The sequence below is a fragment of the Arachis hypogaea genome, chromosome 3 (genome assembly GCF_003086295.3).
Source record: "Arachis hypogaea cultivar Tifrunner chromosome 3, arahy.Tifrunner.gnm2.J5K5, whole genome shotgun sequence".
Classification (NCBI taxonomy): Eukaryota; Viridiplantae; Streptophyta; class Magnoliopsida; order Fabales; family Fabaceae; genus Arachis; species Arachis hypogaea.
The window spans coordinates 14505924-14578012 of NC_092038.1; the positions used below are offsets into that span (position 1 = coordinate 14505924).

At 36.9% G+C, this 72089-nt stretch overlaps 2 protein-coding genes across 5 annotated transcripts; both read right to left on the minus strand.

Annotated features, from left to right (window-relative positions):
* Positions 1-5313: 5313 nt before the first annotated feature.
* LOC112789627 (protein FAR1-RELATED SEQUENCE 5) lies at positions 5314-12200 on the minus strand. Its single transcript, XM_025831590.3, has 4 exons — positions 11824-12200; positions 6303-8804; positions 5792-6148; positions 5314-5692 (listed from the first exon to the last, which is right to left on the minus strand). Exons 2-3 carry the CDS (start codon positions 8736-8738, stop codon positions 5804-5806), a joined length of 2781 nt encoding a protein of 926 aa, XP_025687375.1. The 5' UTR covers positions 8739-8804; positions 11824-12200; the 3' UTR covers positions 5314-5692; positions 5792-5803.
* Positions 12201-41785: 29585 nt separating this feature from the next.
* On the minus strand, positions 41786-49128 carry LOC112789628 (protein PAM71-homolog, chloroplastic). 4 transcript variants are annotated; one of them, XM_025831592.3, is made up of 11 exons: positions 48756-49128; positions 48514-48663; positions 46677-46836; positions 45645-45831; positions 44949-44996; positions 44142-44238; positions 43394-43557; positions 43142-43207; positions 42460-42510; positions 42277-42381; positions 41786-42165 (listed from the first exon to the last, which is right to left on the minus strand). In XM_025831592.3, the coding sequence occupies exons 2-11, from the start codon at positions 48632-48634 to the stop codon at positions 42100-42102; spliced, it is 1065 nt and encodes a 354-aa protein (XP_025687377.1). In that variant the 5' UTR covers positions 48635-48663; positions 48756-49128; the 3' UTR covers positions 41786-42099. The 4 variants fall into 4 exon arrangements, 2 of the variants coding, with proteins under 2 accessions (XP_025687377.1, XP_025687378.1); XM_025831593.3 differs by having other exon boundaries at positions 48514-48679; positions 48756-49106; XR_011879548.1 differs by lacking the exon at positions 42460-42510 and having other exon boundaries at positions 42277-42405; positions 43123-43207; positions 48756-49096.
* Positions 49129-72089: the final 22961 nt, after the last annotated feature.

The window sequence follows — 72089 nt, forward strand, 5'->3', positions numbered from 1 at the left end:
TGCTTGACCACTTTAGCAGTAACAACTGAATCATCATATTTTCTCTTTGAAGAAAGGTGGATGTTTATAACACCTAACGTCCAAATCTGCAAAACACTAGTACAGAAGATACAACAGTCAAACACATGCAGCCCAAAAAAAGGGGGTGGAAGAAAGACAAAAAAGAAGTGAAGAAACAAAAAACAAGAATCAACAAAGAGCAAATATTACTTGTAATTGTCGAAGGAGAAAGGTTGTCAATCATGAAATAAGGATCCTTGATCGAAATCGGGACAAATGATCTGACATCTGGAATAGAGGTACCCTCATATTGTCTAATATGCTTCTTCATACATATAAGATAATCTGCATACTCCATTGTAACTCTCCCATCCCTGTCAAGAGGAACAACCAAGAAATGATTGTACTTCGGGAGTTCTTTTTGAAACAGGACCTTTTTCATTAAATTTTTCAGTGAAAAAAAATTATGCTCCACATTCTTTGGATCTTGGTCCCACCCTAGTTGGCAACTTACCCTATCAGGACGGTAGATCATTGGGCAGATCAAAACTCCACAATGAAAATCCCTATCCATAACAATCAAACCAGGAAGGGGGTAGAAAAAGTACACAAAAGCCAAAAGTCATAAGCCCCTTCCTTGCCAGTGAAAATATCATTGTGGTCATGTTCAAGACAAGCAGAATATATACGATGAATAACCGATGCACTAGGCTGGTAAGCGGTTACATACGGGCGAAAACAAAAATTTTTCTCTAAATCAATAACATCCTCCAAAGATTTGGAAGGATGAGCTGAATCCCAAATCCAAGCACGAGGACCTGCCTTCTTATCTGGAAGAATTGTAGAGGGCTTACGGATGGGAGCAAACTGAGAGAACCACTCAAAAAGAAAGAGTTGAAGAAATATTTCGTTAATGAAAGCCAATACTGGAAAGCGACCATGAGCAATCTTGAGTTACTGGAAAAATTGATCAAGCCGCGTATATAAACTACCGAGATACAGAGAAGCCAATCGCAGATGTTCTCCTTCAGCAATCAAGCAAGCTAAAAGAAATACACCAGGGCTCATACACTCATCAGCTGGTCCCAAAAATACATATTTACTTAACCAATAAGCGACAAAAGCAGCTTCCCTAAGATTTGAAGGAACAGCAGGAGCAGGGACAAACTCACCATTGAGGAAATCACTAAAGAAATAACAAGACCAATTAGAGTAAGAATACTTAACAGTAATCTTCTTCTTCTTAGAATCTTGCTTGTCGCCAACCACCTCTTTTCCTTTCGAGGACCCACGAGTCTTTGGATGCTCATCCTTGGAGGAAGATTTCTTAACACGCCTACTCTTGGACAACTCTTTTGTATATCGACCAGCATCACTTAAACTCATTTGAAGACGTCTCGCAAGCTTAAGCATATCAGAATCTGGGCAAAGAAGAGTGAGATCCACACTGCTAAACACTGGTAGTTGAAGAAGAACCACAACATCTTCCAAAGTGGGTGAAAACTCACCCCAAGAAGTCAGAAAAGTGAGAATATGAGAACACCACCTCTGCCAAAGTAAACTCATATCATATCCATTCCGTTGAACACCCAAGCCTGCCAAGAAGAAATCAATTAGTGCTTCTTCAATATATAGCAACAAAGTAAAGAAATAATAAGAACCAATTATGATGATAGATGGTAGAGAACAACCAACCTGCAGATGTGCAGATAGCCTCAACAACACCAGCAAATTTTAATCTCCTCACAAAATTACCACCCTCCTCAAACAATACTGTGAATACCCACTTTTGTTAAACCTTATTCACGTGAGTAGCTGCCTCAGATTTAAAAGACGTCCATGGAAATTCTTGCCGCTTCAACCGAGAACGAAGTAGAGCAGGACCCACTTGATATGAAGGTTTCTCAACAGATTCACCCAAAACTCTACAATCTGAAGAATCAAAGCCGGGTTTCATAGTTTTATCCAAACCTAATAACGAGCCAGAGGAAGGAAGGTTCAAAAAAGGTTTCTTAATCAGGAGAGGATCCACAAAAATAGCCATCTTATCTGATGGTTTAACCCAAGGTTGGGGTACAGATTCAGAAAACTCGACTGCATATTCTTGAAGAACATCGTCCATATCATCCACAGAAGAGTCAGTACCCAAATTATTACTAGAGTCCTCTAGGTCACTATCCGATATCTCAGCAAGTTTCATATAAGGCATGACAACAAAAAGAAACAATTCCTAAAATAAAGGGGAAAAGGAGGAGAACAGCAATAACAGAATAGAGTGAATATCAATATCACATGAATACTAACGACAAAAATACTCAAAAAATAAAGGAGAATATTGCAGGACACTGAAGAAATTCTAAAAGTCAAAGAGCATCGCATGTCAAGAAAACAACCAAGGAGTTCTCAAATAAAACAAAAAAACAAAGGTATGCAAATTATTCATTATATTCTTTACCTGATAAGGCCACTAACTCCTCACATCCTCACAATATCATATTTCATTTGGTGACATATATGAAAGCATTGCAAGACATTATACATTTATAACTTTGAAAGAATATGAATATTGAACATTAGTAAATCGCTCTAATTGAAAAAGTTTATAAACAAATTACTTATGACTATGCTATATAAAAAAATTAAATTAAAATTTTTAAATATCTATTTTATAGTTACAAATAAACATTGCTCATAATTTTTAATTCAACTTCTTTTTTTATTATTATTTTTGATTTCATTGGAAACATATACAAATGAGGATATAATATCCAAAGTTGTAAGGTGAAAGATCTTTATCAAAGAATCCCTATAGCTAATTCCAAAATTAGCAATCCAATATACATGAGGGCTGAGAAGGGTTACATGAAAAGAAGAAAAAGAGTCTTACCAAGTAAGAAGACAGAGTAAAAAAGAAGAAGATGATGATAAACATGCTCTCCCTATCCTTCCAGGTGTTCTCTCTTTATGCCTCTCTCCAAATCCAGGTACTCAAATTTAAAATCCGTCCAATTAAAAGGGTAAGAGTTTCTCCCATTCTCATTTCTTTAGTATATATATATATATATATATATATATATATATATATATATATATATATATATATATATGTATTAAATCAAATCATCCTTTTTTTATTTAATATAATAATAATAATAATAATAATAATAATAATATGTACACATACATACACTACTTTTAAAAATAAATACATACGTGCATACAAATCAATTATGAATATATTTATTTACTAATCTTATTTATTTATTTATTTATTTATATATATTGGGTTAATTATTATAGCTCTGTTGAGTACAAAAAAGTTCAATACAGCTTGAGGGAATACTTTGTACCCTCAAGGACTGCTTGGGGGCTTATGATTGTGTACTAAAAATACAAACCTTTTTTGTACATAAATAAGTTTTTTTAATGACCTAAAAATATGGTCAAAAAAGAGTTAAAGTTCCTCTTAAAGGTATTGAGTAAAAGGATGGAACCCAAAAGAGCACCTTGAGGAGTTAAATTTCTCTTCAGTGGGAACTATATTGGTAGAAGTTGATTGGTTGGATTTGAAGTGTAAAGAGTGTTATTTAGTTGAAAGAAAACCAAACTAGATGTCCCTTCACTAATGTCACTTGTCATGAGTTCTAGTTTAACTTGTGAAAATCAACTTCTTACATTTTCAGTTGAAAAGACTTGAAGTGACAGGAATATCTAAAAATATTTAGGGTAAAAGGAGTGGGTCAGACATCAGACTATAACCATTGGACAATAGATTTCCTTTTTAAAATGGTTTTACATTATAAAAAGATCTCAACCCACCTCTTTAAAAGACGGACCTAGACATTTCTTATTCCTGAAGCTAAGAAGCTAGAAAACCCATCTTTTCCTCTCCCAAAATTCCTCTTATTGTTCTTCATTTCATTCATCCCCTTCACGAGTAAAAACTGGCATTCGGGTATTCCACCAGAACACTCAACAACAACCATTAACCAGCCTATGTCTACTTTAAATAAAGCTCATTTATCCTCTTGTGACATTAGTGAAGGTCTCAACACTTGTTCTCCACCTCTATTTCTCATCATTAGTTCTTGTATTGCTTATTCGTCATTAATAAAAGTATTTTCCTCACAAGTATACTTACCCTAAATCTCTCATCTTAACCATTATTTTTTCACTTAATCTATTTTTCACAAAACTCATCCGAATCAGATACCGACAGAAAATGCAAGTATAATATATTCGTTGAAGCTTGCTTCCTTCGAAATGTGTAGGCTTTCTCGACTCCAATCCGGTCACCAAAAGAACTTCTCACAAGATTATGAGATGAGTAAACAAACACTGAGATATAATTCAATGCAGTCCAATGTATAACTCATCATCAGTGACTGAGATATACCTCGGATATAACTTCTAAGTTCTAAGCAAGAACAATAGAAATTTATTGAAGTCTAAAGAATGGCCCAACTTTCCTTATTAATGAGTCGGGCATTCTTGTTACAATGCCAATGGTATATGGTATTCCCAATAACAATAATAATAATCTCCACGTTTTTTGAGAAAACAAAAGTCGAGGGAGCCCATGCTCCTAGACCAAATAGGCCAATTTGACCTAAAAATAAGTGACTGATAGTCTCTAATCGAGTCGATCATAAACCACTTGACAGCAGATCCGCATGGGTTCACCAACACCTAGCTGAAACATGGAAGGATACAAGTCCACCGGTGCTCCAACGTTGAGGATGTTGGAATTAATTTCAAAATGCAAGGGACAAGCTCTAACCTTGGTTCCCCACCTTTTTGTTCCCAAACTCTACCAACTACCAAGCCAATTTACTTTTTGTTTTCGTATATATATATAACCTCCAATTAATAATTTATATATTATTAATTTTAATTTTAGTTTTATACTCAATTTTTCTCAAATTAAACTTTATTGAACATTATAAATAAATAAATAAACATTTTTCTCTATATAATTATATAATTTTTGTTTATTAAATATTTCAAGCATCTAATAAGTATACATTAATTAATGAATTATTAAAATTCAAAAAATAATAATTAACGTATTTATAATTCAAAAAAAAACCTAATATAAAAAAATGGAATAAAATTTTATATAATTATATATTTATACCCGAATTAAACCAAATGATCTAATAATTGAATCACTAACCAATAACCCAATCCTTCGAGTCAATTACCAATTCGACTCTGAAAACTAGGGAGAAAATTAATCCCCTCAACTTCATTGCCGTCCCCTGTTCCCCATTCATTAAAAATTAACATGAATGTGTAAGAAAAAACAGTAAATAGTATCTCCAACAAAGTGTCCTTTATATGAACAATACGGCAATACCTCTGCACTTTTCAATTGGTTCAAGGTTAACCTCCACAAGAACATAAAAGCAACGATTTTTAAGTTTCCTACAAATCATTTCCATCAGGTGTCAAATGTCAGTAACCGATTCTACAAACACTAGGGATGATTAGAAAATATGTACGTGCTATATCATAGATGAATGCAGCATTTACATCTTGATCCTCATATAGGTTCAAAACGCTGCATATATATTCACAGGCAGGATGGGAGGAAGACTATACTCAAACCACAAACCAATGAAATACTGATGCTGGTGTTGTCATCATCCTTGATTAGTGACATTTCTCAACAAGACTTCAAACCATGTTTCTGATAAATGTTGCAAAGTTATCATCATTCATTATTATCATCCAAACATAAGTATAATAAATCCCAGCACAGATACTTTTGGTCTTTTGAAAACCATACCTAAAGATATGATCATCGACGAGCACGACCTTTGCCACGCTTTTGCTGTGCTAAGCCTTGGAATTGAGGATTCGGACCTCCGACATATTGCTGGGGTAATACACCTTGAGGAACAAACCGCTGCACTAAACCTTGAGGTCTAAGAAATTGCTGTTGAGCTGGAGCAAGGGGATAATATCTAGCACCTTGATTTGCAAGATAGTATTGGTGACCTATATTTGCGGCAAAACAAGGTTGACCAGGACCAGGAAGAAGAAATTGGGGTCCCCATACCCCGAATCGAGAGGCTGCAGCTGCATGATTCACAGCTAGCGATTGTGTCATGGCAGTCGATGAGTCTGTTGGAGGGTGCCCTACCTAATATACAATAAACTCAACAATCAATATAAAACAAAAAACATAAAGATCAATAAACAGAGCTATTGACTAAATCGAACTACTATTAACCATAAATAACTAATTATAACCAAGATAGTTCTTGGTCAGAAAAGCAAGGTAGTTAGTACTTCACCTCGTTATTTGTTGCAGGACCTGCATTTGGAGGATCATCCAGAGTGTTATGTGTTGCAGGACCAGTATTTGGAGGATCCACTGCGCTATTTGTGGCATGACCCGCATTTCGAGGATTATCTGACATTGAAGACGAACTGAGATCATCTCCTCGAGACCTTCTGTCCTTGACCCTTGGACAACTAGACTTTGAATGACCCATCTTGTTACAAGCTTTGCAACGCCTCCGCTTCTTACCATTCTTATAAGTTAGTGATGCACCCTTGGTCGTGTCATCCATGGTATTCTTGGGAATAGAAAATGATCTGGTATCCACCATACAGCCTTTATGCTCTAGCTTAGCCGTGATTTTATAAATTTCATCTTTTGTTTCAAGAAAATTATGCAATTTTCTTGCTGCCAGAAATGACATCCAATTACTTGCAGCACATAATGCACCATAACGAAACAAGAACTTTTTATCATTCACCTCATCTTCTTCATCCGGAAGCTCATTAAAAGACTTTGCAGCTTGAGTCCATCTTTTAAGAATCATCTTTTCGGGTAATTCTGCAATATGTTCATAAATCATAACACAAAATATGTGACTACAGGGAATGCCATGGGTACTCCAAAGGCAACACTGGCATTCAAATTTCTGTGATTCTCTGTCATATGTCACCTTGTATTCCCAACCAGGCTTGCCATACTTACTCAATTTAAACGTGGCAGTCGTTGAAAGGTTTTCACATCCAACAACAAATAGTAAAGCAGCCCCTTCTAACTCTTTTTGCACTTCTTTGAAAATTTCCCTCGTAAACACTTTAGCAGCCTTGCGCTCAATTGATTCTAATGCAGTTGTCAAAACAGGCTCATTGTACATGGAATTGAACTCTGCTACCAATTCATTGTTCCTAAATTCCTTCAATGCAAGCTCAAAGTGTTGTACCAATTCGAGTATATTGTGCCTTGCCTTGATATATTTCTTCATCAATGGGTTTAAACCCTCACATCGTGATGATGCTCTTAGTCCAGAACAGAACTTATCACGAAGGTAAGTAGTGGCCCACATTTCCTTCTTCTTATATGTCTCCTCTACCCACATACTATCGTATACCTCAAACTTTTGTATCATGTTACGCCAATACTCCTCAAACTCATCAGGATCAAAGTTGGTATAAATAGATTTCTTGAAAGCCTCAACAAATTCAGTATCCCTAATGTTGTACGCTGCACCCTTTTGAAGATGCCAAGCACATAACCTATGGGTAGCATTTGGGAACACCACCTGAATTGCCTCTCTCATGGCCTCATTATCATCAGTTACCACTGCACTTGGGTGCTTCTTTTCCATTGCATCTAAGAAATTCTCCAATGCCCATTTATATGTGTCAGCTCGCTCATCACCTAGTAAGGCACATGCAAAAATACAAGTTTGTCGATGATGATTAGTACCAGAAAAGATAACTAAGCGTCTGTGGTACATGCTTTCTTTGTATTTTGTATCAAGTCCAACCACATCCCCAAAGTACTCATAGTCAACTTGACTTAAGCCATCAGCCCAAAACAAATTTCCCAATTGATCATCATCTGTAGTGGTGTACCTAGCAAACAAAGTTGGATCAGAATCTGCCTTACCCTGCAAATAGCTAATAGCTGCAAGTGCATCACCATCAACTATCTTAGGACATCTTTGTTTATCAATGTAGCTGTACAAGTCCTTTGAGAATTCAACTCCAGCAAAAGCCCTAGCTTGACCAACCATAAAACCCATTATTTGAAATGTTAGGAATCCATGTATGCGGATACCATCACTTTGTGCCTTTTTTGCCGTTGTTAACCGACGAGTATTTGGCACGATGTAATCAAATCCAGCAGGTGCTAGCTCATGGTTGTGGCCTTTTTCAAAGGTTCTCACTCTCCAAGTTGAAGTGTGGTTGTCAAGGTAAATACTCAACATTGCATGACAATTCGTCCTAGTCTCCGGTTTCTGATCCCTTTTTCTATCAATTCTCATGTAATGTTTTTTGTCTCTCAAGCCTTGCCTGTTGCATACAAATCTTCGTCTTATCAACTTGCCATCATCATCACGAGCCACATCTCCTTTCCGGACACTAAATCCAACACACTTAGCATAACTCACATAAAAATCATAGGCCTTTTCATGAGTATCGAACACCATTTTCAAAACTTCCTCTTTACTCAGTTCGGCTTTATTCTTAAACATGGTAGCCTCTTCCATGTGACTTACATCATTTCCTTTACCTTGATCCTCTTGTAAATCATCATCACCGCTGTCACTACTAGAATCATCACTATCATCATCATCCGCATGCTCCATAGTATCACTTTTATCATGAACAACATGCTCCACACCATCACCTTTGTCATCATCAACAAGATGCTCCATACCATCACTTTTGTCATCAACGAGATGCTCCATACCATCACTTTCCATCCTCTCCTACCAGTTCCTTTACAAATAGATTACAACAACCAAACAAGAAAAGATGAGTTTAACCACCTGAAACAGAACACACAAGAAAAAAAAATTATGAGTGATACATGAGAAATAAAAGCAAATAATTCTGTTAGCATCATTGTTTTTAAAAACAAAAATTCAAATTTACGATTAGCTACCAAGGATAAGCTAGTTATCATGTAATCACCCCTAAACAAAATATACAGCCCAGATTTGTGGCTATCTAACTCAAAAACCCTGAAGCAATTTGTAAATTGAAATATCAATGAAACAATGACTTTAACAGATTTGGTAGATTTGTCACCTATTTCCAACTCTATTGCAACTCTACTCCAAATTCAAGAATGACAATGTATCTTAGTGGAGATATTACAATGGGATCAAAATGATCTGCACAACACATATTATAATCAAATTACTCTTTTCTTTAAATGAATAACCGGTCAGATATCTCTAAATAAGAACAATTAACTTCTGTAAAAATCAATGTTGGAAGTTTGAACTTCACAATTGAAAGCACCCCAAACGGTCTGTGTGTGTGTGTGTGTGTGTGTGTGTGTGTGAGAGAGAGAGAGAGAGAGAGCAACAAACTGGCAAAGGTAATTGGGAACCTCGCCCATACTTTGGTCATATGATGCTGTTTAGGTATGAAGATGTTCACATTCTTTTTTTTTTTTTCTTTTTAGAGTAAAGTATTGTTTTTGTCCCCAAGGTTTGGGGTAAATCTCAAAATTGTCCCTAACGTTTCAATCGTCCTATTTACGTCCCTAACGTTTTAAAATTGACTCAATGTTGTCCTGCCGTTAGAGATCCGTTAATAAAATTAACGACAGGACAAAATTGAGACGATTTTGAAACATTAGGGACGTAAATATGACTAAAACGTTAGGGACAAAAACGATACATAGAAATAAATTTTAATTTTATTCTTCAATAATATCAATTTTTTATTATACATAGTATTCAATTATTTTTAATCATATTTACACTTAATCACTTTATTTTCATTCTAAATAAATTAATTTTTTTTTATAATTTTACGCTTAAAGTAATATAATTTTTTTATAAATAAATAAATTTTATACTTTCATTCTAAATAAATAATGTAATTTTACTTTTATTACTTAATCACATTACTTATATTTTTTTTATAGTTTTACACTTTCATTCTAATCACATTACATTATTTATTTAGAATAAAAGTGTAAAATTTATTTATTTATAAAAAATACATTACTTTAAGTGTAAAATTAAAAAAATAAATTTATTTAGAATGAAAATAAGGTGATTAAGTATAAATATGATTAAAAATAATTGAATACTATGTACAGTAACAAATTGATATTATTGAAGAATAAAATTAAAATTTATTTCTATGTATCATTTTTGTCCCCAACGCTTTAGTCCTATTTACGTCCCTAAGGTAGCGTTTGTTTTGAGGTATTGAGACAGAGACTGAGACTCAGTATCGTGTTTGTTAGTTCAGAGACTGGTACTAAAATTTCTGTCTCTGTCTCTAAAATTTCAGTATTTCAGTACCTCCAAAAAGTAGGGATACAGTGGACTGAAATTTTTAGAGATGGAAACTAAAACTTTAATAACATTTTATACCTAAAATACTTTCATTTCAATTAATTAATTCCAATTTCACCCTTTGTGCAAATTAAATTAGAGTTTCATTCTTGTTTCAATTCATGTCTCTCATTTTACACCAAACAGAATATTGAGATTTATTTCAATCCCTATCTCTTAGTCTCTGTCTCTCAGTATCAGTCTTTCCGTCTCTGTCTCTCCACCAAACGCTACCTAACGTTTCAAAATCGTCTCAATTTTGTCCCACCGTTAATTTTATTAACGGATCCCTAACGGCAGGACAACATTAAGTCAATTTTAAAACGTTAGGGACGTAAATAGGACGATTGAAACGTTAGGGACAATTTTGAGATTTACCCCAAACGTTGGGGACAAAAACAATACTTTACTCTTCTTTTTATTTGTTACTTTATGCCCGATTATATTTACATTTAACCTTTTGCACATATTTACAAACACTTGCTTACTTCAACAACCACCAAAACAAAAATACTTGAACATAAATGGAAAATCAAATGAGAAAAATAATTATGTAAAAGAGAACGCAGCAAATTTTCAGCAACAAGCCAAGCCATAAAAGGAAATAACCCAAGAATAGCTTACTCGATGTTATGGAGTATTTGGAAGATTAAACCTCCAGAAAAGAAAAGAAAAGATATCGAGCAGAGAGTGATTCAGATGGAGAAACAGGTTCCTAGCATAGCAAAACACAGAAAAATACTGTATACCAGTCAAAGAAAGAGAGAGACAGGGAATTCCCGTTGATGAGAGTCACATTTCACTTTTCAAAGCTACTTCGCCACTATAACGGGGTCTCAAGTTTCAACAGCAACTACGGCGAAAAAAACACTTATGGGAATTCAAATCCCTCACAAGGATTTTGAAAACCCCAAGAATGAACTGAATAAAATTCCCTATTTTTGAATCAATATAAGAGAAGGAATGAACTCACATTAGAATTTAACTATAGAATTGAAATCAGACTCAAATAGGTCTGATTTGGTGAAGGTATTTAGCTCTAAACTCAATATTGTAAATTTGTAACAACAGATCCTCACCAATAACAGCATGACCTCCACTGAAATGTTTTTCAAGTGGGCAGCATAATAAGCAAGAGGAGAAGAGAAAGACACAAACGTAGAAGAAGAAAAATGAGAATGAAATGAAGAAAGCAAAAGGAGATTATGGACGAAAAGACAAGAATGAAAGAAACAAGTAATTCTTTCGATGTAATCAAGGCTCATGAGCTCATTGAAACACAAACTCTCCTTTTTCTTCCAAACATGAAGAATGTTCTGGAAGCTAACATTCAGAAAATATGGTATCCTAACCATTGCAACTTTTCTTTGGGTTGTTTCGCGTTTGCCACATATTTTTTTTAAAGACAAGAGCTGAAAAGGAAAATTAAAATAAAATGAAAAAGAAAAAAGAAAAAAATAATAAACGAAAACCTAAGGACAAGACTTACGTTGTCGGTGGGATGGAGCTCCCTGGATAGGTTGACAGCCACGAACTCTCTCCGTTGGAGTGAACGGCCTGCAGGCAGAAGATCCCAGTGGCTCTGTCCAAAGGCGGTCTGACCAGCAGTTATCTGCTCCGAGCGGTGGCGTACAGATCGGTGGCGAGCTGTCCCTTCGGCGGCGTCCAGATCGACAGCAGGATAGCAGTCCGGCGGCTTGGTGGAGCTTGTTGGTCGCAGACGCAGAATGGAAGAGGGGGAATGAAGAGGGTGAGAGAAAGAGCTGGCACTGTTATGGAGTCTCCAACTGCAAGAAGGCAAGAACAAGAGAGTGAGTGAGAGAGTAGAAAACTAAAAAAACGAGGGTCCTTAACTATTTTTCTAAGGGTTTAGTTAGGCAAATATTAAACTTACTAGTAGTAATTTTTTTTTTAATTTTTTAAATGTATAGTAAATTTATCTACCATTATAACAAACTTTTTTTTCAATAAATAAAATAAATATTTTAATTACACATATACGTATTTTTTAGAATATTTATGTATTTTTACAATACACTTTATTTTATTTACACGATAAACGAAATATATAATAAATCAGGTCGTTTATACAATAAGCATGATATAATAGGACAAAAATCAAACATCTATAAAAGGATCAGCTAACGAAAACTATCCATTTTTCTTTCTCTTTCCTTCTTCTTCCTAAAACTTAGAAAAAATGTCCAATGGCAGTAATTTTTTTGTTGTGATAGTATATCCCAACTGTCAGATGAGAAATAGTGACAACGGAGTTATATTTGAATTCGAGAGTCTAGCGCTGTTCCGAAGTCGAAGAGCAAATTCATTGTCCAAGCTAAAGAGTATGATATTGACACACGTCGGTGGTGTGGAGAGAAAAGAGTTTGGTCGAGTTAGGTATTGGATGCTAGCATTGATGGAAAATGGGGTGTTTTGGTTTCATCTGTTTTGACTCGATGGCGATGAGTATGTGCACCTTATGTTTGATGTACACTGGAGAATTATGGTTGAACAAGTGATGGAACTTTCAGCGGAGGTTCGTGACGCTGGTGGCGGTGGTAGTGGTACCTCGAACTTTGTACTGGATGACCCTTCTCTCGCACCACGTCTGTTGCACTGTGCTAGTCCAGTGCAGGACATGGACGTTGAGGATGAGGAATCCGACGAAGAGTACGTTGTCGACAGTCAGGGACGTGATTCATCTGAGGATGATGACAAAGATGAATTCATACCAGAGACTCCTATTGATGGATCAGTTCGATACCTTTTGCCTGCTCCGCTTCTAGTTTCAGAGTTATCATCTGTGCCCAGCCACTACCACACATTGGATTTGGATGCAATGCATGAGGAAACTCCGTACTCAAATATGGGGCCGACGATTACAACACAGATGGTGGTGTCGAGGTTAGAGTTGGTCACAGATTCAGCAGCAGAGAAGCATATTATAAGGTGTGAAGAATTATAGCATTTGGTAAAGTGTCGAGTATCGAGTAGTTGAGTCGGACCAGCTAAAGTACCACACATACAATGCCGACAATTCACTGATGGTTGTTTTTGGAGTCTCCGTGTCACCCTCCGACAGAATCTGGGATATTGGTGACTGTTATAGAATTTTACTTTATTGTTACACTCGTTGTTGTTATTTTGGTTAGATTTTAATTCGATTATACTTAAAATCATTAGGGAGGTGCGTAAATTTGGCAAACCACACACGTGTCTAGCCCCACCATGTCGCAGGATCATCGACAATTGGACAGCAACTTCATATGCAGACTCATCTTGCCCCTCATACAGTCTAGTCCATCAGTTTCCATCCTTATTCTACAAAGTACAGTGAGACAGAGCTATCACTTCAAGCCATCGTATAGGAAGGTCTGGATGACAAAACAAAAGGCGATTGCGCAGATATATGGTGATTGGGAAGAGTCATATAGCAAGGTGTCACGATTACCCTAAGCATTGCAAAGTTGTTATCTTGTCACGGTATGTGACTTTAGTGCAGTGTCGTACTATGATGGACACTTGATGGTTCCGGAGTGCGGTTAGTTTGACAAGATTTTCTGGTCATATCCTCCCTAGGCATACTGGGTTGGATGTCATCAGGGAGGGATGAAAGTCTGGGATCATCAAGCACATTCTCCCCGGACAGATGTCTGACCCTGTTGGTGAAAAACCTGTCAACATTAACCAGATTGACTGGCACCGTCTGCTCACCTTCCAACTGGCGCTTCACCCGATTGGGCTAGTGAAACTCCACAATATTAAAGCACACAAGTGGGATGACAGACAACCAAGTCCCTGACTCGCCAGCGGACCTCACCCAGTCCGAGTAATGTCCTGCAGCCGGAGGTCAGCATACGGCGTCCAACGAAGCTACAATACACAGTGTTATAGGCGCGTCAGAATCAATTCACTACATACTTATGAAAACGTGTGACATTTAACAAAGTAAAGCATAAGGGTATACCTCGTCCAAATCGAGCCGATCTAACGACATATGCCATCGGAGGACCCTCTATGCATGCTGGTCCCTGGTCTACTGGGACATCCCTATCAACCTGTTAACAAACAAAGAAATAGAATTATGTTAATTTGTGTAGGTAAAAACTGAATTGAATAAATAGAAATCGACAAAATCTCAAAACAAAAATAGTTACCTCACTGCTAGTGGAAAGATCAGAATCTACCTGTCCTCATGACACCACTGTGGAAGCTTGTTGTATATCCATGACATAGGCAATGATGTGCAGCCGACTATGTCTGTGGTATCACAATGTGATGCATGGAAAAAGGAATGGTACGTCTATGCAAGCACAGTGGACGCCCACGAAAGACCGATGCACCTCCCGAAGTCGATGTGAACTTGATTGTTGGACTTGTTGGTCATCAGGTAACCACCGATCAACAACATGATATAACACCTAGTATATTGTCAGATGGTGGCTGGATTGGTGGTAGCTGGCATGTGCCGGACTCGATCCCAAAGCCAGGTCATCTTGATGCTAAACAACTCCTTCCTCTACGCACCTTGCTGCGGTGGAAGGGGCGGTCTGGCACCTAAGAGCTCCTCCACGTACTCCCATGTCAGTGACTAGTGCCAAGTCTGGAAGTCACCCACTGGCTCTCCGTCTGTGCGTAACCCAAGGTGGTATGCAATATCCTGCAAGGTGATGGTGCACTCACCCCATGGCAGGTGAAAAGTGTGGGTCTTCGGATGCTACCGCTTCACGAATGTGGTGATCAAGGGGTTGTCAAACACAAAGTTCCAGAGATGCATCGTGTCGCCAAACCCACCTTTCTCAGCTAAGGGACGATGGTGTCCGAGGGTGCAAGTGTGTGATTGCCTAGGCAATAAAGGGCGATGCCTCTGTTTAAAAGAAAAAAGTTTTATAAATATTCTACTTCAAACTAACTTCTCTCTAGCATGTTCAAAGCTATTCTAAAATATATAAAAGGTAACTCAAATAAACATCACAACATAATCAACAACACAAAAAACAGTACTTAAAAATCCTTTCCAAACTCAAAACAAAAAAAATTAACTAATAAAACCTTTAAATTAACTAATCAAATTAAACTAATTAGTTATTTAGCTTTCACTATGAGTAAAAAAATTTCTTTAAATTGAACAAATGTTATCCATCAGTACAGTTTATAAATACTTATAAATGTCTTAATCCTTATTTGCCAACTAACCTACTCTGTGTTACCTAACATCATTCAGTCTATTCATGTACTAGAACACTAACCCTATAAAAGTTCACTAGTTAAGGAAGTCGCAAATAATTATTAATTTAAACGATAAAAGATAACACCAACCTCAATGTCGATGGCTCTCGCAATGTGCTAGCTAGCGTTCAGGTGATTGATGTCAGGGTTATGTGCCATAATGTCCCGAAAACTCAGAAATATCAATAAAATGGTCCCAAAAAAAGAGAAATGAAAGAAATGTGGATAATGAGTGAGGTCAGGGGTGCTGTCAACGAGTTTTATTTATAGGTGTCAATGTGCCTTATCTCGTTTACACATAGTCATATTTCGTTTTATACTGTAAACGAAATAAGGCACGTGTCATAACACATTTATAAATGTGATACATTGAGATGTGTGTGTACCTTATCTCGTTTATAGTGTAAATGAGATATGGCTATACCTATCTCGTTTATACTATGAACGAAATAAGGTACATTGTGAAAATATGTTAATACTCCCAAAAATACGTATATGCGTAATTAAAGTATTTATTTTATTTATTTAAAAAAAATTTCCATTATAAGTATTTTTGAATAATTAAATGAATGATTAAATTATCTTTTAAGGGTTCGTGTTGTTTGAAAAAAAATAGAGGAAATGAAAATGAGAATAAGGAAAAAGAAAGGCTATTTTTTATTGTTTGAAAAGAAAAAATATGTGAAAAATATGAATAGTTAAAAAATTTTCATTTCAAATGTACATAGAAAATGAATGTAAAAATTTAAAGTAATAATGACAAAATTAATTTCACTATATTATCTTTATCTAAAAGATAAATTGATTTTTTTAAATTATTGATCATTTAGTAATTGTATTAATTTATACAATTATACTATTTATCTAAATATTTTTGGCAACTAAATCTAATTAGTTTAAACTTAACAAAAAATAGTTTCATTAGTGAGAGAGTGTTACACATGCGCCAACTCTTCACTAAGTTTTGCATAATATACTCTCTTATATAAAAAACAGTTTCTAAACCCATCATAACTTCAACATAAAAATTTCAAACGACTCCTTTCTTAAAATTTCTGCGAAAACTCAGAGAAACTCTCGGAACTAGGTTTAAATCTTCAACCAAAAAAATATCGTAGATATTGTTGATTTTATGATAACTATGTTATGTCGGTGTTATTTAACTCATATTGATGACTTTTCTGTGACTAAAATTTGCATGCATATGTTTTTTTAATGATTAAATCTATTTTGTGTGGTTGCTTTGAACTAAGTTTGTATGTCATCATTATGAAGTAATTTCGGTACATTTTGAGTTAAAATAAGGTACACTTGATATCATTAACTTATATTTGATATAATTAGTTCATCCAAGATAGTTATAGTCCTTTTAGTGTTATCTAACTCATATTGATCATTTTTCTGGATTTAAAATTAATTTATATGTGTTTTTTGGATGATTGAATCTTGTTTGCGATTTCTTTGTACTAAGTTTGTGTGCCAAAATTAATTTCGGTGCATTTTGAGTTAAAATGTTGTGCGGTGCTATTACTTATTAGCCAAATTTTTTTCCTTGTTGCCAAAATTACAATAAAAAAAAGTTGTTGAGAAAAGCATCCCCAAGAAGAAGACATCCACATATAGTGTAAGCATATATATGTTAAACAACTTTATTTTTGTTGTATAAATATATTATATAACATAATTTTCAATTATTTATAGAAAATTCACGATTTACGATGCTCGACAATATTATTTGATGCATTCAGTAATATGAGTGAAGAGAAGAAAGTTATTATTGTGAATGAACTAGAATTTAATGCTCTAAGACATATCCTAGACTTAAATGTGACACAAGCTTTCGAAGGAACTAGCATATTTCTTTGATTTATATAAAAACTCTCTGGACACACGGTATGGAAAAATCAAGATCACCCCTACCAAAGATAAAGGATACTCTTGGTTTAAATGTAACTGGTAAAAAATTCTTTTATAATCTATTCTATCAATCAAATTTAGAATTATTTTTATGTTACTTTTATGTTATTAAGCTATTTTGGTGCTATTGTGGGGGATTATTTTTCAGAAAAAATTATCTATAAAGACATCTATAAGGAGCAAAAGCAAATTGTTGAAAGCTTCAAAAATTATTCTTTGTCATTTTTTACAAAGTCTTTGATGGAAATGAGTTTGGATGAAAATGAAAATCAATTGAAATTTAAGAGAATATTCATTCTCTTCATCCAGAAGTGCTTTTTATTGCCAACAACAATAAACAAAATTTATTCAGTTCATATACTAGAAATTCTTCATGTAGACACCATATGAGAATCGAATTGGACTACTCCTATGTTCAACTTCCTCATCATAGAAATTAGAAGTCACAAGAATGACAAAAAATATGTAATTGATGGGTGTCTTTTTGTACTAATGATTATATATTTTTATGAATCAAAATTTATCGACAAATTAATAAATATAACACTAGGACCACATTAAACAAGGGAGAGGATGGTTAAGAGGACTGAACGTGAGGCAAAGAATTAAATGATAAAATATTTGTAAAAAAATATTTTTTTTAAATTTTGGTGTTATTTCTTTAAACTGAATATGCTAATTAAATAACTTTCTATTTTAGGACATGATAAAAAGATCAGACTTGAAATAAGAAAAGTAAGAAAAGAAGGGTAAAAAAAAGAAAAGAAAAAAAAACAATTACATTGATACATCTTTAGAAAGAGAGACTAATTTTAATTATGAGTAAGATTAAAAAACTATCTATTTATTTAAAAATATATTCTATTTTTCAATCAAATTTTTTTCTATATATTACTAGAAGAGAAGAAATGCAGGAGAAACAAAAGAAAAGAAAACAACTGAAAAGAAGGATAAAAAATACAATAAGCCTGAAGAAGAGTAAGTGTTACTTTTTAGTGTTATATAATATTTATTATGTTTAATTTCTTAATATTTTTGTGCTTTTTTAGGATAAAAGCCAAAAAGAAAGATGTTATACTGGATTCCAGAGCTCAGGGCCGGACAGGATGCCAGCATTGTTTTACAAAAAAAAAAAGTGGCCAATAGGTGAAGATGTTACAAGGACAGTTTTAAAGATTCTAAACGAATGGGTTGACCCAAAACCCCTAAATCATATCCATATCTGCATGATCGCCAAAGTAACAAGCCGAGGCATACTAAGAAATTTAGACCAATATTCCTATGTAATGTAATTTTCAAGATTGCTACAAAGACAATAGCAAATCAGCTAAAGTACATTCTACCCCCAGATTATTGGTGATTTTCAAAGTGCGTTTGACTGATAACAAATAGTAGACTCGTTGCCTTTGAAAATTTCAACTTCATGAAAAAGAAGACAGGAGAAAATAAAGGTTACGTGGGCATGAAGTTGGATATGAAAAAGGCATATGATCGGGTGGAGTGAAATTTTTTGAGAGAAGTGTAGAGATCAATGGGTTCCTGGTGCACGAAATTGTGATCATCAACAATGGCGCCAAAAACTTGGTAGCGCTCTCAAACGTGAATCACACTTAGTCACAACTCCGCACAACTAACCAACAAGTGCACTGGGTCGTCCAAGTAATAAACCTTACGTGAGTAAGGGTCGATCCCACAGAGATTGTTGGTATGAAGCAAGCTATGGTCATCTTGTAAATCCCAGTCAGGCGGATTTAACTATATTAAGAGATTATTGGATTTTTGCATAATAATAAATAATAAATAGAAAAAAAAGATAGAGTTACTCATGTAATTCAATGGTGGGAATTTCAGACAAGTGTATGGATGTGCTGTATTCCTTCTGAATCTCTGCCTTCCTACTACTTTTATCCAATCTTAGTCACTCCTTTCTATGGCAAGCTGTATGTAGGGCATCACCGTTGTCAATGGCTACATCCCATCATTTCAATGAAAATGGTCCAAATACTCTGTCACAGCACGACTAATCATTTGTCAGTTCTCGATCATGTTGGAATAGAATCCCTTGATTCTTTTGCGTTTGTCATCACGCCCAGCAATCGCGAGTTTAAAGCTCTTCATAGTCATTCAATCCCGGAATCTTACTCGGAATACCACAGACAAGGTTAGACTTTCTGGATTTCCATGAATGCTGCGATCAATTCTAGCTTATACCATGAAGATTCTGATTAAGGAATCCAAGAGATCTGCGCCCGGTCCAAGGTAGAACGGAAGTGGTTGTCAGTCACGCGTTCATAGGTGAGAATGATGATGAGTGTCACGGATCATCACATTCATCATGTTGAAGTGCAATGAATATCTTAGAATAAGAATAGCTGAATTGAATAGAAAATAGTAGAAATTGCATTGAAACTTGAGGTACAGCAGAACTCCACACTCTTAATCTATGGTGTGTAGAAACTCCACCGTTGAAAATACATAAGTGATGAAGGTTTAGGCATGGCCGAATGGCCAGCCCCCAAACGTGATCAGAAGATTGAAAATACAATCCAAGACTCAAAATATAATAGTAAAAAGTTCTATTTATACTAAACTAGCTACTAGGGTTTACAAAAGTAAGTAATTGATGCATAAATCCACTTTCGGGGCCCACTTGGTGTGTGCTTGGGCTGAGCTTGATCTATCCACGAGCTGAGGCTTCTCTTGGAGTTGAACGCCAAGTTGTAATATGTTTTGGGCGTTCAACTCTGGTTTGTGACGTGTTTCTGGCGTTTGACTCCAGAATGCAGCTTGGAACTGGCGTTGAGCGCCAGTTTACGTCATCAAATCTCGAATAAAGTATGAACTATTATATATTGCTGAAAAGCTCTGGATGTCTACTTCCCAACTTCATTGAGAGCGCACCATTTGAAGTTCTGTAGCTCCAGAAAATACATTTTGAGTGCAGGGAGGTCAGATTCCAACAGCATCAGCAGTCCTTTGTCAGCCTCCTATCAGAGTTTTGTTCAGGTCCCTCAATTTCAGCCAGAAAATACCTGAAATCACAGAAAAACACACAAACTCATAGTAAAGTCCAGAAATGTGAATTTAGCATAAAAACTAATGAAAACATCCCTAAAAGTAACTAGATCATACTAAATACTGCCTAAAAATAATGCCAAAAAGCGTATAAATTATCCGCTCATCACAACACCAAACTTAAATTGTTGCTTGTCCCCAAGCAACTGAAAATCAATTAGGATAAAAAAGAAGAGAATATACTATAAATTCCAAAATATCAATGAATATTAATTCTAATTAGATGAGCGGGACTTGTAGCTTTTTACTTCTGAACAGTTTTGACATCTCACTTTTTCCTTTGAAGTTTAGAATGATTGGCTTCTCTAGGAACTTAGAATTTCGGATAGTGTTATTGATTCTCCTAGTTAAGTATGTTGATTCTTGAACATAGCTACTTTTATGAGTCTTGGCCGTGGCCCTAAGCACTTTGTTTTCCAGTATTACCACCGGATACATAAATGCCACAGACACATGATTGGGTGAACCTTTTCAGATTGTGACTCAACTTTGCTAGAGTCCCCAGTTAGAGGTGTCCAGAGCTCTTAAGCACACTCTTTTTGCTTTGGATCACGACTTTAACCACTCAGTCTCAAGCTTTTCACTTGGACCTGCATGCCACAAGCACATGGTTAGGGACAGCTTGATTTAGCCACTTAGGCATGGATTTATTTCCTTGGGCCCTCCTATCCATTGATGCTCAAAGCCTTGGATCCTTTTTACTCTCGCCTTTTGATTTTAAGGGCTATTGGCTTTTTCTACTTGCTTTTTTTTCTTTTTATTTTTTTCGCCATTTTTTTCGCAAGCTTTTGTTTTTCACTGCTTTTTCTTGCTTCAAGAATCAATTTTATGATTTTTCAGATCATCAATAACATTTCTCTTTGTTCATCATTCTTTCAAGAGCCAACAATTTTTTCTGTGTAATTCCTCTGCTGTATGTTCTGAATCTTCAATTCTCTGTATTATTGACTTGAAAAGACACAAATTAAATTTTTTTTGAATTTTTAATGATGAGGAATAATCAGAATGAAACTAAGATCAAATAAACAATGCATGCAAGACACCAAACTTAGAAGTTTGTATACTATTGACACTAACAACTTGAGAATGCATATGAGAAACAACAAAACACTCAAGACAAGAGAATTTAAAGATCAGAGTAAGGAAATCATCAAAAACAACTTGAAGATCAATGAAGAACACAATGCATGCAATTTTTTTTTGAAAATTAGATGAATGCAATTGGCACCAAACTTAAAATTAGACACTAGACTCAAACAAGAAACAATAAAATATTTTTTTGATTTTATGATTTTATAAATTTTTTTTTGCATTTTTCAAAAATTATATGGAAAAGAAAAATAAGGGTTCAAAATTCTTAATGAGAATTCCAAGAATCATGCAATGTTAGTCTAAAGCTGCAGTCTAAAGAAATTAGACATGGCTAGCCAAGCTTCAGCAGGACATTACATTCAAGAGCTAAATTGATGAGAATTAATCAGCTTTAGTGATGATAAGAACATCACCTTGAAACTCTAGAATTCATTCTTAAAAATTCTGAAGAAAAATACCTAATCTAAGCAACAAGATGAACCGTCAGTTGTCCAAACTCGAACAATCCCCGGCAACGGTGCCAAAAACTTGGTGCACGAAATTGTGATCATCAATGGCGCCATCAACATGGTACGCTCAATTGCAATCTCAACTCTTTATCACAACTTCGCACAACTAACCAGCAAGTGCACTGGGTCGTTCAAGTAATAAACCTTACGCGAGTAAGGGTCGATCCCACTGAGATTGTTGGTATGAAGCAAAGCTATGGTCATCTTGTAAATCTCAGTCAGGCGAATTCAAATGGTTATGGAGGATTGATAATTAAAAGATAAATAAAACATAAAATAAAGATAGAGATACTTATGTAATTCATTGCTGAGAATTTCAGATAAGCGTTTGGAGATGCTTTGTCCCTTCCATCTCTCTGCTTTCCTACTGTCTTCATCCAATCCTTCTTACTCCTTTCCATGGCAAGCTGTATGTTGGGCATCACCGTTGTCAGTGGCTACAGTCCCTTCCTCTCAGTGAAAATGTTCAACGCGCTCTGTCACAGCACGGCTATTCATCTGTCGGTTCTCGATCATGTCGGAATAGAATCCAGTGATTCTTTTGCGTCTGTCACTAATGCCCCACAATCGCGAGTTTGAGGCTTGTCATAGTCATTCAATCCTTGAATCCTACTCAGAATACCACAGACAAGGTTTAGACCTTTCGGATTCTCTTGAATGCCGCCATCAATTCTAGCTTATACCACAAAGATTCCGATTAAGGGATCCAAGAGATATCCACTCAATCTAAGGTAGAACGGAGGTGGTTGTCAAGCACACGTTCAAAGGTGAGAATGATGATGAGTGTCACGGATCATCACATTCATCAAGTTGAAGAACAAGTGATATCTTAGAACAAGAATAAGCTGAATTGAATGGAAGAACAATAGTAATTGCATTGATACTCGAGGTACAGCAGAGCTCCACACCTTAATCTATGGTGTGTAGAAACTCCACCGTTGAAAATACATAAGAACAAGGTCTAGGCATGGCCGAATGGCCAGCCTCCCAAAGAGGGTTCAATCATAAAAACATGATCAAAAGATGTCTAATACAATAGCAAAAGGTTCTATTTGTAGAGAACTAGTAGCTTAGGGTTTACAAAGATGACCAAATTAAATAAAAATCCACTTCCGGGCCCACTTGGTGTGTGCTTGGGCTGAGCATTGAAGCTTTCATGTGTAGAGACTTTTCTTGGAGTTAAACGCCAGCTTTTGTGCCAGTTTGGGCGTTGAACTCCCATTCTTGTGCCAGTTCCGGCGTTAAACACCAGAATTCTTGAGCAAATTTGGAACGCCTGTTTGGACCATCAAATCTCAAGAAAAGTATGGACTATTATACATTTCTGGAAAGCCCAGAATGTCTACTTTCCACCGCAATTAAGAGCGCGCCAATTGGGCTTCTGTAGCTCCAGAAAATCCACTTCGAGTGCAGGGAGGTCAGAATCCAACAGCATCTGCAGTCCTTTTCAGCCTCTGAATCATATTTTTGCTCAGGTCCCTCAATTTCAGCCAGAAAATACATGAAATCATAGAAAAACACACAAACGCATAGTAAAGTCCAGAAAAGTTAATTTTAACTAAAAACTAATAAAAATATAATAAAAACTAACTAGAACATACTAAAAACATACTAAAAACAATGCCAAAAAGCATATAAATTATCCACTCATCATAGAATCCCAACACCAAACTTAGAGTTTGGATATGGGGTCTTAACACCAAACTTAAAGTTTGGTTGTGGCCTCCCAACACAAAACTTAGAGTTTGACTGTGGGGTCTCTGTTTGACTTTGTAGTGAGAGAAGCTTTTCATGCTTACTCTCCCTTGTTACAGAAGGATGGCCGTGTGCTTTAAACAAAAGGTAGTCCCCATTCAATTGAAGGACTAATTCTCCTCTGTTAACATCTATTACAGCACCTGCTGTGGCTAGGAAAGGTCTTCCAAGGATGATGCATTCATCCTCTTCCTTCCTAGTGTCTAGGATTATGAAATCAGCAAGGATGTAAAGGCCTTCAACCTTTACTAACATGTCCTCTACTAATCCATAAGCTTGTCTTACTGACTTGTCTGTCAATTGTAATGAGAATAAGGCAGGTTGTACCTCAATGATCCCTAGTTTCTCCATTACAGAGAGTGGCATAAGATTTATGCCTGACCCCAGGTCACACAGAGCTTTTTCAAAGGTCATGGTGCCTATGTTACAGGGTATTAAGAATTTCCCAGGATCTTGTTTCTTTTGAGGTAGAGTTTGCTGAACCCATGTATCTAGTTCACTAATGAGCAAGGGAGGTTCACCTTCCCAAGTCTCATTACCAAACAACTTGGCATTCAACTTCATGATAGCTCCTAGATATTGAGCAACTTTCTCTCCAGTCATATCTTCATCCTCTTTTGAGGAAGAATAGTCTTCAGAGCTCATGAATGGCAGAAGGAGATTTAGTGGAATCTCTATGGTCTCTATATGAGCCTCAGATTCCTTTAGGTCCTCAATAGGAAACTCCTTCTTGCTTGAGAGACGTCCCAGGAGGTCTTCCTCACTAGGATTTTTGTCCTTCTCCTCCCTTATGCATTCAGCCATATTGATTATATCAATGGCCTTGCATCTCCTTTTGGATTCTCTTCTGTATTGCTTGGGAGAATAATGGGAGGAGTTTCAATAATTTTCTTACTCAGCTGGCCCACTTGTGCCTCCAAATTTCTGATGGAGGACCTTGTTTCACTCATGAAACTTAAAGTGGCCTTAGACAGATCAGAGACTAAATTTGCTAAATTAGAGGGGCTCTGCTCAGAATTCTCTATCTGTTGCTGAGAAGATGATGGAAAAGGCTTGTTATTGCTTAGCCTATTTCTTCCACCATTATTAAAGCCTTGTTGAGGCTTTTGTTGATCCTTCCATGAGAAATTTGGATGATTTCTCCATGATGAATTATAGGTGTTTCCATAAGGTTCACCCATGTAATTTACCTCTGCTATTGCAGGGTTCTCAGGATCATAAGCTTCTTCAGAAGCTGCCTCTTTAGTACTGTTGGATGCATTTTGCCATCCATTCAGACTTTGAGAAATCATGTTGACTTGCTGAGTCAATACTTTGTTCTGAGCCAATATGGCATTCAGAGCATCAATTTCAAAAACTCCCTTCCTCTGAGGCGTCCCATTATTCACGAAATTCCTCTCAGAAGTGTACATGAATTGGTTATTTGCAACCATGTCAATAAGTTCTTGAGCTTCTGCAAGCGTTTTCTTTAGGTGAATGGATCCACCTGTAGAATGGTCCAATGACATTTTGGAAAACTCAGATAGACCATAATAGAATATATCTAATATAGTCCATTCTGAAAACATGTCAGAAGGATACTTTTTGGTCATCTGCTTGTATCTTTCCCAAGCTTCATAGAGGGATTCACCATCTTTTTGTTTGAAGGTCTGAACATCCACTCTAAGCTTGCTCAGCTTTTGAGGAGGAAAGAATTTATCCAAGAAAGTCGTGACCAGCTTATCCCAGGAGTCCAGGCTATCTTTAGGTTGTGAGTCCAACCATGTTCTAACTCTATCTCTTACAGTAAAAGGGAAAAGCATGAGCCTATAGACTTCAGGATCTACTCCATTTGTCTTAACAGTCTCACAAATCTACAAGAACTCAGTTAAAAACTGATAAGGATCTTCAGATGGAAGTCTATGAAACTTGCAGTTCTGTTGCATTAAAGCAACTAATTGAGGTTTCAGCTCAAAGTTGTTTGCTCCAATGGCCGGAATGGAGATGCTTCTTCCATCAAACTTGGACGTTGGTTTAGTGAAATCACCTAGCATTCTCCTTGCATTATTGTTGTTGGGTTCGGCTGCCATCTCCTTTTCTTGTTTGAAAATTTCAGAAAGGTTGTCTCTGGATTGTTGTAATTTAGCTTCTCTTAATTTCCTCTTCAGAGTCCTTTCAGGTTCAGGGTTAGCTTCAACAAAAATGCCTTTTTCCTTGTTCCTGCTCATATAGGGAAGAAGAGAACAAGAAAAGAAAGAGGAATCCTCTATGTCACAGTAAAGAGGTTCCTTATTGTAAGTAGAAGAAGAAAGAAATAAAAGTGAAGAAGAATGGAGAATCCAAACACAAGGGTGAGGATAGAGGCAGTGATTTGAGATGAAAAGAGGTGAAGAGAAGTGTTAGTAAATAAATAAATAAATAGAAGAAGAGAAGAGGGAGAGAATTCGAAAATTAATTTTGAAAAGTAGTTAATGATTTTCGAAAATTAAAGATGAGATAGAATTAAAATTAAAATTTAAAACAATTACTTAATTAAAAAGAATTTTTGAAAAAGAGGGAGGTATTTTTGAAAATTAGAGAGGGAAAAGTAGTTAGGAGGTTTTGAAAAAGATAAGAAACAAACAAAAGGTCAAATAGTTAGTTGAAAAAGATTTTAAAGTCAAATTTGAAAAGATAAGAAGATAAGAAGTTAGATAAGATATTTTGAAATCAAATTTTTGAAAAAGATAAAATTCTGAAAAAGATATGATAAGAGATAAGATAAAAAGATATGATAAAAAGATAAGATTTTTAAGAAAAAGATATTTTGAAAAAGATTTAATTTTCAAAATTAAAATTGATTACTTGACTAACAAGAAACTAAAAGATAAGATTCTAAAATTTAAATATTGAACCTTTCTTAACAAGAAAGTAACAAACTTCAAATTTTTGAATCAATCACATTAATTGTTAGTGTAATTTCGAAAATTTGAAATAAAATTAAGAAAAAGATTTTGAAAATAATTTTAAAATTTTCGAAATTAATAAGAAAAAAATGAAAAAGATTTGATTTTTTTGAAAAAGTTTTGAAAAGATAAGATTTTTAAAATTGAAAATTTGACTTGACTTGTAAGAAACAACTAATTTTAAAAAATTTTTGACTAAGTCAACTCAAATTTTCGAAAATTTGGAGAGAAATAAGAAAAAGATATTTTTTATTTTAAATTTTTAATTATGAGAGAGAAAAACACAAATATGACCCAAAACATAAAAATTTTGGATCAAAACACAAGATGCATGCAAGAACACTATGAATGTCAAGATGAACACCAAGAACACTTTGAAGATCATGATGAACATCAAGAACATATTTTTGAAAAAAAATTTTGATGCAAAGAAAACATGCAAGACACCAAACTTAGAATTCTTTAATTCTTGGACTCTAACAAACAAAAAATGCATATGAAAAACAACAAAAGATACAAAACAAGAAAACATCAAGATCAAACAAGAAGACTTACCAAGAACAACTTGAAGATCATGAAGAACATTATGAATGCATGAATTTTCAAAAAATGCAAGAAAAATTTTTAAAGCATGCAATTGACACCAAACTTAAAAGTTGACTCAAGACTCAAACAAGAAACACAAAATATTTTTTATTTTTATGATTTTATGATTTTTTTGTATTTTTATTATTTTTTCGAAAATATTCTTTAGAAAAACGAAAATAAAGAAAAATTTTTTTGAAAATTTTTTTGAAAACTTTTTGAAAAGAAAATTACCTAATCTGAGCAACAAAATGAACCGTTAGTTGTCCATACTCGAACAATCCCCGGCAACGGCGCCAAAAACTTGGTGGACGAAATTGTGATCTTCTACAATGGCTCCAAAGACTTGGTGTTCTCAAACGTGAATCACATTTTATCACAACTCCGTTCAACTAACCAGCAAGTGTACTGGGTCGTCCAAGTAATACCTTACATGAGTAAGGGTCGATCCCACAGAGATTGTTGGTATGAAGCAAGCTATGGTCATCTTGTAAATCCCAGTCAGGCGGATTCAAATGTAATTGGATTAGATATTTAGAAGATAAATAAAATAGACAGGAAATAAAGATAACGTTACTCATGTAATCCAATGGTGGGAATTTCAGATAGGTGCATGGAGGTGCTGTGTTCCTTCCGAATCTCTACTTTCTTATTACATTTATCCAAGCCTTCTTACTCCTTTCCATGGCAAGCTGTATGTAGGGCATCACCGTTGTCAATGGCTACATCCCATCCTCTCAGTGAAAAAGGTCCAAATGCTCTGTCACAGCACGGCTAATCATCTGTCGGTTCTCAATCAGGTTGGAATAGAATCCAGTGATTCTTTTGCGTCTGTCACTAACACCCAGCCTTCAGGAGTTTGAAGCTCGTTACAATCATTCAATCCCGGAATCCTACTCGGAATACCACAGACAAGGTTAGACTTTCCGGATTCCCATGAATGCCGCCATCAATTCTAGCTTATACCATGAAGATTCTGACTAAGAAATCCAAGAGATATGCGCCCGGTCTAAGGTAGAATGGAAGTGGTTGTCAATCACGTGCGTTCATAGGTGAGAATGATGATGAGTGTCACAGATCATCACATTCATCAAGTTGAAGTGCAACGAATATCTTAGAACAGGAATAAATTGAATTGGATAGAAAATAATAGTAATTGCATTAAAACTTAAGGTACAGCAGAGCTCCACACCCTTAATCTATGGTGTGTAGAAACTCCACTGTTGAAAATACATAAGTAAAAGGTTCAGGCATGGCCGAATGGCCATCCCCCATGATCTGAGAACTAATCATCCAAAAGTGTCTAATACAATAGAAAATTATCCTATTTATAACAGACTAGCTACTAGGGTTTACAAGAGTAAGTAATTGATGCATAAATCCACTTCCAGGGCCCAATTGGTGTATGTTTGGGCTGAGCTTGATCTATCCATGAGCTGAGGCTTCTTTTGGAGTTGAACGCCAAGTTGTAACATGTTTTGGGCGTTCAACTCCGGTTCGTGACGTGTTTCTGGCGTTTGACTCCAGACAGCAACATGGAATTGGCGTTGAGCGCCAGTTTATGTCATCAAATTCCGAATAAAATATGGACTATTATATATTGCTGGAAAGCTCTGGATGTTTACTTTCCAACGCCGTTGAGAGTGCGCCATTTAAAGTTCTGTAGCTCCAGAAAATCCATTTCGAGTGCAGGGAGGTCAGATTCCAACAGCATCAGCAGTCCTTTGTCAGCCTCCTATCAGAGTTTTGCTCAGATTCCTCAATTTCAGCCAAAAAATACCTAAAATCACAGAAAAATACACAAACTCATAGTAAAGTCCAGAAATGTGAATTTAGCATAAAAACTAATGAAAACATCCCTAAAAGTAACTAGATTATATTAAAAACTACCTAAAAACAATGCCAAAAAGCATATAAATTATCCGCTCATCAACTCCCATATCCAAACTCTAAGTTTGGTGTTGGGAGTCCACAACATTGACCTGATCACCTTTGTGGCTCTAAGAGAGCCCACTGTCAAGCTAGTGACACTAAAAGAGCGCTTGTTGGGAGGCAACCCAATTTTTATTTATCTAATTTTATTTTATTTTCATTGTTCTTTTATGTTTTATTAGGTTCATGATCATGTGGAGTCACAAAAAAAATATTAAAATTAAAAACAGAATCAAAAATAGCAGAAGAAAAATCACACCCTGGAGGAAGGACTTACTGGTGTTTAAACGCCAGTAAGGAGCATCTGGCTGGCGTTCAACGCCAGAACAGAGCATGGATCTGGCACTGAACGCCAGAAACAAGCAACATCCTGGCGTTTGAATGCCAGGAATATGCCCTGAGGAAAGCTGGCGCTGAACGCCAGTAACAAGCATGGAACTGGCGTTCAACGCCAGAAACATGTTGCACATGGGCGTTGAACGCCCAAAACGTGCATCACTTCGGCGTTTAAATGCCAGAATGGTATGCTAAGGCATTTTACATGCCTAATTAGTGCAGGGATGTAAATCCTTGACACCTCAAAATCTGTGGACCTCACAGGATCATCTCAGGATCTGTGGATCCCACATGATCATCTCAGGATCTGTAGACCCCACAGGATCCCCACCTAACATATTTCCACCTTACCTCCTAATTAATCCTATAACACACTTTCCCAAAAACCCTTCACCACTCACATCCATCCACTCTTCCCCATAAACCCCACCTACCTTCAAAATTCAAAAATCTCTCCTACCCAAACCCACCCTAAATGGCCGAACCTACCCTCTCTCACTTCCCTATATAAACCCCTCCATTCTCCTTAATTTTCACACAATACAAACCTCTCTTCTCCTTCTTGGCCGAATACACCTCTCCCCCCTCTCCTCCATATTTTCTTCTTCTTCTTCTTCTTCTTCTTCTTCTTTCTTCTCTTGCTCGAGGGCGAGCAATATTTTAAGTTTGGTGTGGTAAAAGCATAAGCTTTTTGTTTTTCCATTACCATTAATGACACCTAAGGCCGGAGAAACCTCTAGAAAAGGGAAAGGGAAGACAAAAGCTTCCACCTCTGAGTCATGGGAGATGGAAAGATTCATCTCTAAAGCCCATCAAAACCACTTCTATGATGTTGTGGCCAAGAAGAAGGTGATCCTCGAGGTCCCTTTCAAGCTCAAGAAAAATGAGTACCCGGAGATCCGACACGAGATCCAAAGAAGAGGTTAGGAAGTTCTAACCAACCCCATCTAACAAGTCAGAATCTTAATGGTTCAAGAGTTCTATGCCAATGCATGGATCACTAGGAACCATGATCAAAGTGTGAACCTGAATCCAAAGAATTATCTTACAATGGTTCGGGGGAAATACTAAGATTTTAGTCCGAAAAATGTGAGGTTGGAATTCAACTTACCCATGATGCAAGGAGATGCACGCCCCTACACTAGAAGGGTCAACTTTAATCAAAGGTTGGACCAAGTCCTTATGGACATATGTGTGGAAGGAGCTCAATGGAAAAGAGACTCCAAAGGCAATCCGGTTCAACTAAGAAGACTGGACCTCAAGCCTGTGGCTAGAGGATGGTTGGAGTTCATTCAACGCTCCATCATCCCCACTAGCAACCGATCTGAAGTTACTGTGGATCGGGCCATCATGATTCATAGCATCATGATTGGAGAGGAAGTAGAAGTTCATGAAGTCATCCCCCATGAATTCTACAAAATAGCCGATAAGTCCTATACTTTGGCAATGCTAGCTTTTCCTCATCTTATTTGCCATCTATGTTACTCAGCTGGAGTTATCATAGAAGGAGACATCTTCATTGAGGAGGACAAGCCCATCACTAAGAAAAGGATGGAGCAAACAAGAGAGCCCACTCATGGAACCCAAGAGACGCATGAGGAAGCTCATCACCAAGAAATCCCGGAGATGCCTCAAGGGATGCACTTTCCTCCCAACAACTATTGGGAACAACTCAACACTTCCTTAGAAGATTTGAGTTACAATGTGGAACAATTAAGGGTGGAACATCAAGAGCACTCCATCATTCTCCATGAAATAAGAGAAGATCAAAGAGCAATGAGGGAGGAGCAACAAAGGCAAAGAAGGGACATAGAAGAGCTTAAGGACATCATTAGTCCTTCAAGAAGAAGACGCCACTAAGGTGGACTCATTCCTTGTTCTTATTTTTTTTTTCGGTTTTTATGCTTATTATGTCATCTATATTTGTGTCTCTACTTCATGATCATTAGTGTTTAGTAACTATGTCTTAAAGTTATAAATAAATTCCATGAATCCTTCACCTCTCTTAAAAGAAAAATGTTTTTAATTCAAAAGAACAAGAAGTACATGATTTTCAAATTTATCCTTGAATTTAGTTTAATTATATTGATGTGGTGACAATACTTTTTGTTTTCTGAATGAATGATTGAACAGTGTATATTTTTTATCTTGTTGTTTATGAATGTTAAAATTGTTGGCTCTTGAAAGAATGATGAACAAAGAAAAATGTTATTGACAATCTGAAAAATCAAGAAATTGATTCTTGAAGCAAGAAAAAGCAGTGAAAAAGCAAAAACTTGCGGAAAAAAATAATAATTTTGCAAAAAAAATAGAAAGAAAAAGAAAAAGCAAGCAGAAAAAGCCAATAGCCCTTAAAACCAAAAGGCAAGGGTAAAAAGGATCCAAGGCTTTGAGTATCAATGGATAGGAGGGCCCAAGGAAATAAAATCCAGGCCTAAGCGGCTAAATCAAGCTGTCCCTGACCATGTGCTTGTGGCATGCAGGTCCAAGTGAAAAGCTTGAGATTGAGTGGTTAAAGTCGTGATCCAAAGCAAAAAGAGTGTGCTTAAGAGCTCTGGACACCTCTAACTGGGGACTCTAACAAAGCTGAGTCACAATCTGAAAAGGTTCACCCAGTCATGTGTCTGTGGCATTTATGCATCTGGTGGTAATACTGGAAAACAAAGTGCTTAGGGCCACAGCCAAGACTCATAAAAGTAGCTGTGTTCAAGAATCAACAAACTTAACTAGGAGAATCAATAACACTATCTGAAATTCTAAGTTCCTATAGAAGCCAATCATTCTAAACTTCAAAGGAAAAAGTGAGATGCCAAAACTGTTCAGAAAGAAAAAGCTACAAGTCCCGCTCATCTAACTAGAACTAATATTCATAGATATTTTGAGATTTATAGTATATTCTCTTCTTTTTATCCTATTTGATTTTCAGTTGCTTGGGGACAAGCAACAATTTAAGTTTGGTGTTGTGATGAGCGGATAATTTATATGCTTTTTGGCAATGTTTTTAGGTAGTTTTTATGCTAAATTCACATTTCTTGCCTTTACTATGAGTTTGTGTGTTTTTCTGTGATTTCAGGTATTTTCTGGCTGAAATTGAGGGACCTGAGCAAAACTCTGATAGGAGGCTGACAAAGGACTGCTGATGCTGTTGGAATCTGACCTCCCTGCACTCAAAATAGATTTTCTGGAGCTACAAAACTCTAAATGGCGCGCTCTTAACGGCGTTGAAAAGTAGACATCCAGAGCTTTCCAGCAATATATAATAGTCCATACTTTATTCGTGATTAGACGACGTAAACCGGCACTCAACGCCAGTTCTATGCTGCATTCTGGAGTCAAACGCCAAAAACACGTCACAAACCAGAGTTGAACGCCCAAAACACGTTACAACTTGGTGTTCAACTCCAAGAGAAGCCTCTGCTCGTGGATAGATCAAGCTCAGCCCAAGCACACACCAAGTGGGCCCCGGAAGTTGATTTATGCATCAATTACTTACTTCTGTAAACCCTAGTAGCTAGTTTAGTATAAATAGAACTTTTTACCTTTGTATTATGGATCGGGGGGATCTTTTGATTGTATTATTCAATCAGGGGATGTTTAGTTCTTATATCTGGGGGCTGGCCATTCGGCCATGCCTGGACTTTTCACTTATGTATTTTCAACGGTGGAGTTTCTACACACCATAGATTAAGGGTATGGAGCTCTGCTGTACCTCAAGTTTTAATACAATTACTACTATCTTCTATCCAATTCGATTTATTCCTGTTCTAAGATATCCGTTGCACTTCAACTTGATGAATGTGATGATCCATGACACTCATCATCATTCTCACCTATGAACGCACGTGACTGACAACCACTTCCGTTCTACCTTAGGCCGGGCGCATATCTCTTGGATTCCTTAATCAGAATCTTCGTGGTATAAGCTAGAATTGATGGCGGCATTCATGGGAATCCGGAAAGTCTAACCTTGTCTGTGGTATTCCGAGTAGGATTCCGGGATTGAATGACTGTGACGAGCTTCAAACTCCTGAAGGCTGGGCGTTAGTGACAGACGCAAAAGAATCACTGGATTCTATTCCAACCTGATTGAGAACCGACAGATGATTAGCCGTGCTGTGACAGAGCATTTGGACCATTTTCACTGAGAGGATGAGATGTAGCCATTGACAACGGTGATGCCCTACATACAGCTTGCCATGGAAAGGAGTGATGAAAAACTAGAAGGAAGAAGTAGGAAAGCAGAGATTCAGAAGGAACACAGCACCTCCATACACCTATCTGAAATTCCCACCATTGAATTACATGAGTAACTTTATCTTTATTTTCTGTTTATTTTGTTCTCTTTATTTAAACCAATAATCTCTTAAACCAGTTAAATCTGCCTGACTGGGATTTACAAGATGACCATAGCTTGCTTCATACCAACAATCTCTGTGGGATCGACCCTTACTCACGTAAGGTATTACTTGGATGACCCAGTACACTTGCTGGTTAGTTGTGCGGAATTGTGATAAAGTGTGATTCACGTTTGAGAGCACCAAGCCTTTGGAGCCATTATTGATGATCACAATTTCGTCCACCAACACTCAAGAGAAGTCACACTCAAGTGAAGTAGAGAAGTGCATAGAGGAAGAGCTCACAGAACCATCATTGTAAGGGACTCTTGATGAAGACAAAACTCCAGTAATAACACAGGAACCAAGACTTGGATTCAAAGAAGTGAAGGCAACTAACAAGGGCACCACTATTGTCCCTGATCCAGCAAGCAAGATCAATCAAGCCATTTACAAAAGAAAGCTTACTGACGAGAGGCCAAGACAAAGGACAGTAGCTGAATCTTCTCCCCCCTTGAGGTCATTCCTCTTAACAAACTGGAAGAAGAGGAAGAAAGTCATCAACTACAGGTCAGTAGTTTTACTTTCTTAGTTATTTCAATAAAGAAGTTAAGTAGATTTCTCTGTATTGCAAAGAGCTAAGTTTGGTATTGCACACCAAAATAATTAAGGGATGAATGTTGGATGCTAAGTTTGGTGTTCCGCCAAAAATTTCATTAAAAACACATTGCACCCTCAGCATGACTAGTATCGGCTCCAAACAATCAGAGAAACTACTTAACGATTGTCATGTTTCTAATTTTTAGTTTATTTTCTAGTTCATAGTTTGTTTTCTAGTACATAGTTTATTTTCTTAATAAAAGTACTTGATGTTTCATGCATGTATTTATTCGGCTTCATATAGACGTAGGCAATGGTTAGCTACAAGGACATGTCGGGTTGGTTGTATAACCGACAGATGAGCTCATTAGCCATAGGGCAGACATGTATCATCTGCATTTGCATGCTTTGTTTGGGTTTGAATTTGTTTTGGTTTGCCTAATTGCTTAAGTGTTATTATCTACTATCTAAACTATCTGTTGTAACTGCTGCCTATATCTGTGCTTTCCTTGTCTGTTTTTCCTGTGTTTGCTCTAGTGTGGTACTTTTGTTGATTGAGTATTAGTGCTGAATTGTTGATTGTGTTGATTGATTTTGTGATTGGTCTCTGATTGAAGTATTTGTAAAGTATGAAAAATCAAGCTGGTTCAACATAGACTTAATGAACCTATAATTGGACGGGTTGGTCATTTATACAGTCTAGGAAACTGATTAATATTTTCTTATAAAAAAAGAAAGGTTATGAATTTCTGGAAAATTAAATATTGTTCTTTTGAAAAGGTTTTCGGATGATTATTCATTGGTTTTTAAGTCTATGCTGTATATATATATTCTTACTCCCCTACAGGATTTCTTTTTAGTGACAGGTTCAGGAAGCTTAGCACGAAGCCGCGATCGAATTATGGAACCTTATGTATATATATGTTTTCATTTTCTGTATATGATTTAGTCTTAGATTTTATTTTACCCTTCGTCATTTGTCATTTTGCTCGTCATTTGTCATTTTGAGATTTTTAGAGGGGCAGGATTTGTATTTCAAAAGTTTTGATTAAGCTTATGTATTTATTATTATGTAAAAATAATTATGTGATTAAGTGAATTTTAAGTAAATACTTTTCAACTTTGTAACTAAGAATTCGGTTTATATTCGCGAAGGCTTAGTATTAAATAATTATAATATTAAATTAACAGCTTAGAGGTAGGTAACGCCTAAACTTTTAATACGATCATGAGGTGTTAAAAGGTAGGGTGTTACATAGGCGCTGATTCTCCAGCTGAAGTATGTGACCCTTTTTCTTGGAAGTCATTCCATATTTATGGGCATCCCCGCACAATCATTCATATACAAAGCCAACGGCTTGTCAATATTTATCCTTCAGCACCATAACCATACTATTGTCACCCTTGCGTGACCTTTCTGGCCGATTTATCTTCTCTTTTTCTTCTGTCTTTTACTTATTTATATTTAATAGTTCAAACTATCTTCACTAAGTATTTTATGGAAAAGAAATCATAAGGTTCTTTACTTAAGTCGGTGTTCTGTAAAGCTTTTAAGATTGGTCTGCTTATTACTCTCTGTTTTATTCTTCATAATACATATAATAATATTCTTATAAAATAATATATTTGATAAATAATAATTATAATAATAATTTACTCTAATATAATTGAGTAATTTTAAACAAATATTTAAAAAAATATTTCTAATACTCTCAAAACTTATTTTATTAAATCTTATTTTCAAACTTTTATTAATTAATTTCTAAACCACGAATTCTTTAATATTTTATTTGTTACCTCAACATTTTATAGAAATATATTTAAACCTTCACTCTTTGTTTCATATTTATAAAAATAACCCTAATCTTTTATAAAATAATTATTTTACCCTTAAACTTTATTTATTACCCAAATTATTTGAAAACTTATATAATTATAATATTAAACTTAATCTTTTCATAAAAATACATTTATATCCCCAAAAATAATTCTTCATGGTTGTTTCTTCTCTTCATAAAGAACTAAAATTCTACTTATTTTCTTATCAAAATATACATTTAAATCTTAATCCGTTTTTAAATTTTACAGTTACGGATTTACCGTAACTTTTATATAATCACTTAGCCACTTAAACCTCATTAAATTTTACTTAATTTTTAACATTGTAACAGCCCAAATTTTGTTAATGTATCATGGATTGGACTGTTTCTCCCTGACCGAACCATCAATAATCATCAATTATCAAGGTTTCACAAAAATTCAACATAATCTCAAATAAATTCATTCAACAATTAATTATAATCTCAATTCACTTATCAAATATAAATTTAATTGGCAAAAATTTACTAAAATTCTATTTCTGCATTAAATCAAAATAACAAAAATTTTAAAAAAGTTTTTTGATCGAATTGCTGAAGAAGAAAACGTTCGAAATCGTCTATACCTCTTAAAGTTTCAATTGACCGAACTCAAAAAGAAGAGTTAAATTATTGTCAACTTCTATAGAATAAAAGTGATGTCAATGTGTAAAGAAAAAAAATACAAACACTTTAATTGAATTAATTTTTTTATTAAAATTACGAATCACAAGAAATCGAAGTCGAAAGCTTTACGGTCATGGAGATTCTCTCTTTCTCACTCTCGGTTTCTTTCTCTTCTTTTCTTCAAGTTCATTCGGTGATGCATGCGGAGAAAGGAAGATAATTAGAGGTTGATTGGTAATAAATTAGAATTTGTGGTGTTGAAGCATTATAGGTGTCATGGTTATTAATTAAAAGAAGCATGTGTAACGATTATATATATGTACATATGCATTACAAGCCACGTTTTCAATTTCTTTTACTTTGGTTCCCTTAATGGCTTCGGCCAAATCTCTTTTCCTGGCTTCGGCCAATGAGAAACGAACTAAGATAATGAATGAGTAAGTAATGGTGATTTAGGGGCTTGGTGTCAAGTTCTGGAGTTGCTAACTCGGCGGTTCAAGTTATAAATATCTTAAACGAATAATTATGAAAATTGAATATATTAAAACATAAATAATAATATATAAAAAATTATATATATATATATAAAAGTTATTAATATAATAACATTAGTAATTTAAAGATGAAGGATATTTGATAAAGTATTAACAACTCTAAATTCATCAAAAAATACCAATAATTTTTTATATTAGACAAATATCGGACTTGATAATAATAATATTATTATTATCTAGGCTCTATTATAATTATAGCATATATAAATTAATAACATAATAATAAAATTATATTATCATTTATTTTATTTTAAAATTCGAAATTAATTCATCGAAATAAAATTAATTGCTAAAAATAACATTTTTTGAAAATATCGTATTAACATAAAAATTTGTGTTGTTAAATAAGAAAAAGGACAAGATGAACAAAGACAAGAGGAATGTGATGATGACATTATAGGAGGGCCTTAAAAATGACTCCGAAGACGAAGAAGAGTTTTAACACGAAGCAAAATTTGCTTTATGATTGACTAAGATCAAGTGAAAAAGGTAAATTATTTTAATCTATCTAATGAAAAATTATATCAAACGGTTAATAATCTAACAGCACATGTTAGAAATATTTTCGATAAATTTTATTAATGTGAGTCAGAAAATAATTCTTTAAAAGCTGAAAATACTTTCCTTAAAGAAAAACTAAAACAAATCAAAGGTGCTATTAATTTAATCAAAGAAAATAAACTTCTTAAATTTGAAAATGAAAAATTTAAAGAAAAGCACACAGTAAATGCGTTAATGGACCTAATTGATGAAAATAAAAGATTGCATATAGTGATTAGAGGCTTAAACTAAAACATAGCACAATCTGCTCAAAATTTCAAAAACTTGGACAAATTACTAGTAATAAAAATTCCTTGTTTGAAAAATCTAAGTTGGAATATTTTGAAAAATATAAAGCTGTTTTTGAAAAATCTTATGCTGACACTGAAGCTTCAACCTCTAAAACCAAAAGATTTCAAACCTCTTATTACTTGCAAAAACCAGCAAAGAGGAATCATTGTCAAACTTGCAAAAAATATGGTCTTTCATCTCATCAATACTTTATTGTTAAAAAAAAAGTTGGAAATAAAGTATACGAGGTGGTAAAGGATTTTAATATCCTTGGGCAACCAAGGAGGATTAATATCTAAAGATCCAAATTTATTTGGATACCTAAGATCATTTAAAGCTTTGTGTAGATTTTTCTTGCATATAGGAAGAAGAAAGGCATGTGGTATCTTGATAGCGGATGTTCAAGGCACATGACCGAAAAATTCACATTCTTCATCAAAATCAATTAGTACAATCGAGGATTTTGTGATATTCGGTGATGATGGAAAAGGCAAGATCATTGCCATAGATAAAGTGGGTAAGGACTTTTCTACTTGTATTGACAATGTATTTTTAGTTGATGGGTTGAGATATATCTTTTGAGGATTATCCAACTTTGTAACGTAGGTTATTGGGTAATTTTTCAAAAAATTGGAATATCTTGTTGTAACTGAAAATTCGGATGAAGTATTGTTTATAGCTAAAAGATGTGATAATGTGTATGACCTTACACTAAATAAACTCAAAAGTCAAAATTTAGCTTGTTTTAATTCCATGAATTTTAAAAATTGTCTATGACATAAAATGCTATATCATGCTAGCATATTTCAAATAGCCAAGCTAGTAAAGAAAGCTTTCGTGAAAGGTCTTCCTAAAATAAAATTTGACAAAGATTTCACTTACGATGCATGTCAAATAAAAAAGCAAACAAAAAGTTTATTTAAGTCAAAGGAAGACATTTTGACTAAAAGACCTCTTGAATTGCTACATATTGATCTTTTTGGGTTAACTAGGACTCAAATTTTAGGCAGTAAATATTATGACATGGTAATTATGGATGATTATACAAGATTTGGTTGAGTTCTTTTTCTTGCTCATAAAAGTGATATTTTTTCGGCCTTTGAGGTGTTTAGCAACAGGTTCAAAATGAAAAATATTTAAATATTGTTTCTATTAAAAGTGATCACGGAAAGGAATTTAAAAATTGTGAGTTTGAAACTTTTTATGATGAACTAGGAATCTCACATAACTTTTCTTGTCCAAGAACATCTCAACAAAATAGTGTTATTGAACAAAGAAATAGAAGTCTTCAAAAAATGACTAGAGTCATCTTATGTGAAAGCAATGTCCCTAAGTTTCTTTGGACCAAAGTGGTCAACACAGAGTGTTATATTTTAAATAGAACAATCATTAGGAGGTTTTTGAAGAAAATACCTTATGAATTATGAAAAAGAACCCGTCCCAATCTTAAATATTTTCATATCTTTGAATGCAAATGTTTTGTATTAAACACTAAAGATAACTTAGAAAAGTTTTATTCAAAGACCTATGAATGCATTTTCATTGGATATTCCACAACTAGCAAAGCTTATAGAGTTTATCACAAAGATTCTAGAATTATTGAGGAATCTATACATGTTTCCTTTTATGATACTAATATTATTTTAAGATCTTTGCAAGATGACTAAATAGTGATATAAAAAATGAGAACCAAGCTCAAACTGATTTTCATTTGCAGCAGAGAGGTCAACCTACTGTGTCAGTCAATTCCGTAGGAGACAATTCTGTATTATCTCCTGAAACTGCAAAAAATCTTGGAACTGACAACTAAGCAAACCAAAATCTATTTGAACCTGATCCTAGGACTCTCAGACCAAGGAAATAGAAATTCACGAAGAATTATCCAAAAGAATTCATTATTGGAGATCCGTTACTAGGTGTCACCACTAGATCCTCAAGTAGAAGAAGGTTGGAAGATTAAAGCCCCCTCAAGAACACTGAATTTTCTGTGGAGACTGATGCATAAATCCCTCCCAACTATGAAGAACCTAAGGTGCAGAGGAATTGAATGTCCACCAATTTGTGAGAGATGCTAGGTAGGAGAGGAGACGGAAGAACACCTTTTTAAACACGGTGATTTTGCAAGGCGTTTCTGGTTTGCATCACCATTCAATTTAAGGCCTGAAACAAATAGAGAAATTAATGTGAAAGGATGGATTACAGAGATTTTGGGTAAGTTTCAGATGAAAGAACAGGATCTTTTTTGTACCTTACTAAATCAACTCTGGCGAGCAAGAAATTCGATGATTTTTGAAAAGAAAGTGCTAACAATTGAAGAAGAAATAAAAAAAAAAGCTTTGACCTCCTTCGAAGAATTTTGGAACGCCCAAACTACTATGGAAGAGTTGAGGAAGAATCATAACCCACCAATTTTCCTTATGCAGAAGTGGAAAGAGCCACCAAACTCAATGCTAAAAGTTAATATAGATGCAACCATTGGTAATATTAATAAAGGAGGTGTAGGGGTTGTTATTAGAGATAACTTGGGCCAAGTCATGGCAACAGCTTGTTGGGCTATTCCCTTTCCCCTTGAAGCCCATGAGGCAGAAACATATGCTGCCTACTGAGGAATGAAGATGGCTATAGAAAGTTGCTTTACAAATATTATTTTAGAGAGTGATAGTATGCAGGTGAAAGCTCTCAAACAAAGAAAGGTAAAGGTAAATGACTCTTGTTTTGCTGATAGTCTGTATTTAATAGGTAATTTTAGATCAATTTTCTTTAATCATGTGAAGAGAGAGGGAAATAGAGTAACTCATGAACTAGTACAATATGTTTTTACCAATCCAAACAAAGTGTGGATGGAAGATGCACCTACTCATGTAATGAACCTGGCCTTGATGGATATCTTGGCTCCTTTGAATTGATAGTTCTTCTATTCCCAGTTAAAAAAAAAAAAAAAAAAAAAAAAAAGAAACAAGAGAATAAAGCCAGTAACTCACGTAGTACTTTTCTACCAAACTTAATTTGTAGGCCAGAAATTTCCGGTAGCAATTTTGCTGCGGACCCTTTCCCAGGGATGAAGGCAAAGGATATCTCTTCTTTTCCACTTTTCATTGTGCAAGGTTTAAATTTAATATTTAAAAGTTGTGTTGTTCAACTCTATAAATGTTTTTTGCAGTTCCATCGAATGGAATACTTGGCCAGAATATTATCAATAAGATGGGGGCGACCTTTGGGAGTCTTCGTGTACATTTTTAAGAAAAAAAAAATTGTGATCCTTCCTTTCGACAGTTTTTGTTCTGCACCTCCTAGATTTCCTCAGTTCTAAGTCCTTATATCTATTAATATTCAGGAAAACATTGTTTTGCTAGTCTATTTAGTTTGTACTAACAACAAATCACACATTACAAAAGCTAATCTCAAGGTTAAAGAATCACAATTTTTTATTCATATGCTATACATGAGCAATTTCCTTTATAATGACGATATCTGTTCAAGGAAATTGAAATATTAAATTTCTGTTGATCTCTCAGCATCCCTCGGGTGCTTGAGCTTCTTCGTTGTATCGCTAGCACTATCAGTGACATATTACACATACAAGAAAGGAGTGGCACCAAGCAACAACAATCAGAAAACCCCAAAAAAGGTAGCAACAGCAAAAATTAGAAACAACCCTCCACCCAAGTAGCCAACCTGAAAGGAAGATGAACCGACTTAGATATTAAATAAATAAATAAATAAATAAATAAATAAATAAAATACTTGAGGCCGTGTAACGTTATGAGGTATGGTTATGGCTTATACCAGTTTTTCAGAAATGTAGTTAGCAAGTAATGCTCCCCCTACTATAGCAATTGAGGTTGCAAGTAGGTGTCCACCAATGGCTCCACTAGCAACACCCCATGGAGACTGAACAGGCCAAGACATTATTAGCTAGGTTAACGCATTAAGCAAAATATATTACAGTCTTGGAATTTAAAAGGGTACCTGAGCAGCCCCAAGTGCAATTGTGGCAAGCATAGAACGATCTCCCCATTCCTAGGCAATTGCAGTTACCAAATTAAAATTCATGATATATATTTATATACACTACGGTGCTTATTAATCCACTTTTTAATAAATTAAATATGTATAATAATAATAATATACATGAGGTTAGTCAAGATAATAAATATTTCTGGGTTTTCAAAATAGGAAAAATATACTTTTTATAGGTTATAATGAAAAGCATTTCATGAAATTTGTACACCAAAGCCCTTCCATATCCCTTTTATATAGATAATAGATAATTAACCAATATTAAAGCTTGATTCTATATAGCTTTTGTTGATTCTATACATTAGTCCATCTACAAAAGGATTATTAAGAGACTATGCCTTCTTTACTTACAAAAGTGATTGTTGAAACAGAATTGATGAAATAATTAGAAGCAAAACTAAGAGATCATCGATATTGTAGAGATATTATGACATTATCTTTAATTCCAAGACTGATGAAAAATATAAGTGGAATTTCGAGGGAATAAAGATCATTTGCGACATACTGAGTAAGAGACTAAATTGTAATATTTGCACATTGCTTTTATAGATTTTGTTGTTTCACATTTGATTTCATTTATAAGTATCAAGGTGTCCTGTTGTTGAGTATAACAAGAGCAAAGGAGACTTACAGCAAAGAATACAAGGCTGAATGATTTCCAAATAACCTCAAATGGATTTGAAAGCCGTTTCGACACCTGAAGGACATATGGAAAGACATCAATGACAAGGAAACTGTACATACAAGTTAAACTGCCAATATGAAGAAAACACAACCAAGTAACCCTTGAATATATAACAATGCTGTTTCATATTATAAAACTTGGGCTGAGAAGTCCGTATCTCAATAAAGGCCCTGTAATTCAGATACATAGGATTCAAACCTTTTCTTTCACAAGCTCCTCTGCCTCAGCAAATTCATTAAGCTCGGAGTTACCATTACCACCGTTCTTAACCCCATTAGATGGAAGATCCCATGCATCTTTTATTGCTTTTAGGCCAAAAAACAAAAGAAGAGTTACTGCAGCATATTCTCCGATTGGCAAGGCTGCAGGTAAACCATAAAAAAATGAAAATCTGGCAGTAATTATAACAGCTAAGTGCTTCATTTTCCCTCACATAATTGGCAAAAAAGAAACTAGATCCAACTGAATTCAAGAGCATGATAGAAACTGCATATTTTGATTTTGAAACCAAAATTGAGCACCAATTACATAGAGACTTCAGATATTTCAATCTAATTTGAAAAACAAACAATGAAGATTGATATTTATTGGAGAAATAAATTGGAAACTCCAGCGTTGCAGAAAAGCAGATGGGCCACGATAGCATTCTATTAGGAGTGGTGACTTTTATAACTAATTTCCAAGCTGGCAAAGTGGTGGTGTGTGCACAATTCTATTACAGGGGAGAGATGAGAGGGTATTTAGGGAGATGGGAGAGGTATTGAGGGGGCTTACTGAGATAGATGGAAATAGAATTCATGCTAGGAGTGTTTAGTCTCTTGAATACTCAACCAGACAGTTTATTATTTCATCGTTAATACATTCTGACTTCTGAGGATCACTCCTAGAACATAACAAGATATAAAAAATCTTCTCAGAATAAGAAATATCATATTTTACCACTTACTTGTCTGGAACTGAGCAGGCACTGACTGAAAGATTCGACCAATTACAACTGATAGGATTGTCATGAGTGCAAGAGCACCCATTGACCCCAATAGGACCTAATTAATATACAAAAGTTATGTTAAAATATATATAAAATTGTGCTCCAAAATAAATTAAATTAAACTAAGATGCACTGGTCCGTTGGAACTAAAATCTCAGTAGGTAAAGTCTCAATTCTCAACACGAGTATAGGGCAAGATCCCGAAATATTGTATGCTTTTTCAATATTATTTATTTATTTTCTTATAGACATCCTCTTTTAAGATTTCCAATTTGCAAAATTGTCAGATAAGTGATGATGCAACTCAGGTTACTACATCTACATGAATAGTTTAGGCAAGGATTGCATTAAAACACATCCGTTTGAGTAATGTGTGTCTAAATTTATGCATGAATCTCTTATTTACAGTATGAAGACAACCAATCTATGAGCTAACCACTAGCAATTTAGAATGCTGATATTACAGTTGGCTATATATTAAATTAAAAATGGATCAAATTTTAGGACACTAGAGCGGCATAAGATGCTAAATTCCTGTTATTTGATACCAAAGTAGATAACAGAATAGAGAAAATCGAGGAATTTTCCAACTCAATAAATTTCATTACTATAAATCAGTTGAGTGTATAAGCAAGAATAATTAACAAACAAGAACACCATAAGTTCATAATATAATTGATGATATCGTGTTGAAATACAATTTGTGATCGGAGAGTGGGAGTAGGTGTAACTAATATGATTGTGGAGAGAAGTGAGAAAACATACCAATCCCTTCTCATATTGCATTGCCAAGAGTGCAGCAATGAAGAATGTCTGACCAAAACATAGAAAACTAACTTCAGGTCCCGTAATATATCAATAACTTAAACATGATTAACTAAACCTATGTGATCTTTTTTTCTTAAATTATTACAAAACTCAACCCGAGATACAAAACACTCCAACTTCCATGTATCCAAGATTAGTTGCAGAAATCTCTATCAAATACTATAAAAAAATAAAAAATTAAAAGCCTTCTCATTTGATTCAACACATAATCATGTTTCTCAAATTATAATTCCAGTAGGATACTAATAACTAAGTTGATATCTTCTCAAAGCATCAATATTTTTGCTTATCCAGATAAATTGGAAAAGGATAAACTGTTAAGGTAGTCAGACAAATTATTTTGAGCACTGCAAAACCCTTGTCCCCAGCTAACAGCACGAGAGAATATGTTCTACTCCAACATATTTCATTGTCTTCTTTATTGAGGAACACACATGTTCACATTATGTTCCCACTAACAATATAAACCTTTACGGAAATGGCCATCGATAAACCGACTGAAGTGTATATATTGATATAAAAACTTAATTTTTACTAAATCGGTAGTTAAGCACCTAGCATATAATGATTTTCAGAACATGAGAATCAAATGACGAAGTTAAGAGTTAAACTATAGGCAATAATAGTCATTACCTTGTCCCCAATCTCAGAAACAAATATTAATGTAAATGCAGCAGTGAATCCTGATTTTGAAATTGCTGCTAGAACTGACGCAGGTCCCCCTTTCAAAAAGGTTACTAGTGAAAATACAAGAGCACATCCAATCAATGCAAGAGCTATAAAGGTCGGATACCGGGCAATCCATTTAGGTGGTTTCACGCTGTCAAACCATAAGTTATGATTTACATAAGAATTACAATAGGACCATGCAAGAATTGCAAGTACGATTAAAATGGCACTAGCATAATCTGCTACATGAATTGAAAACTTCAATTGTTGTTGTCTTCAAATGTATTCCTACCTCTTTTTTCCGTTTTTGGGTTCGCAGGGAGACATGGGAACAAAAACAAAAAACTCAAGCTTAAACACAAAGAAGAGGATCATCAAAGAACGTTTGAAAAGAAACAACACAAACTGCCCAGAACCTAGCATGCAAGAGCAAACAATAGTCTACTCAAGGAACATTTGGTATCAGATGGGGGGTTAAGAATCTAGTACATGAAATGATTCACACCCACATTTACGGCAATACTAAGTACACGATAGGAGAATAAAAGAAACAAGAAAATAATGTTAGGGTCAGATTGATGATAAATAACATAATTGACAGGGAGGAAGAGAATGCAGTGGAGGATTTGGGTTTGTTGACCCAAAGCACATTTAACAAACTTGAGATTTTCTCTAAGGCTTGTTTTCTTCAGTAGGACATCAACATTAATATCACAATACCACCAATTTAAAGAAAGGTAGAAGCATAAATCAGTAAAATCATGGAATTACACACTCAATAATTTAATAATTTAGCAATATGTATGGGCATAGCAAGTTTGCATCAAACTCCCAAAGAAGTTCAGTTATCAAGGAGATAATATGGCAATATTAAAAGCAACCAATATGCCCAACAAACCAAAAGGTATATTCTGATAAGTTGCAAACACTACATAAAGGTCTGAGTGACCACAATTTTTTTGCATTGTGAAGTGAAATCAATCAAACGAGACTCACATTTTACGTGAACTTTTGTTAAGTGGACTTCCTTGAGGGACATTCTGGCCATCTATATCACTCCTACTTCCAAAATCTCTTGGTCCTATTCCAGTGTTGGATGTTTGAGCTCGAATTGTGCCACGGGCCAAACTCAATGTCGATTTCTGTCTGCATCTTGCTATATATAATTCAGGCATAATGTCACTTAGTATGATTGGTGGAGAAAAAAGAGAAAAAATATAAATATGAACAATTGAAGCTGTACAAAGCCAATGATTTCCCAATACAAGTGAAAGCATACACTCCACAAAATCTTAGCATCAATATCATATTACTTCAGGCGACATAGTTTTCCAATGAATAACCCAATGTGTGTCAGTTTTGTTTTTGACCATTTGCACTTCTTATCCATATGCACAGAATCTTAGCAAATACCATAACAGTATCAACACAACTGAAACGACATACTATATGTCTATATCTATTCAAACAAATTCCAGTACTTTAAAAACTTTTGTATACTCCTCACAACAACTAACTGCAAAATATTCAACTATACCTACAAGCTAACGAAACAAAAGGAAAACCAATGAAATTTATTTATTGGATAAAAACATAACTTTCTGCTGAAATTTCAGCTATGTTGCCCAAGTAGATATAGTAACAGACTAACAGTATATGACAGTGTTGTAAAGCAAACAGGTATGTGATAGCATAACATAACACAGTACGCTACCTTGTCAAACATATGTGGAGCAAGCTTCTTTGGAATGTTATTTGGGTTCGTGGTACGGGGTTCACTTAATAGTAATTGATGCATTATTCATTTAAGAAATTAAGATAAAATAAAATAAAGCCCAATATTATTGCTTTTTCTCTAAACCACCCTTTGTCACACACCCTCCATGGCAGCAGGCTCTTCCAGTGCAGCAGTCTCACTATTGACCATGGACCATCTAACTCTGCAATTTCAGAGGCAACCAATAGCATTCTGGTTCACTAAAGAATCACAAATCAAAACACGCAAACCGGTACGCAATACATGAGCAAATTGGAGAATTTATGTAACTATGAGGGGATATGATGAACAAAAGAAAACCTTCCACATAATTTTCACATAAAAAATAAATGAAGTTGCAGTGAACACAGAACAGTAACTCAAAGAATCCTGGGAAACAGATCACTTGATACGTTTGCAACAAGAAACATGGCGGAACAGGACACTCAAAGAGACACTAAAAATAGACAATAGGGTCCTTTCCTACTGATATACACTGAGACAGTGTCCTTCTTACTCCGACTCAGTGCAACCAAGCATATTTATTTACTATCATGTCCATCTATTTTGTGTCTATGAAATCTGCCAAGCGCCACCTCAACACTTCAGTATGAGAGGATTCATGGCCTATGACCATAGAAGAGTGGATCAGCAGCATCTCCGGCATTGCTGTCGCTCTTGTCACCATCTCAGCGTGTTGCGCTAGCTGCAGTCACTGCTTTGCGGCTCGAGGCCGTCCTCTTTTTGTGTTGCCGCCAGTGGAGTGGCAGCAAAGGAATGGTTTTGAGTGAGTGATGAGTGAGTGCCGCTGTATAGAAAATTTCAAAACGACACCGTTTGACATCTACCTAGCAATGTACTGGCGTCACTGGAAATTTATTAAACAACAAAGGAAAAAAAGAATCCATACCCAGGCATACCAAAATTATCCACACCAAAACTGCCGCACCCGTGCTTTTTCAATCGAGGTCAAAACCCCAGTAGGGAGAAAGATATTAAAAAAGAAATAATAAATAAAACATAAAAGATTAAATGCGAACTAAGCCAAGAGCATAAATTCTGGGAAAAAGAACTCACATTGTGATAAGGTAGTGATTGTTGGCAGAGAAGGGCAGCATGGTAATGTGTCCACCACAGCCAACAAAGGAGGAGGTTTTCCCCTTGATACCATTGGTGCATGAGGACCTAACCCTTTCATTTTCTTTGTAGTATCCTGCAACTGCGCCTCTACAATTGCATTTTTCTGGTGTAATTGAGTTGTGGAGTTATGTTGCACGAAAGCTCAAAAGTTTCCAGAAAGTTTGAAACTGCTGACTTACCCAATTACCCTTTGCTTGTCGTGCAGAGTGCAGGCACTTGGCAGATGCTGAACAGAGACGAGGGACGAGGCGGAGGTAGAGACAGCCGAGGCACGGCGGAGCCAAGGCGGCCGGGACGACACAAACGGCGGAGGCACAGGAGCGGAGGAAGCAGATGCGAGCAAACACTGACGGTGCGGGGACGCGGCAGAGGAGCCGGCGAGGAGAGTGACGAGGGACGACCGGCGGTAACCGTGCTGTGAGCGAGAGAGGTGAGAGTGTCTGAGGGGGAATCTCTGTGAGGTGCGATGAGTGAGGTGAAGCTGTGAGTGTCTGAGTGAGTGAGATTGGGGATGGTTTTGGGTTTTTTTTTTCTTTTGGTTCGTCCTAAAACGGCTTTGTGTTGGGGTTTTTTTCTTTTTTGTCTTGGCCCAATGCCAAACAACCCAAGTAACCCCGGGTCGGGTCGGAAAAACCAAAACCCTAACCTCATCCTCTAACACCCGTGCCCTCTCTTCGTCTCCCTCACTCTCAGTCTCATAGATTCCGTCAGCTACGCAGCCGTCACCACTGTCTGTCCGCCATCGATCCCAAAGACTGCGTTGACACCCTTTCACCCCGTCCTTTTGCCTCAAAAAATCGATTTTTAAAAGGAATTAAAAATTTGACCAAGTTAGATTTGCGTGCATGAAGAAGAAGACAGTAGGAAAGCAGATATTCAAATGACAGAGCATCTCCAAAACTCCAACATGTTCTCCATTATTGAATCACAAGTATCTTTTATTTCATGCTCTTTTATTTTATTGCAAACAAAACCCTTTTCACTGATAATCTCCTGACTAAGAGTTACAAGGTAACCATAGCTTGCTTCAAGCCGACAATCTCCGTGGGATCAACCCTTACTCACGTAAGGTATTACTTGGATGACCCAGTACACTTACTGGTTAGTTGTGCGGAGTTGCAAGTGTGATTGCAATTTCGTGCACCAAGTTTTTGGCGCCGTTGCCGGAGATTGTTCGAGTTTGGACAACTGACGGTCCATCTTGTTGCTTAGATTAGGAAAAGTTTGTCTTTTGGGTCAGAGTCTTTTATTTTCTTTTCAAAAATTTTTCAAAAAAAATTATTATTTTTCTTTTAGATTCTTCTATTTGAGTCTAGTTGCATGTTTTAAGTTTGGTGTTTTCTTGTTAGTTTTTATTTAAATTTTCGAAAATTTATTTTTGGTTTTCTAAAAATTTTAAGTTTGGTGTTCTTTTTATGTTCTTGAATCTTTCTTGTGTTTTGATCTTAAAATTTTTAAGTTTGGTGTTCCTTGGTATTTTCCTCAAATTTTTGAAAGTTTTGCATTAAATTAGTCATCAATTTTCAAAATCAAATCTTTTTAAATTGTTTTTCAATCATATATTTTCAATCATATCTTTTTTTTTTACTTTCTAATATTTTTTATTATTATTATTTCGAATATATATATAAATAAAATAAATCCACATCATCTCCCTTTCTCCATCATGGAACTAAGTGGAAATGAACAGTCCAGAAGGACTTTGAGGTCATATGCTAACCCCGCTACTGCTTCATATGAGAGTAATATCTGTATACCCCCCATCGGAGTCAGTAGTTTTGAGTTGAATCCTCATCTCATTATCATGGTGCAGCAAAATTGCCAGTATTCCGGTCTTCCACAGGAAAAACCTACTGAGTTTCTGGCATAGTTCTTACAAATTACTGACACAGTACATGATAAGGAAGTAGACCAGTATGTCTACAGATTATTACTATTTCTATTTGCTGTAAAAGACCAAGCTAAGAGGTGGTTAAATAATCAACCTAAGGCCAGCATAAGGACATGGAAATAGCTGTCAGAAAAATTTCTGAATCAATATTTCCCTCCTAAGAGGATGACACAGCTAAGGCTGGACATCCAAGGCTTTAAACAAGAGGATAATGAATCCATTTACAACACCTGGGAGAGGTACAAAGAGATGCTGAGAAAATGCCCATCTGAAATATTTTCAGAATGGGTGCAGTTAGACATCTTCTACTATGGGCTTACAGAAAAAGCTCAGATATTTTTAGACCACTCAGCTGGTGGATCTATACACATGAGAAAGACAATTGAAGAGGCTCAAGAGCTTATAGATACTATTGCTAGAAATCAGCATCTGTACTTGAGCAGTGAGTCCTCCATGAAGGAAGAGGCTAAAGCAGTATCTACTGACCTTAGTCCTCTAGAAAAAGCTGCTGAACTCAACCAGCAATTACTTGCTTTGACAAAATAGTTAGCAGAATTTGAAGAAATGTTACAAGATACTCAGGATGCTAATAAGAATATGGAAGCACAACTTGACTAGACAAGACAACAGTTATCTAAACAAATAATAGAAGAATGTCAAGCTGTTCAATTAAGGAGTGGAAAAACATTAAATATATCAACTCAAAGCAGCAGAAAGCCAAGGAAAGAACAGCTAACAGAGGATGAATAGAATATTACCCAAAATCCCTCTGAGGACAGTAAGAGCCCAGAGAGGAATGCTTCTGGCGTCCAAATGCCAGAAAAGGGTGACAAGTTGGCGTCAAACGCCAATTCCATGTTCAACTCTGGCGTTCAAATGCCAGAATAGGGTAGGAATCTGGCGTTAAACGCCAATCCAGTGCCCAATCCTGGCGTTCAAACGCCAGTAAGGGATCAGACACCCACAAGTGCTGATGATGACTCCCTCAAGAAGGTGTCCAGCCTGCTTCTGCAGGAAATAAACCTGTAGCATCCAAGGTTGAAGAATATAAAGCCAAAATACCTTATCCTCAAAAACTCCGCCAAGCGGAATAGGATAAGCAATTTGCCCGCTTTGCAGACTATCTCATGACTCTTGAAATAAAGATTCCGTTTGCAGAAGCACTTGAGCAAATACCCTCTTATGCTAAGTTCATGAAAAAAATCTTAAGCCATAAGAAGGATTGGAGAGAAACTAAAAAAGTTTTTCTCACTGAGGAATGCTGTGCAGTCATTCTAAAAAGCTTACCAGAGAAGCTTAAGGATCCCGGAAGCTTTATGATACCATGTACATTAGAAGAGATTTGCACCAAGACAGCTCTATGTGATCTTGGGGCAAGTATAAACCTAATCCCTACATCCACTATCAGAAATCTTGGTTTGACCGAAGAGATCAAACCAACCCGGATCTGTCTTCAACTTGATGATGGCTCCATTAAATACCCATCAGGCATAATCGAGGACATGATTGTCAAGGTTGGGCCATTTGCCTTTCCCACTGACTTTGTAGTGCTGGAAATAGAGGAGCACAAGAGTGCAACTCTCATTCTAGGAAGACCATTCCTAGCAACTGGACGCACCCTCATTGATGTCCAAAAAGGGGAAATGACCCTAAGAGTCAATGAGGATGAGTTTAAGTTGAATGCTGTCAAAGCTATGCAGTATCCAGACACACCAAAAGACTGCATGAGAGTGGATCTTATTGACTCTCTGGTAGAAGAAGTCAATATAACTGAGAGTCTCGAATCAGAGCTAGAGGACATATTTAAAGATGTTCAGCCTGACCTGGAGGGGCTAGAGGAATTAGAAGAACCTCTGAAAACTCTTCAATTAGAGGAAAAGTCCCCCAAACCAGAGCTCAAACCACTGCTACCATTCCTGAAATATACATTTCTGGGAGAAGACAACACTTTTTCTGTGATCATAAGCTCTACCTTAAAGCCACAGGAAGAGGAACCGCTGATTCAAGTGCTAAAGACACACAAGACAGCTCTTGGGTAGTCCATAAGTGATCTTAAAAGCATTAGTCCAACCAAATGCATGCACAAGATTCTCTTGGAGGATAATGCTAAGTCAGTGGTTCAACCACAAAGGCAGCTGAATCCAGCCATGAAGAAAGTGGTGCAGAAAGAGGTGCAGAAAGAGGTCACTAAATTACTAGAGGCTGGGATTATTTATCCAATTTCTGATAGCCCCTGTGTGAGCCCTGTCCAAGTCGTCCCCAAGAAGGGAGGCATGACAGTGGTTCATAATGAGAAAAATGAACTGGTTCCCACAAGAACAGTTACAGGGTGTCGCATGTGTATTGACTACAGAAGACTCAATACAGCCACCAGAAAGGATCATTTTCCTTTACCATTCATAGACCAAATGCTAGAAAGACTAGCAGATCATGATTATTACTATTTTTTGGATGGCTATTCAGGCTACAACCAAATTGCAGTAGACCCCCAGGATCAAGAGAAAACAGCATTCACATGCCCATCTGGAGTATTTGCCTACAGAAGGATGCCATTTGGGCTGTGTAATGCACCTGCAACCTTTCAGCGATGCATGCTCTCTATTTTCTCTGATATGGTGGAGGAATTCCTGGAAGTCTTCATGGATGACTTCTCAGTATATGGAGACTCATTCAGCTCCTGTCTTGATCACCCGACTCTTGTTCTAAAGAGGTGCCAAGAGACTAACCTGGTTTTGAACTGGGAAAAATGTCACTTTATGGTGACTGAAGGGATCGTCCTTGGGCACAAGATCTCGAATAGAGGAATAGAGGTAGATTAAGCTAAGGTAGAGGTAATTGAAAAATTACCACCACCTGCCAATGTTAAGGCAATCAGAAGCTTTCTGGGGCATGCAAGATTCTATAGGAGGTTTACAAAGGATTTTTCAAAAATCGCAAAACCTCTAAGTAATTTGCTAGCTGCTGACACACCATTTATATTTGACATAGAGTGTCTGCAGGCGTTTGAGACCCTGAAAGCCAAGCTGGTTACAGCACCAGTCATTTCTGCACTAAACTGGACATTACCATTCGAACTGATGTGTGATGCTAGTGATCATGCCATTGGTGCAGTATTGGGACAGAGGCATGACAAACTTCTGCATGTCATTTATTATGCCAGCCGTGTCCTAAATGATGCACAGAAGAATTACACAACCATAGAAAAGGAATTGCTTGCAGTGGTTTATGCCATTGACAAGTTCAGATCCTATTTGGTAGGATCAAAGGTGATTGTGTACACTGACCATGCTGCTCTTAAATATCTACTCACAAAGCAAGATTCAAAACCTAGGCTCATAAGGTGGGTGCTGCTTCTGCAAGAGTTTGATATAGAAATAAGAGACAGAAAAGGGACAGAAAATCAAGTGGCAGATCACCTGTCCCGGATAAAACCAGTAGAAGGGGCGTCCCTCCCCATCACTGAGATCTCTGAAACTTTTTCGGATGAGCAACTCTTTGCCATTCAGGAAGTACCATGGTTTGTAGATATTGCAAACTATAAGGCTGCAAGGTTCATACCCAAAGAGTACAGCAGGCAGCAAAAGAAAAAATTAATTTCTGATGCAAACTACTACTTGTGGGATGAACCATATCTCTTTAAGAGATGCGCAGACGGATTAATCCATAGGTGCATACCTAGAGAAAAAGCGCAGAGGATCATTTGGCATTGCCATGGATCATAATACGGAGGACATTTCGGAAGTGAGCGAACAGCCACAAAAGTCCTCCAATATGGCTTCTACTGGCCTACTCTCTATAAAGACTCCCGAGAGTTTGTACGGAACTGTGACAGTTGCCAGAGAGCTGGTAATCTGCCTTATGGTTACGCCATGCCTCAGCAAGGGATTCTAGAGATTGAATTGTTTGACTTATGGGGTATTGACTTCATGGGGCCTTTTCTACCTTCATACTCAAATATTTATATTCTGGTGGCAGTAGACTATGTATCTAAATGGGTAGAGGCAATTGTAACACCCAATAGTGATACTAAAAAAGTAATAAAGTTCCTCCAAAAACATATCTTCAGTAGATTTAGTATCCCCAGAGCAATAATCAATGATGGAGGCACTCATTTCTGCAATAAACAGCTTTACTCTGCTATGGTCCGGTATGGAATTAGCCACAAGGTAGCAACTCCATACCATCCACAGACAAATGGGCAAGCTGAAGTCTCGAATAGAGAACTAAAAAGAATCCTGGAATGGACTGTGATGGCCCGTAGAAAGGATTGGGCAAAAAGCTTGGATGATGCTCTGTGGGCATACAGAACAGTATTCAAGACTCATATAGGAACTTCTCCATACCAACTTGTGTATGGCAAAGCCTGTCATCTGCCCGTGGAACTGGAACACAAAGTCTACTGGGCAACTAGATTCCTAAACCTTGATGTTACATTAGCTGGAGAGAAAAGATTGCTCTAGTTGAATGAGCTAGAGGAGTTCAGACTCAATGCTTTCGAAAATGCAAAAATTTATAAGGAGAAAGCAAAAAGATGGCATGACAAGAAATTGTCATCCAGAGTCTTTGAACCAGGACAAAAGGTCCTGCTATTCAACTCTAGACTCAAATTATTCCCTGGGAAATTAAAATCCCGGTGGAGGGGACCATATGTGATTACAAGTGTGTCACCATATGGATATGTGAGCTTCAAGATACTGACTCTGATAAAAGATTAATTGTTAATGGACAAAGAGTCAAACACTATCTTGAAAGCAATATTGAGAAAGAGTGCTCAAAATTGAGACTAGAATAACATTCAGTGAGGTCCAGTTAAAGACAATAAAGAAGCGCTTGCTAGGAGGCAACCCAGCCATTGGTTAAGCATATCTATTTTCTAGCAATTATAAGAGTTTGATACAAAATTTATCTTTTGCGCAGGAGTTCACAGAGTTACAGAAGAATTCAGAGCAAAAAACAGAAAAAAGATGCTCATTAGCAGAAAAACGCTAGTAAGGAGCATTTTTGGGCGTTAAACGCCAGAATGGGTGCCATTCTGGGCGTTTAACGCCAGACTTGAAGCACCCTGGGCGTTTGGAAAAATGCCCAGTAACAAAGGAATTCTGGCATCTAAACGCCAGCCAGGGTACCTGGTTGGGCGTTTAAACGCCCAGTAAGGAAGGCAAACTGGCGTTTAAACGCCAACTAGGGTGGGCGTTTAAACGCCCAGTGAGGAAGGCAAACTGGCGTTTAAATGCCAGCATGGATACCTGGCTGGGCGTTTAAACGCCTACAATAGGCAGCAATTGGGCGTTAAACGCCCAAGACATGCTACTCCTAGGCGTTTAACGCCAAGAACATGGGGGGATGAGGTTCTTGTTCCCAACTCAGATTTTTTTTTCAAATTTTAATATTTCTTTCCACATTTCTTGCATGAACATGTTACAAATCCTCATCTTTCAATTTCAATTTCAAAAATTTCTTAATCAAAAAAAAAATCTTTTTCTATTTCCTTCAAAATCTTTATAGAAAAAAACTCATATATCTTTTTAAATTCTTTTCAAATATTTTTCAACCCATCACACTATCTTTTCAAAATTAGAATTATTTTTCACAAATCATATCTTCTATCACATCTTTTTCACAAATCATATCTTTTGCACATCTTTTCCCAAATTTTCGAACCCACCCCTCCCCCCATTTAAATTGCCATTTGGCCATCCCCTTTCCTCCACCATTCAAAATTGCCTCTCCCTCTCTTCCTCTCCTTTCCTTTCTTTTGCTTGAGGACAAGCAAACCTCTAAGTTTGGTGTGCTTTTTGTGATCACTAAGCCAAGACTCACCAAGATCATGGGTCCTAAGGGAAAACAAACCACCTCAAGAGGCAAGAAAGAGAATATTCCAAAACCACTTTGGAATTAAGAGAAGTTCTTAACCAAAGAACATGCAGACCATTATTACAAAATAATGGGTCTGAGGTCAGTGATCCCGAAAGTTAAATTCGATCTGAAAGAAGATGAATATCCAGAGATCCAAGAGCAAATTTGAAACAGAGGCTAGGAAATCCTAGCTAATCCTGAGACAAAGGTGGGGAGAAACATGGTTCAGGAATTCTACTCAAATCTGTGGCAAACAGATAAACAGAGAATGTCTGGAACCGCCTTCTATACCTTCCGAACCATGGTCAGAGGAAGGATTATCTACTTTCACCATGACATCATAAGAGAGATCTTCAAGCTGCCTCAACTACAAGATGACCCGGAATCCTTTAACAGGAGAACTTTGAATCAAGATAAGCGCCTGGACCAAGTTCTAGAGGACATATGCATCCCTGGAGCCAAGTGGGTAACCAACTCAAAGAATGTCCCAATTCAACTCAGGAGGGAAATCTCAAACCAGTTGCTAAAGGCTGGCTGGATTTTATTGGGCGTTCTATTCTACCCACCAGCAACCGCTCTGAGATCACTGTTAAAAGAGCAGTGATGACCCATTGCATTATGATGGAAAAAGAAGTGGAAGTTCATCATCTGATTGCTTTTGAGCTTTATATAATTGCAAACAAGAACTCTACCGAAGCCAAATTGGCCTACCCAAGCTTGATTTCTCTGCTATGTAAAAATGCTAGAGTCAAAATGGGAGTAGATGAGTATATCCTAGTTGATCTCCCAATCACAAAGAAATCAATGGAATGGCAACAAGTGCAAGACATTCCCATCAAAAAGAGGGTGCAAGAGTTCCTCCCAGAAATCCCATAGATTGACTATTGGAACCGCTTAGAAGCATCTATTACCAAGCTGCAAGGAGCTATAGATCAAATGAAAGAAGAACATTAAAATCAAAATAGCATGCTCTGCAAGCTACTTAAGGAACAAGAGAAGTAAGGGCATGAACTGTAGGAGCTGAAGCGCCAAATGCTACCTCTTGAAGGGCCAGACACCCAACAAAATGAAGGAGCATCCACCTCCCAAACTAAAGGTTGTTGAGTCCTAATCTTAACTCTATGATAACTCTGCTATTAGAAATCTATTTTTAGAGTCATAGGAATAGTAGTAATGAATATCCTTACTTTTCGTTTTTGATTTTATCCCCAAGTAAGCTATAATTTATTTTTCTCATTATCACTAAACATGAATAAAATAGCAGATTTTTAGAGTAAGGAGGCAATTTTATCTTCAAGTTCTTAATAAGAAAAATTCAAATTATTTATATGTGGTGACAATACTCTTTGCTCTCTGAATGAATGCTTGAACAGTGCATAAATTTTGATAGTGAAGCTTATGAATGTTAAAATTATTGGCTCTTAAAAGAATGATAAAAAAAATAGAAATGTTGTTGATGATCTGAAAAATCATAGAATTGATTCTTGGAGCAAGAGAAAGCAGCGAAAAAAAAAAGAGAGAAAAGAAAAATAAGAAAAAAAAGCAAGCAGAAAAAGCCAATAGCCCCTAAAACCAAAAGGCAAAGGGTAAAAAGGGTCCAAGGCTTTGAGCATCAATGGATAGGAGGGCCTAAAGGAATAAAATCAAGGCCTAAGCGTCTGAATTAAGCTGTCCCTAACCATGTGCTTGTGGCATGCAGGTCCAAGCGAAAAGCTTGAGACTGAGTGGTTAAAGTCATGATCCAAAGCAAGAGTGTGCTTAAGAACTCTGGACACCTCTAACTGGGGACTTTAGCAAAGTTGAGTCACAATCTGAAAAGGTTCACCCAGTTATGTGTCTGTGGCATTTATGTATCCGGTGGTAATACGTGAAAACAAAGTGCTTAGGGTCACGGCCAAGACTCATAAAGTAACTGTGTTCAAGAATCAACATACTTAACTAGGAGAGTCAATAACACCATCTAAAATTCTGAGTTCCGATAGATGCCAGTCATTCAGAACTTCAAAGGATAAATGGAGATGCCAAAACTATTCAGAAGTAAAAAGTTACTAGTCCCGCTCATCTAATTAGAATTTGAGCTTCATGTACACTCTGAGATGCTATTGCCTCTTGATTTTCTTTGGCCTATTTCGTTCATCTAGTTGCTTGAGGACAAGCAACAGTTTAAGTTTGGTGTTGTGATGAGCGGATATTTTATACGCTTTTTGGGGGTATTTTCATATAGTTTTTAGTAGGATTTAGCCACTTTTTAGTATACTTTTATTAGTTTTCATGCAAAAATCATATTTCTAGACTTTACTATGAGTTTGTGTATTTTTCTGTGATTTCAGGTATTTTCTGGCTGAAATTGAGGGACCTGAGCAAAAATCTGATTCAAAGGCTGAAGAAGGATTGCAAATGCTGTTGGATTCTGACCTCCCTGTACTCGAAGTGGATTGTTTGGAGCTACAGAACTTCAAATGGCACGCTTTCAATTGCGTTGGAAAGTAGACATCCAGGGCTTTCTAGAAATATATAATAGTCCATACTTTGAGCAAGTTTTGATGACGTAAACTGGCGTCAAAACGCCAGCTCTCTGCCCTTTTCTGGCGTCAAAACGCCAGAGTTGGCATCAAAGTTAGAGTTAAACGCCCAAACTGGCACAAAAGCTAGCGTTTAACTCCAGGAACAGCCTATGCACGTGAAAGCTTCAATGCTCAGTCCAAGCACACACCAAGTGGGCCCAAGAAGTGGATTTCTGCACTACCTATCTTAGTTTACTCATTTTCTGAAAACCTAGGTTACTAGTTGAGTATAAAAACTACCTTTAGAGATTCATTTTGTACCTCATGACATTTTACATTTGACTTTGTATCTTCTATGGCATGAGTCTCTAAACCCTATGGTTGGGGGTGAGGAGCTCTGCTGTGTCTCGATGGATTAATGCAATTATCACTGTTTTCTATTCAATCACGCTTGCTTCTATTCTAAGATATTCATTTGCACTTAAACTTGATGAATGTGATGATCCGTGACACTCATCACCATGCTCAACTTATGAACGCGTGCCTGACAACCACCTCCGTTCTATCTTAGATTGAATGTGTATCTCTTAACCTCCATTCTGAAAGATCGGAGTCTTCGTGGTATAAGCTAGGATTATTGGCGGCCATTCCTGGGATCCGGAAAGTCTAAACCTTGTCTGTGGTATTCTGAGTAGGATCCGGGAAGGGATGACTGTGACGAGCTTCAAACTCGTGAGTGTTGGGCGTAGTGACAGACGCAAAAGGATCACTGGATTCTATTCCAACATGATCGAGAACCGACAGATGATTAGCCGTGCAGTGACAACGCACATGGACCACTTTCACTGAGAGGATGGGAAATAGCCATTGACAACGGTGACATCCTACACACAGCTTGCCATGGAAGGAGCCTTACGTGCGTGAAGAAGAAGACAGTAGGAAAGCAGAGATTCAGATGACAGAGCATCTCCAAAACTCCAACCTGTTCTCCATTATTGAATCACAAGTATCTTTTATTTCATGCTCTTTTATTTTATTGCAAACAAAACCCTTTTCACTGATAATCTCCTGACTAAGAGTTACAAGGTAAGCATAGCTTGCTTCAAGCCGACAATCTCCGTGGGATCGACCCTTACTCACGTAAGGTATTACTTGGACGACCCAGTGCACTTGCTGGTTAGTTGTGCGGAGTTGCAAGTGTGATTGCAATTTCGTGCACCAGACACACTGCTACAAAAATACCTAGAAAAGGTAAAAGAGTTATGCAAAAGCTTCGAGGAGGTCGTAATCCAGCATGTTCCTAAGGAAAGGAATGCCCGAGCAGACCTCCTCTCCAATCTAGCGAGCACCAAGCCTGGGATGGGAGAACAGTTCTCTAATCCAAGGGCTGGCAATCGAACCAGCAATCATCTTATGCGCAACCCAGACTCCAAGCCTTCCCTCATGGATAGACCCTATCTTCCGATACCTGGAGCATGGCAAAACACCCCAAGATGAGAAGGAAGCACAAGCCACCAGGAGGCAAGCCCCCAAATATGTGATCATACAAGGGCAGTTGTACAAGCGAGGGCTCCACCAACCCCTACTCAAATACCTACGCCCCGACTAGACGGACTACGTCTTAAGCAAAGTCCATGAGGGGTGTTGTGGTCACCATATTGGAGGAAGGTCATTGGCAAGGAAGATCATCTGAGCAGGATATTACTGGCCCACAATGATGTCAGACGCTCAAGAATTCGTCAGAAAGTGCAAAATATGCCAAAAAAATGCCAACTTCCAAAAAGCCCCACCTGAGGAACATAGTTTGATGATGGCACCCCGACCTTTTGCCTAATGGGGAGTCGACCTCTTAGGGCCATTCCCACATGGGCTTGGACAAGTAAAGTACTTGATAGTAGCTATAGACTACTACACCAAGTGGGTGGAAGCGGAACCACTAGCTAGCATATCCTCAGCGAACTGCCAAAAATTCATATGGAGGCAAGTAGTCACCAGGTACGGAATCCCTGAAACCATCATATCGGATAATGGGACACAGTTCACCGACAAGAAGTTCAAAGAATTCCTATCAAGACTAGGAATCAAGCAAAAGTTCTCCTTAGTCAAACACCTTCAAACCAATGGCTAGGTAGAGGCAGCCAACAAAGTCATCTTAAAAGGGCTAAAGAAGCAACTTGAAGGAAAGAAGGGCTCATTGGCAGACGAGTTAGCCTTAGTCTTATGGTCTTACAGAACCTCCCCCCAATCATCTACCGGTGAAACCCCCTTTCGACTCACATACGGGGTCGATGCAGTCATCCCAGTCGAAGTCGGGGAGCTGAGTCCAAAGTTACTCATCCGAGGAGGAAACGAGGTAGTTGAAAAAGATCTGATTGATGAAAAAAGACAAATGGCACATCTAACAGACACAGGGACTTAGTCTAAAAAGAAGTCTCGGAGAAGGTGACTTAGTCTTACAATGCAACGACATAGGGCCGCCAACCCCAGGAGAAGGCAAATTGACCGCGAATTGGGAAGTTCCTTACAGGGTAAGAGAAGTCCTTGGCAAGGGTGCCTACAAGCTGGAGAGGTTAGATGGAAGCGAGGTACCAAAAACATCGAACATGGCAAACCTAAAAAGGTTCTACTCATAGAAAAGAGCAACCACACGATCTGACGACCTCGTTCCCTCCACTTTAACTTCTTTTGCATTCCCTTTTTATTTTCCATCTCTTTCACTTGATTATGTATTACATCACTTGTTTATTTTAAGACCTACCTATGCATATACAATAACTTTGTCTTTTGCAAGATATACGCTAATGCGACAAAATGACAAAACGACGACCGGTCGACCTGACGGAAACCCGGGACTGATCACCCCGGGAACCAAAGGGACCCAAAAGAGAACTTAAAAAGTGACAAGCAAAAATATGGTAAATACCATAAAAATGGTAAACCAATCATAAAAAAGGTCACGACGGCCCGAATAAGCGAAAGCAACAAAGTAAGCAAAAGCCACGACAGCCCGAGCAAGCAAAAATAACCATAAAACGGCTAAATCAAAATAAAACATCAAAGTATTCGTTATAACCAAAGGCACCTTAAGCAGGCCCAAAGAGCAAAAGCAAAAAATTACAAAGGTAAGGAATATAAAAGCTAAAGAGAGGAATCCATCTCAAGGCTTGAGGATGTCAACTATCTTCCCGCCTTCCACCGTCTTGAGCGCCCACCTGAGAAAGGTCGAGGTCAGGAGCCAACACAGCCACCTGAAGCTTAACCCCCCCTCAGTCAGCTTCACGGCCTCCCGGCCCCCTTGGCAATCTCCTTATTTTTCTTCTTCAAGGTGGCTGCCTCCTGACGAGCAGCCTTTGCCGAGCTCTCAGCCAACTTCAGCTTTTCCTCCAATTCCTTTACCTTCTTCTCGGCAGCAGCGGTCTCAGCACGGGAAGCATTCAAGTCCCTCATCAAAGAGAAGTCCTACTCCAGCAGCCTATTGATCTCCTTGGCATCCTCCTTAGCCTTCTTCTCCTGCTCAAGCAACTTTGGCTTCAGAGATTCCTCCTGAGATCTCGAATTCGTCAAATCCTTTTGAGAGTTCCGAAGTTTTCTTTCCATAACATGAATATTTCCCAAGATAGGTTCCACTTTCTTAGCGATAGCGGTAGTCCGGAGAAGACTGCGGTAGATCCACCTCGCCTGACCCACAAGGTCGGCATCCCGAAAGAACTCTTCAGTACCAAGAAGCAGTTGGGACTCGATGAAACCCCCAGCGTCAAAGTTCTTTTCCATAACAGAAAGGGCCTTTCCCGAGTCCCGCTACCTCTTCTTTGGGTTGCCAATGACCTGCATGTCGTCGTCAGCAGACCCCAGGTCCTCCTCCAGAGGAACCTCCTCCTCCACACGCGGGTTCCTCGGAGCGTTCTCAGGAGGGACTTCCGTTGTCTCCGCCTGATCAGGCCCAGCGACCTGGCCACTAGCCTCCCCGGTGACCTCCTGATCTTGACTCACAGAAGAGGTTGCCGAGGAGTCCTCATCACCATCACGGATAAGGTCCATCAACTGAGCCAGGTTAGTCTTTCAACCATCCATAGAAACTACAAGCAAAAAGCAAAAGGTGTGAGCAGCGAAAAAGTAAAACACTAAGCAAAAATACAAGAAAAATAAAGAACTTACCAACATACGACCGACCAGTCTCCCGGTCCCCCATAACCATATGAGGATTAAGGTTTTTCTCGCCAAAAATGGCGAACAAGATGTTGGCAATGTTACGATCTTCCGGGATCAACCAGTCGTAGGATATTTTTATTAAGTAATCGGATCTCAACCCAAATCTCTAATAGGTCGGGATCCGCCTTCCCCCTTGGCAGTAAGCCAGAAGGGTTGATGAACTTCAATTGGCCTGACCTTGAAGAAAGTAGACTTAAAACCATGAAAAGAGTCCTAAAAAAGGCTAAAGATCCTGCGGCCTTGTTGAGCCATAAAGGACATATACCCCTTTTTCGTCTTCCCCTCCCGAAAGGGGTTCGTAAGAAGGAAAAGGTAGAGGAAAACGTTTACAGAGTTCGGGAGCTCCAGATACTCGCAAACCATCTTAAAGCATCGGATGGTAACCCAGCTGTTCGGGTGCAGTTGCGATGGAGCAACGTCACAACGGTTTAGCAAACCCATAACAAAAGGAGAAAAAGATAAACGAACTCCCAGGGTCGTGAACATGGGTTTATAAACCCACAACCAGTCAACAACCTGTGGAGCTGCCAGGTTCTTTTGACAGACACGCTCCTAATTAGCAGGAACGTAAACCTGGTACAACGCCTCCTCGGGTCCCCCTCCGCATAAGAGCCCGGCCTGGCGAAGATGCTGGAGGCTCTCATGGGTGACCTTAGAAGGGGTGTCCTTCGCATCGGAAGTAACCTAGGCATAGTGATCGACAAAATCGTCCAGCGGCCGCTAAGCCAGGTTTGGAAGCATGGGGCGTTCAGCCATATCTACAGCGGGGGCACTACTTAGTCAGAACGGGAGGTCAGGAACCCTAAAAGCAAGAAAAATAAACTACAACCCCCTAGATACCCCTACACTAACCCAGAACTCAAGCAAATACTAAATAAAACCCAGTGGTGCCCCCTCTAAAAGAAGAAGCAGCAAAAATAAGTAGAAACCCAGGCATGCATAGGGAAAAACGCGCAAAGAAGAACACACAAAAAACTAAAAGGGAAAAAGAAAATAAAGAAAAACCATAGACAATATACCAGGAAAATACAGACTCCACAAGGATGAAGGAAGAATCCAAATGAAAGAAGGAGCACTGGAAGCAGGAAGAAAATCGATGCAGCAGTAAGAACAGGGAAGAAAGTAGAAGCAGCAGCAGCGCGAGAGAACAAGAAGAATGAGAAAACGAGAGTGGAGTTATGAGGATGTTACAAAACAAAAATAGGGCAAAAGGCGTAACCGCCGAGGAAGAGCGCCAAAAGGCGGGGGCATATTCGCCATTTCACACGAATTTCAAATCATGAAATGATGGGCATTTAATACCCAACGCAGAAGCCAAGGAGGCAGCATCAGAGATGAGATGACCACGCGTGTGAAACACGAAACGCCATCAACGAGCCCCGAGAAGAAAAACATATCTCGTCTTGGCGAGTAGGATAAACGCGCCTAGCCACGAGCCTCAAACCTCAAGGCTGGTGCGTTGGGGGCACTGTTACAGACCGTTACGAGTCCAGCCCAACAAGTTGTCGGGTCAGGGCACCACCCCTGACCCAGGCCCAAAACCATCCCTCACAACACAGAAAATCTGACGGGCCGTCTCCTAACACCTGACCCAGGGCACGCCCAACTTACCCTCTGACCTAGGTCACCAGTCGGGTCGGTATCCTCGGGGTAGCACCCGGAGTCCCGACCCAAAGTCCGAAACAACCTGCTCCTCCCCCGTCGACTAGGACAGCTCATAGAAGCTTCTTGGCCAGTGGGCTAGGTCATTTAATAGGCCCTCCCAGCACAGTATATAAGGGGAGAAGTCAGCTCTCCCCCCAAGGTACGTAACACCTTACCTAATTTGGCTGCCATCTCGTACGAACACTGACTTGATCGTCGGAGTGTCCTTGCAGGTGGCCACCCCCTCGACCATTCCACCTCTAACATCACCAACGCGCAGTTCATGCCCCTTCACCTTCTCTAAGTCGACCCAGGGTCTCACCCACTCACCCTTCCACCATCACCCGAGTAGTCCAGCACCCGAGACCACAAGGTATCGAACAAAAACTAACCAAAACATATATACATATATTCATCAATATTCTAAGGCACACCATGGTGATGCATCTGTTGACAAAACAATTTTCGGACAAAGCAACAACTAAAATAAGAAGCAACCACATTTTATATTAATCTTGTATATATATATACACCTTGGACCCATTTCCACCTACCTTAATCACTCAACCCTGAACTAATTAGAACTCACAACACCTTCAACTTAATTCTGATGTACTTGACTCTATAATACTAAAGCAACAACACGTAATATAACATATTCAACATTAGTTTTACAACATCACCCAATTCCACCTACCTTAATCAGTCAACCCCTAACTAATTAGAATTCACAACACCTTCAACTTAATTCTGAGGTACTTGACACTACAATACTAAAGCAACAACACATAATATAACATATTCAACATTAGTTTTACAACATTAATTGCTCATTTCACCCTTATGCGAATAACTCAAACCAAGATTACTCCAGCTTTCTCTTTTCAACATTTCTCTTGAATGTCTTGTTGCTGGAACCTTGACCATCTAGAGTACATATCCCTACCATCGCAGCATTCTCGACGACCTCATCGACCACCAATTTAGCGTGACTGGCATGGACACTTTCATATTTGCTTTCAGTTGGGCAGTCCTGCGTGCACAAAAAAAGTAAGGCATTCTAAAACATAACATCTTGTAAATTAACTTTTGGGCAATGTTTAATTGCCTTCTAACCTTCAATGGAGATGTAAAACCCAACCCATTTTCTTCTGATTCAGTTTCCAATTGGCAACTACCACCCAAAGTGGTGGAAAAACTTTGATCCCCTTCATTAGAACCACCACCCAAAGTGGTAGAAAAACTGTAAACCCTTCTCTGAACCACCGAAACATACTAATTGTAAGCAACAAAAGTAGGTAGTATATTAACAAACAAAACATGTTAAACCGAATGTCAGCATACCCTAATATTAACGGAAGTCGAAGATTCCGTCCAATAAAGACCTATCAGCGACTCATCATCACTTATCATAACTACATTGTAAGCCTGGTCAATCGACCTGATATTCTGAGATGTCACAGATAATTTAAACAAATACTTCCTCTCAATAATCTCATCAAAAGCTTTCGGATACGAACTGCCTGGGTATGTGTCTTATGTTTTGGCAATTAACAACTTAAAGACAGCTAGTAGAGAGCCAAACATCGGTTTAAAATTTCTCAACATAGAAAATAAGCATTTTGTTGCGAGTATAGTCTAAACCAACACTTAACCCTCAATCAAAGTTGTCACAATCCAAAACAATTATAAACCAGGAGTTTTAAATCCCGGGTCGTCTCCTTCAGACCATACAAATTGGTGTGCACACCTTTGGTTGTGAAATGCAAAGGATTTTCAATCATGGAATAGAAAAAATTAAAAGGAACGAAAGAACAAAAGAACTAGCAAGAGATTAAAAGACAATTAATGCAAATTAGAAGAAAACAAGGTCAAAATTAGTGAAAAAGTGATACTTGCATAAAAGAGCCTTGACTTGGGAATGAGAATTAAGGAATCATATCATTGTCATAACCACAACTATGGCAATTATAATGAGTTAATCTCACTTTGTCAACTGATAAACCCCAATTTTGTGGTTTATCTTGTGCTTAATTTAGGAGATTTTATCAACTTTTCTCACATTTATTCAATGAAATAGCATGCTTTTGTAATTCTCCCTAATTTGTGCTTAAGAGTGAAAATATGCTTTTTAGGCCTTTAAATTGCTAATTTTAATTCACTTTAATTCCATTCGATGCCTTGATATGTTTATTGAGTGATTTCAGGCTTATAAGGCAAGGATTGGATAGAAGAAGTGAAGAGAAAAGCATGTAAAGTGGAGAATTATGAAGAAATGAGCATTTGGAGGATTCAAGACCACGCGCACGCGTCATCCACGCATACGCGTACGCGTGAGGAGGGAATTTGCAAGGCGACGCGTACGCGTCAACCACGCGCACGCGTGACGCTAGTCACGTGACCTCATTAAAGGCAATACGCTGGGGGCGATTTTTGAGCCATCCATGCCCAAATTCAACTCATTTCTGAAGCTATTAAAGGCTGAATCCAAGATGGGACAAAAGGGGAGCAATTAGATAATGTAGGAATCATGCTTTAGGTTAGTTCTAGAGAGAGAAGCTCCCTCTTCTCTCTAGAAATTAGGGTTCTTAGTTTAGTTTTCTCTTAGATTTAGGTTTAATTACTTGTTTGGATTTTTTTCCTTTATTTTTCCTTGTTGATTTGCTTCAATCTGCTTAGTTTCTTTTGTTAATTTCTCTTTTATGACTCTTTTTAGTTTATGAACACTCTTGTTAATTTTCCTTTCATTTAATATAATTTCATGTTTCATGTTCTTTTAATGTCTAATTGAGTTGTTATTGTTATTTTCTTGCATTGGGTAGTTGTAGAATTTACTATTTCTTGCAATTTACTATACTTTCTTTTTATGCCTTCCAAGTATTTGACAAAATACTTGGTTGGAGTTTAGAGTAGTTTTTAACATTCTTGTCTTGGAAAGAGAAATTGGACAATGTTGAGTCATTAATACCCAATCTAGATTGGTAATCTAGAGTGATTAGTTAGTCTTGTATCCATTAACATCACTTATGAATTGGGATTAACTAGTCCTATTTGACTTTCTCTCAATGTGAAGATAACATTATACCTTCTTTCGATGTTGGAGATGACGAAATAGGATTAGATCTTGTTAAGTATTGTGTTATGATTAATGACTAGGATAGAAAACCTAGATTCTCAATCCTTGCCATGAATGCCTCTTTTTAGTAGTTGTTATATTTAGTTGCTTGATTTACCTTTATTGTCATTTAAATTCTCGCCTTTTTAATTTCTTGCACTTTTATCAACCTAACCCATGAAACCCATAACCAATAATTGAGCACTCGATTGTGATTCCTAAGGAGAACGACCCGGGACTAATACTTTTGGTTATTTTTATTGGGTTGAACTTGTGACAACTAAAATTAAACTTTGATTGAGTGTTATCTGTCGGTTTGGAACTATACTTGCAACGAAGTTATTTCCTCTTACCGAGAAGAAATTCTAAGCCGACGGTAACGCTAACATCGAGGAGTAAGTCAACTAAGCATAATTGACCTTAATCCATAAGTCCTAGCTAACTTATTAATTAACTTTGTAAAAAGCTAGCGTTAGTGGAAACAAGAGTCAACTAACAACCCAAGAATTACCACTAAATATTGGACATTATGACTCTAGTATCTTAGGAACTCATTACCCAAACCAAGGTGTGAAAATCTACTCAAAATCTATAATTTATATTTTCACAAATACCTTGTGGGCATAAAAGTAAAATATGACAAATTGCAAAAGATAATGAAAACTATAACCAAACTATGCATAATATCAACGATAGAAACTCAATCAAATATATATAAATTATAAAACATCAAATTCATCAACTAAAGATTCAATAAATCAAAATTGCATATATTAACAAAGTAACTTTAACTCTGAGAAAATATAGTTAGAGTAGTGTAATTAAAGAGGAAATTAAAGATTACTTATAATAAGACAAGCAAAATCCAAGATCAAAACTAAAATTATAGAATTTTACTATGAACCCTAAATAAAATCCTAAGAGAGAATTAGAAGAAAACTATTCTACACTACTCTTACTCCTAATTAATTTGTAATGTATGTAAAAATGTGGCCTCTTTTAATATGAAATGATGTCCTTTTGATATAGCATTCCATGTAGCTTCAGAAACTCTAAAAATTGGGCTAAGAGGCCCCAAAATCGCGAGCCACGTGCTTCATTAATGAAGTCACGTGCCCGGGCTTGTGCATACGCACACTAGCTGATTTTCATTTGTGCTTACGCACAGGAGGTTGTGCATACGCAGACTTGAGTGTGCGCTTCTCCTTTATTCTCTTCATGTGTTCTCCCCTTTTGCATGATTTCTTCCACTTCTACCAAACCATTCTTGCCTAATTGACCTGAAATCACTTAACAAAATATATTACGGCATATAATGGAATAAAAGTGGAACTAAATTAATCAATTTAAGCACAAAAACATGTTTTCACATTCAAGTGCAATTTAAGAATAAAACACAAAAGTATGCTATTTTAGTGAATAAGCGTGGGTTTATGTGATGAAATCTATCTAATTCAAGCCAAAATTTACCATCAAATATGGATTCATTAACAGCTCCTGCTGATAATTGAAAATATTATTAATCACAAAGACTTACATTCAGATCACGTATTTCACTAGCTGATTTTTCAACAATAGCTTTGGCTTCTGAATTCAATAAGGTCAGCTTAATACAACTGGTACTATCAGTAAGGATGACAGCAAGGCAATATCTATAAATAACACAATTTTAATGACAATTAGGAACACCAAGCTGTATTGTGACAGATGCTAAATAAATGCACATTAATACATTCTTATTGTCATCTAATTACCTGAGAGCGCTATTAAACCCCACCTTTTTACAATGGTCACATCAATACCGGTCCTTATTTGGCTGCACTTTTCTGAAACATGTGTTGTACGATACGTAAAACCAATCCTTCAAACCCACATCGATAGAAACTATGGTACCAACAATCGAACAGGATGTCTCCTAACCATTAAAAAAATATAACCTCTTTCCATCAACAGATTACATAAAATAAAGGAATGTTTAAACTCAAAAACTAAATCAAGAAGCTCACATGGTCCAAGTTGAGAACTTCTTCCATTGAGTTGATTGGAGTTATTCCCCGGGACATTTCATCTGACACGGAAGGTTAGCCATGACTTTCAATAAGATTATTTATCTGAGAAGCTAAATCACCTTGCTCAAGCAAACTATATAACACAAAAATATTGAACATAACATAGCACAGTCTTTTTGGTAAAAAAATTATCCATATTTGAAGATAAAAAACTAAAGAAATGGACCTTCACTTTTTTTTTTCATTTTTGCATACCTCTTTTTGAAACTAATAACAGCAAGGAAGTCAGCATTACAATATACTCGAGAAGGATCAAAGCTACTTTGGATGTTAACATTATTCAAATACACATATGGTTTAAAAAGTTGGGCAACTATAACTAATGGCTCACAATCTGGCCTATGTAAAAATGTATCCATTTCATCAACAAAGTTGCCAAATAGAGTACGCTTCATCTTATATCCCCTAAAAACATAGGCAAAATGCATGATAAGAACACCACCAAAGTCACACACAAACACCTAATATAGAATAAATTATAACCCCATCAAAATAATTTATTCAAAATTTATTCAACAACAAAAGGAGTCTCAAGAAAACAAACTCTAAATCCTCTAAATAAACCACCATGCGTTTAGTGTGTTACGTAGTTTTGGTTACCAAATCTCTTACATTTTCTTTAGCTACCATATGACCAATGCAATCTACATAAGACACTGAAAACATACTCCAATCACTAACTCTTCACTCAAAATCAAGGTGACCAAGAATTAAAGTAACCATAATAACTTAGAATGAAAGTCTTAATACTAATCGAGCAGGTGGTTTTGAGCGACGACCAAAGCCGTTGACTTAATTTTTTCATACTTTGTGAATCAAAACGGGTTGAAAAGAAATATGTTAGGGGTGAGTCTAGACACAGATGTTTTCATATAAAAACTTAGTTTATTTTTGTGAAGTGTAGTCCTCACTGATTTTTCATAGCCTTGCACAATAAAGTTCTTCATGGAATAGATTTCATGCTCGCGGATAACACTCCTAAATATCACAATGCTGTTCCTCAGTATATAGTACAATAGATCCAATCACCCTACGAACAAAAGCCAACCACACAAAAATAAAGTAAGAAAAATTCAATAAAAACATTAATAAACCCACAGGCTTCATCACACTAAAATAATAACGATATCAATACATGATACACTAACCCGTTCATCTTGAAGGATCATCTCGATACTAAAAACTTCATCTAAATTCCACTGACTCGGGACCTCGTACATTCGAACAATGCCTTCCACCATAGACCATTCTAGTTTAGACGGGTTGATGTCTACCACACAATTAAATCCATGGGTTGCACTATTTGAAACATTAAGCGTTGCCATCTGAAACTGCCTCTATAGTGTATATATCTTCTACATACACTACACGGTCACACAAACATGTATATATATAGCATCAGCTTCACACAAGGCAAACCAAAAAATTGTCATAAAAAATTGCCATTGAAATGTATTAATAGCACGGGAAAGTTTAACATCTTTTATGCATGCTTAATCCAAGTTGGCGATCATGTAAATTACTTATCAACCAATAAGAAAACATAGATTTAAGTTTATTGTATGTCTAACTTTGGGATTGCTGAAACTAAATTGGTGACTGAGAAGGACAAAGTTGGGGAGTAATCAAATGCTTCATACCAGTAACCAAATTGCATGTCTAACCTTGGTATTACCGAAACCAAATTAGTGACCGAGAACGACAAAGTTAGAAAGTAACCAAATGCTTCATATCAGTAATCAAATTGGTGAGTATGCTTTGTCACCTCATTGATACGCGCGTATCAATGTATTAGACAATATTGGTTTGTATCACTGTTTTGCTATTCTACTTTTATTAATATAAAGATTCCTATTATATATTAATATTAATAATAGATTAATAGATATTAATAATTTAATTAATAAATATATGAGTAAAGGATAAATAGGTCCCTGACCTTTTTTTTCCGCAAACATTTTTGTCTCCAAAGATTGAAAAATACATTAATATCCCTGACCTCTCCAAAACGTGGACAAATTTACTCCTCCATTGAAGTCACTCTGTTGGACCTGACAGAAAAGTTTGACGTGGCTCCCGTAACGCTGACTTGTCCGTTACGGGATGACATGTGGCTTTGAGCTTTTGAAAATAGGATGTATTAGTCCCTATGCACCAAAATGACGCCATTTCATCATCTCTCCTCCAAACACACTTTAATTCTCTTCTGCAATATGCCGTTTCAA

What these genes read in the sequence shown, in the direction of transcription:
- LOC112789627 (XM_025831590.3), bottom strand. Translation starts at nt 8,738, where the DNA reads ATGGAAAGTGATGGTATGGAGCATCTCGTTGATGACAAAAGTGATGGT. An exon ending in GTCCTGCAACAAATAACGAG is followed by an intron (nt 6,149 to 6,302) that starts GTGAAGTACTAA and finishes ATTGTATATTAG; the next exon opens with GTAGGGCACCCTCCAACAGA.
- LOC112789628 (XM_025831592.3), bottom strand. Translation starts at nt 48,634, where the DNA reads ATGAAAGGGTTAGGTCCTCATGCACCAATGGTATCAAGGGGAAAACCT. An exon ending in TGCAATATGAGAAGGGATTG is followed by an intron (nt 44,239 to 44,948) that starts GTATGTTTTCTC and finishes TATATTAATTAG; the next exon opens with GTCCTATTGGGGTCAATGGG. An exon ending in TCAGCCTTGTATTCTTTGCT is followed by an intron (nt 42,511 to 43,141) that starts GTAAGTCTCCTT and finishes GCAATTGCCTAG; the next exon opens with GAATGGGGAGATCGTTCTAT.